Consider the following 60,948-nt stretch of genomic DNA (forward strand, 5'->3'; position numbering starts at 1 on the left):
GATAGGGTCACTCACATCAAGCAGCACTGATGTCTGCAGTGGCCCTGCTTGAGATCAATGTCCACTACACTGCCATGCAGCTGCAGCTCTTGGACTGACAATCTGTTAAAGCTTTACATGCAGATGAGCTTTCCTGTTCTGTTCATGACCCAAAAGGACATTCTTGTCTGTGACTCCTCTTCTCTTGCCAGCTTTTCATTTCTTGTGCCACAGGGAATTCTCCTATCAGGGAGACGGAAGCCTAATGATAAACATGACTGCTTAATGCCCCTGTGTGCACAATTATCCATGCAAGCACCAAATGACTTCTTGCCCTAGAAAGCTCTGAAATCTCTCTCCAGTGCAGTCAATTTCGTTTTTAATAGTACAAGCCTGCATAACAGACCCCAGAGCAGGATGGGTCCCTGTGCACAGAGAAGAAAGCTGACCAAACCACGTCTGCAGGACCACCAAGGCTGCCCCTAAATCAGACCACCCAGTCACTCTGTTGGTCCTATGTTGAGGAGCCAGAATCTGAAAGCATAAACCAGTGCCCTTGCCTGGGTTCCTTGGCCTGCATTTTAGAGCATCACATATCTCCAGTGACTTCCTGCTACTGACCTCTCACAATAAATCATCCTAGCCAGCCTCCCTCCCTCCTGCCAGCATCCTGTTCCTTCCTCAAGAAAACCTCCCACTCACAATTCCAAGGTTTGATATCAATCTTAAATAAATCCCTCTGGACTCAGTTGAGTTCCCTAAGCCACCTTATCTGCTGCTCCTCTAGAATGGCTGTGGTTCAAGAAGCAAATGCAGAAGCCTCTTAGGCTTTTTGAATTCCATGTTTGTGTCTCTTTTCCTTTCCCCATCTATTCTTAGAGAGAAGGAAAGATATCTTCAGGAGAATGTACACTGCAATAGAGATGTGTGCTTACTGTGACTTCCAAAAGGGAAAAATGACAACCCAAAAAGGGGACACTGCTGCAACTGTCCATATGAAATACAGTGAGCAGGAAATCTGGGGGACAGGTTCTGCTCCATCACCTCCCTTGTCCTGACTTCCTTCACTTCACAGCTCAGGTGAAAGAAAACTGTCAATACATCAGTCCCTTCTTGAGCACTCAGCAGGAGGCAACCAACTGTCTTCATATGACCTTCCCAATTCCCATCCCAAATTCAGGTTGAACTTGAACTTGATCTTGGAGGTCTCTTCCAATCTGGTTGATTCTATGATTCTACGCTGGGGAAGCAGCACCCTTCACTTCCTAGACCACCACTGCAGAAGGCACAGACACCTACAGGAAGTCAGCACGGGAAAACAGGGCTCCTAGTCACATCCTTCATCCAAAAACCCAAGCTAATTAGGATGAATCCAGGTCCTGAGGCTAGTCATGGCTCTGACTGCACAAGGAATAACTGGCAGCCAAAAGGAAGAACACTGGTTCCTTGCTCCAGCAATGCCTCTTTAATTCTCTGTCTTCACACTCAGTCTGGCACATGCTGGACTGCATTTAACTTTCACTCAGGAATTCTTCTCCTACACATTTCATTATTTCATCACTTCTGCAACCTTTCCTGTTAATGTATTTATCCCCATCCTCAAAACATTATGCCTGGTGCCTTGCACATCACAATCCTTCCAAAGAAAGGGATCACTCAAAAGCAATGACATTTGCCTGCTTAAGTTTCACCTTTAGAAGGCTCTATGTGACACTGCTGCTTACCTCTTTGCCTGCTCTTCTTCTTGTCTTCCTCTTCTCTGCCCTCATCTTTTCTTGCCTTTACAAAGTACCCAAACACCCCTGATCACCTAACCACCTCCCTGGAGTCCATTTCAATGAGGATCTGTTTCTCACAGGAGAACAGTTCCTCGGTTCTCCCCAAACTGCTTTTCAAACGCCAGAGCAACAGCCTAATTCATCAGCAATTCCCTGATAACGAGCCAGCCAGCCTCTCCAAGGAAAGCAGCAGCCCACTAGCAGATCTCCAAGCGGGAAGTAAAACAGCTGGAGAAGAGGCAGAGAAAGCAAGCTTTAGGCAGGAGAACAAAGTGGGGTGAGTAAGATGGCATGGCAGCCTCCTAAAATGCTCTCAGAGTTTAGAGAGTAATCTTATTCCTGCACACACATCCCTCAGATGCCCTCCCTCTCCTTATCATCCAACTCGCTCACCCGTGCCACTGACATATGTACTTAGCGGCAGTTATCGGCAGTGGCACACAAATAAATGGCAGGTATCAAAGAATCAAGGTCGTCAACTCGCCATGAATACTTCAGAAGGAAGGGCCATGAAAAGCTCCAGTGTCCCAGCCTCTCGGATTTCCAAAGGAAGGGGGAACAAAACCCCAACCCCACAGCAGAGGCAGCCGCAGCCATGGTCTGCCGGCTCGGCCATCGCATGCAGGCAGCTCATCTCAAGGCAGCGGTGCAGATGTTCTGAGACAATCTGTCACAGTCTAAAATAGAGATAGAAATATGTATTATCTATCCCCTCCCTATAATGTGCAAACTCTAAGCAGCTGGCAAGAGGGTAGTGGTGATTTCATGCAAGGAAAGCTGCTTTGCTGATGGGGCTGGGGACTGGCTGGCTTGGGCTGTAACAAGAAGCCTCTTTGACAAAGGCGCAGAGTGGCATCTTTTCACACAATTATATGTGGGTCACATTAACCTCTGCTGTGCAGGGTTCCCTTGAGCTGCTTCTGTCTGCCTGTTGCTGCCAAGAAATCCAAGCAGAAATTCCCTAGCCTTTCCTTTCCCCCGCCCCTGCACTGGGCAGTGCAGCGAAAGGCTGCACAAGAAGTTGGTCACACCAAGAGCAGGCTGCTAGCAGGAGCTTCCCAGGGAACTCAGCAGCAAACTCCATACTTCAGTGTCCAGCAGCTCCACTAATAAGATGTGTTAATCGATGGACAGATCTGAGATTTCAAGCTGTGTCCATGCACTGTGTTATTGGAACATACAGAATTGTTAGGAAAAAAAAGTTTAAACAACTTAAAAAAAAATAAAGTGAAAAAAAAAAGGTTAAAAAAGTTTTTAAAAGTAAACAACTTAAAAAAAGCTTTTAAAAAGGGTTAAAAAAGTAAACTTAAAAAAATGTTTTAAAAGGGTTTAAAAAGTAAACTTTTTGAGTAAAAAAAGGGTTAAAAAATAAGAAGGTTTTAAAAAAGTTTTTAAAAGGGTTAAAAAAGTAAAAAAGTTTTTTAGAAGTTTTTTAAAAGGGTTAAAAAAATTAAACAAGCTTAAAAAATGTTTTATAAGGGTTAGAAAAGTTAAAAATATTTAAAAAGTAAAAAAAGAGGTTTAAAAAGTTTTAAAAAAGTAAACAATTAAAAAAAGTACAAAAAAGGGTTAAAGAGGTAAAGAAGTTTCAACAAGTAAAAAAGGGTTAAAAAAGTACAAAAAAGGTTTAAAAAAGCAAACAAGTTTTAAAAAGTAAAAAAGGGTTAAAAAGGTAAAAAAAGGGTTTAAAAAAGGTTTTAAAAGTAAAGAAGTTAAAAAAGAGTTAAAAAGGTAAAAAAAGGGTTAAAAAACCCATCCTGGCCTGCATCAGGAATGGTGTGGCCAGCAGGAGCAGGGAGGTCATTCTGCCCCTGTGCTCTGCACTGGTTAGACCTCACCTTGAGTACTGTGTTCAGTTCTGGGCCCCCCAGTTTAGGAGGGACATTGAGATGCTTGAGCATGTCCAGAGAAGGGCAACGAGGCTGGGGAGAGGCCTCGAGCACAGCCCTACGAGGAGAGGCTGAGGGAGCTGGGATTGGTTAGCCTGGAGAAGAGGAGGCTCAGGGGTGACCTTATTGCTGTCTACAACTACCTGAGGGGTGGTTGTGGCCAGGAGGAGGTTGCTCTCTTCTCTCAGGTGGCCAGCGCCAGAACGAGAGGACACAGCCTCAGGCTGTGCCAGGGGAGATTTAGGCTGGAGGTGAGGAGAAAGTTCTTCCCTGAGAGAGTCATTGGACACTGGAATGGGCTGCCCGGGGAGGTGGTGGAGTCGCCGTCCCTGGAGCTGTTCAAGGCAGGACTGGACGTGGCACTTGGTGCCATGGTCTGGCCTTGAGCTCTGTGGTAAGGGGTTGGACTTGATGATCTTTGAGGTCTCTTCCAACCTTGGTGATACTGTGAAAAAAGTAAACAGGTTAAAAAAGCGTTAAGAAGGTAAAAAAAGGGGGTTAAAAAAAGTTTAAAAAGTAAACAAGTTAAAAAAGGGTTAAAAAGGTAAAAAAAAGGGTTTAAAAAAGGTTAAAAAAGTAGACAAGTTAAAAAAGGGTTAAAAAGGAAAAAAAGGGTTTAAAAAAAGTTAAAAAAGTAAACAAGTTAAAAAAGGGTTAAAAAGGGAAAAAAGGGGGTTAAAAAAGGTTAAAAAAGTAAACAAGTTAAAAAAGGGTTAAAAAGGAAAAAAAGGGGTTTAAAAAAGGTTTAAAAAGTAAACAAGTTAAAAAGTAAAAATTGTTAAAAAAGTAGTTTAAAAAAGTAAAAAAAGGTTAAAAAGTAAACAAGTTAAAAAAGGTAAAAAATGTTTAAAAAGTAAGCAAGTTAAAAAAGTAAAAAGAGATTAAAAAGTAAATGAGTTAATAAAAAGTTTTAAAATGGATAAGAAAGTAAACAAGTTAAAAAAGGTTAAAAAGTAAACAAGTTAAAAAAGGTAAAAAAAGGATTAAAAAAGTAAACAAGTCAAAAAAAGTACAAAAGGGTTAAAAAGTAACTAAGTTTAGAAAAGGTTAAAAAAGGGTTAAAAAAGTAAGCAAGTTAAAAGAAAACTACCAAAAAGGGTTAAAAGAGTAAACAAGTTAAAAAAGGTAAAAAAATGGTTAAAAAAGTAAACAAGTGAATAAAAGTTAAAAAAAGAGTTAAAAAAGTTGAAAAGAAGTAAAAGTTTTTAAAAGTTTAAAAAGCTTTTTTTAAAAAGAGGTCAAAAAATGTAAAAAAAGAAGTTAAAGAAAAAAGTTTACTAAAAAGTAGTTAGAAAAAGGGAAAAAGTTTTTCCTGGAGAGAGTGGTCAGGGAGTGGAATGAGCTGCCCAGGGAGGTGGTGGAGTCACCCAGCCTGGATGTGTGTAAGGGTGGTTTGGATGTGGTGCTTGGGGATCTGGCTGAAGGTGAATCTTGCAGAGTAGGGTTCTAGGTTGGGCTTGGTGACCCTGAGGGGCTGTGCCAGCCTGGGGGCTGCTGTGAGTCTGTGAAGGTTGAAAAGACCTTGAAGATAATTGAATGCAGTCATAACCCAACTACTGTGCCCACTAAACTCTATCATGAAGTGCCACATCTGCAGCTTCTTGAACACATCCAACCATCAGCCTGGCCTGGCACCACCATGGCCACTAAACCACAGCCCAGAGTGTCATGGGCACACATTTCCTAAACACCTCCAGGGATGGGGACTCCACCATAGAATCATAGAATCATAGAATCAACCAGGTTGGAAGAGACCTCCAAGATCATCCAGTCCAACCTATCACCCAGCCCTATCCAGTCAACCAGACCATGGCACTAAGTGCCTCATCCAGTCTTTTCTTGAAGACCCCCAGGGACGGTGCCTCCACCATCTCCCTGGGCAGCCTGTTTCAATCCCTGACCCACTCTTTCTTTGCCTCATCTCCAGCTGAACCTCCCCTGGCACAACTTAAGCTCATTTCCTCTCATTCTATTGGGCTAGTTACAGCCATAGCTTGAGTTTCACCTTCAGCATGTGTTGCAGACACCCATTTGAGTATCATCCTGAGGATGAACAGACAGAAAACAGACAGGGAGCTTTTCACAGGCTTTGGAGATACAATTTTTTTCTCCTGTCAAGTACAACTCAAATTTGCCAATGGAAATTCATTAAACAAAGCAAATATTTACTTAACCAAATCATTTGAGTATTCCACTCTTCTGGCTTTGCTTGGCTTTGGGTGTTTAACATTTGCAAGGTATTTATTTATCCAATCACTACTTTTCTGGGAGCATGGTGGGAAAGGTTCCAGGAGATTGTTTTCCTGCTTTCTAGTACTCTGAAAGTCTGTTCTTTTTATAGCTACATTTTTGGGTTTGTTTTGGTTTGTTGTTGGGTTGTTTTTTTTTTTCAGGCACCTCATCATACTCTTCACAGTACCTCTGGAATCAGATGGTTTCATAGAATCATAGAATCAAGCAGGTTGGAAGAGACCTCCAAGATCATCCAGCCCAACCTATCACCCAGCCCCATCCAGTCAACCAGACCATGGCACTAAGTGCCTCATCCAGTCTTTTCTTGAAGACCTCCAGGGACAGTGCCTCCACCACCTCCCTGGGCAGCCCATTCCAATGCCAATCACTCTCTCTGACAACAACTTCCTCCTAACATCCAGCCTAGACCTACCCTGGCACAACTTGAGACTGTGTCCCCTTGTTCTATTGCTGGTTGCCTGGGAGAAGAGGCCACCCCCCACCTGGCTACAATGTCCCTTCAGGTAGTTGTAGACAGTAATAAGATCACCCCTGAGCCTCCTCTTCTCCAGGCTAAACAGCTCCAGCTCCCTCAGCCTCTCCTCATAGGGTTTGTGTTCCAGGCCCCTCCCCAGCTTTGTTGCCCTTCTCTGGACATGCTCCAGCACCTCAACACCTCTCTTGAATTGAGGAGCCCAGAACTGGACACAGCACTCAAGCTGTGGCCTGACCAGTGCTGAGTACAGGGGAAGAATAACCTCCCTTGTCCTACTGGCCACACTATTCCTGATGCAGACCAGGATGTGGTACATGGCAAATGATCTTTATGTTCCATGGCAAACTGGATTTAAATGACAAGATCTTCTAAATCTAAGAAAATCACCGTGGAAACTCTGCTTTCCTTTCCATTAGAACAGGTCCTTCCTCAATGAACTCATTATGGACATGAAGGCAACACTGCTTGCAGTGACAGCTGATACTCACCCAGCCAGTCAGCTCCAATTATTTTGGTCATTCACACCTTTGTCAATAGCAGTGGGCTGCAGGGTTTTGAACTTGCAAAACACGAGCAGCTAGGAAAAGCTCCGAAGGATGCGCTTGGGAGGTGTCTGCCAAGACACCTAGGAGCAAAGATTAACCCCAATGGTTTTAAAGGCACTTGAGCATTTTGTTTTTATGTGCTGAGATCAGCTCCAGATCGTGGGCTGATGTTACAAAAGTACACTGTGGCATTACCAGAACCAGTAATTGCTGCTCACCTTTCACCCTCCCTTGCTCGCTTCCCCTCCATGCCAAAGTGCTCTTTCCACTCACTTGTGCCAGGAAAACTCTGTGTGACCAGGCGCTGAACCAAGCAGAGGAACTCTTCCTGCTTTAAACAAACAAACAAGCACACACACTAAACCTTTTTGACTTCTCCTTCCCAGCCCCCAGCTTAGATGGCTCCTCCCGTCTGGTTCCCAACCCCAGGAGTAGCTCTGCTCGGCGTAACAGCAAGAACAAGAGGCCAGGAGACTGCAGTGTCTTAAACCAATGTTACCACTAAGCAATTTGTATTAGCAAACCACAGGCTAAATCTCAACTAAAAGCTTTTTGGGTTCAGAGTGAACACCTCTATTATGATGAATTAAGCAATTCAGGGCTGCAGTTTCAAATGTAGTTTAAATCTTTCCTTTTCAACATTTGCTCATGTAACAAAAAAAAAAAACCAACCACCAACCAAAAAAAGGCCTGAAAGAAACCAGATAAAGCACAGCAATAATCCCAGGGTTCTGTAGAGGAGGGGGGTTGTGTATGTTTTGTTTAATACAAATGCATATCTCTGCAGTGCAACCACTGCCACTGTGACTCCTCTCTGATCAGACACCAGAACTACCTTAAAATTCACTAGTGCAGGTCCCGATAACCATCTCGTCTCACCAGCACAAGCTCAGCATGGACTAATTTGTCCTGACAAGATTATTTGCAAATTAGGTGAGGAGGTCAGACAGCTGCCCTGTAACCACATAAAAATGCAGTAAACATTGGCTTCAAGTTCATACCTTACCTACTTTCTGCATGGTTTCCACGGGGCATTCACTTCATGTGCCCCCTCAGTGCCAAGTTTCACCCACTCTTAGACCCACTCTCAGCCGAGATGTTGTTTAAATGCCCTGCTCAAGCTGAGGCTGCAGGTGTGTACTCACCTAGGTCAGGCATCTCTCAGCTGAAGGGTATGAAATGGATCCTTCAGCTGGGAAGACCCAATTGTGCTGGCGGTTGACTCCATGCAGAAACTGGATCACTGGAACTGAACACAAAGTGAGGAGAACTGGAGCAGGTTTTGCCTTGAATGAAAGGAGAGGAAAAAAAATGGTTTCTACATTTTAATACATGGGATCTCTGTGCTTGACAGAAGAGCCTGGCCCATCTGGAGGGCTAAACTAGTCAGATGATGTTATTGTAAGAGCAATTTTGGACCACAATCAGAACATCCTCCTCCATTAGGCTTTGCAAAAGATCTGTCTCTGCTTTGTGGTGCAGAGGCATGAGCTGCCTGTCAGTGAAATGAGCAGAGCACAGAGGCTTTTCCCACGCAGAACGATGCAGACCCCAGGAACTCACATGAACCCATCCCAGATCTCTCACCAGCTTGTGCTGGCACATGGCACGAGCATGCCCAAACGACAGAAGGAGCTGGGAAAGGGTTCACACTTGGCTTTAATGCTCAGCCTTCATTGTCTATTTGGAATATCTTTCTGGAATTGATTCTCTGCATTTCTGAAATGTGGGAAGCACTGTCCAAGGCAAGGCTGCCTGGTCTGGGCCACTGCATGCCCTGTGAGGCACAAGAAATGGTGTCACATCCCAGACATATCCCACATCACTGGATCTGCAGACAGGACACTGAAGCAGCCACGCACACCAGACTGGCCACAACTCAAAAGAAGACTCTGCTAACACTGCACTGCCCTGACCAGAAGCTCCTTCATGAAAACCAGCCAGAGGTGTTCTCCAAGGGCTGTAATTAATTAGCCTGAAATGACACATAGAATCATAGAATCAACCAGGTTGGAAGAGACCTCCAAGCTCAGCCAGTCCAACCTAGCACCCAGCCCTGCCCAATCAACCAGACCATGGCACTGAGTGCCCCAGCCAGGCTTGGCTTCAACACCTCCAGGGACAGCGACTCCACCACCTCCCTGGGCAGCCCATTCCAATGCAAATCACTCTCTCTGCCAGGAACTTCCTCCTAACATCCACCTTAGATCATTCCCAGCACAGCTTGAGGCTGTGTCCCTTTGTTCTGTTGCTGGTTGCCTGGCAGAAGAGATCAACCCCACCTGGCTACAACCTCCCTTCAGGTAGCTGCAGACAGCAATGAGCTCTGCCCTGAGCCTGCTCTTCTGCAGGCTGCACACCCCCAGCTCCCTCAGCCTCTCCTCACAGGGCTGTGCTCCAGGCCCCTCACCAGCTTTGTTGCCCTTCTCTGGGCACATTCCAGTACCTCAACATCCCTCTTGAATTGAGGAGCCCAGAACTGGACACAGCACTCAAGGCTGCCATACATACTGGTGTCTGTCCAGCTTTCTGACTTGACCGTGATCTCCCAGCACCAAAACGTAACAACCCTCACAACTAAGAAATTACCTTGGCTACCTACTGTACCACAGCTGTGGAAAAAGCTCTTGTAATCATTTCAGGAACAAGCTTTTCTCATAACCTTGTCATATACACAGCTTTTGTAAGGCTCTTGTTCACTAACTTGTGAGCTTCAAAAGCATGTAGTGAAAGAAATGGTGGCAAGATCCGAGGGTACTCCCTGAGAATACTTCATGGCATTGACTAAGAATCTGTCCCCTAAACTCACTGCTCTGGTGTTAAGGTGGCCTGGGGATGGAGCAGTCCCTCAGGCAGGCTGAAGCCATTCAGGACAAAGTTATTTGCAATCCTTGGAGTAGTTCTAAAAGCTTTTGAGGCAAAGGGCTGAATTGGTTTCTGTCTGAGCAAATCACACATATAAAGAGGTAGCCCCATCAGAAGGTGACATAACCCAGATGCCACAGTGACTTGACACTGACTTTACAGCACTCCAGAGAGAGGAAGCAACTTCCCCTTGATCAGGCAACACCCAGGACCCCTCCTGCATCACTGAACACTCAGAAATGCCCCATCCCACTTACCACCCGCTAGAGAAAATGAAAAGTTGTCCCCTATGCATCATTCATCAAAGCCAGGCCCTGTAATTAATAGCACCATTTGTTCAGGGGATTTCAACAGGTACTGAAACCCAAAGCATCAAAGCATGGACAGTCTCATCCTGGTCTGGCAGATATAAATATGCCAGGAGGACTTCCACAGACACATGACTCAGGATTCATTGTCCCTCTGGAAAGGGTTTTAAAGGTCCTTCAAAGCGTTGAGATACTGCAAATTAGGTTCTCAGCTCTTGCACAGATGATGTTAAGAAATCAGAGTTACAAGAAGGGACCACAGTTAGGTTTTTTTAAGCTAAGCTTTTGGGTTCTTCTAGCCACAGTTATGACAAACACCAAAGCTCCAAAGACGCAACCAACTCGGAGCAGTAATGTACAACACAGGCCTGGCTGTGCTGCCCATTTCTCTGGCAACATCTCCCACCACAGCAGCAGAAACAAGGGAGTGGGGGCTGTGAAGAGGCTTATTCACCATCCTTATCAGAGGTTCAGTGCAGACCTTACTAAGCCAGCAACAGCTTCAAACCCTTTCTCCTAGCCCTGCAGCACAGAATGGCTCAGCCCAGCACAAGACCTCAGCCTCCTTCTTAAAAGTTCTCATCTTCTCTGGAACAATTTTTTTGGGGCCTGTGGTTTTACAGCAAAGTGGAATTTAAAGAAGAAAACCTTGGTTCATTACATCATGACTCCAGTAATGTCTAGGAACATTTTACATTTGATAAAATCTCCCCAGATTACCTTCTGAAAGCCTTGTGGTCAAGTCACACGGCTGGAAACGCAAGAATGATGTAAGTAACCACTGAACAGCTCATAGATCAGTTCTCTCACCATGCTAGCAGAGAAGCTTGGGAGAGGCATCACTCCTCCTTCAAGGGAAAGCGGTCAAGGAACTCCTATGCCCATGGAGATTCAGGATTAACAGCCTGGAGTCAACACACAGTCTCACTTTGCTGGAATTCTGGGTCCAAGGCTTCCCACAGAATCTGCTATTTGAAAGAGTATTGTCCCTCCTTAGCAATCTCTCCATTTCTCAGTTTCCCCTGAGTTATATTGTCCCACTTCTTGCCTCTGTGGTTTGGAAGCTCTCTGGGCAAAGAAGGTGAAAACCTCACCTCTCACTGGGAGTTTGTGTGGTGTGAGACTTGGCTCCCACTCTTGGTTCTTTAAAGGGAGGATTCAGTGCTTGTGCCGATCAATATGTAAAGGGTGGAGGGCAAGAGGATGGGGCTAAACGCTTGCCAGTGGTGCCTAGTGACAGGACAGGAGGAAACAGGCTAAAACTGGAACCTAGGAAGAAAAAATTCTTTGCTGTGAGGGTGCCAGAGCCTTGGAGAAGGCTGTCCAGAGAGGTTGTGGAGTATCCTTCTCTGGAGAGATTCCAAACCCACCTGGACCTTGTGATCCTGGGCAAGCTGCTGTGGGTGCCCCTGCTTTAGCAGGAGTTTGGTCTAGGGGATCTCCAGAGGTCACTTCCAACCCCAACTACACTGGAATTCCGGGATTCCTACCTGAAGCCTGGGTATATGAGTGCCAGAGGCCATCCATTCCAGCCTGAAAGCTCCACAGAGCATACCTCAAACACAGGCACAAATGGCAGAGCACAGGGAGATAAAAGTGCCGAGCTCCAAGAGGAGAACCTGAGCTAAACCTTTCCAACAGATACCTTAAAGGGAATCTCAGTTTCATCCTGGCATACTCTGCCTTCAGAAGAGAAACAGTTTTGCTGTCTGTTATTAACTGGAGAAGCCCTGTGCCTTGGTGGAGTACTGCACTCTGCCTTTCAGAGACACAGTGTGAGCCTTAAATCTTCTTGCAAAGCCCTGGAAGCAGAATCTGTGTATTTAACAATGCAAGCAGGGGCAGGAGGCAACCTTAAAATTCCGTCCTCAAGTGACTTCTCCCAGGTCATTCAAGTCAAATTGAGGCACCATAACCAAGAATCCTGATTCCCACACTGTACTTACAACCACGAGTTCATGCTGCTTCTCATCAGAGCAATGTCACCACCAGACTTTTATTCCACTGAGCAAACAGAAGTGACAGCAGCTCTTTGTTGTGATTGGCCCCTAAGCTTCCCTTGTCACACCATAATTAGTGAGCTGGATTGCTGTATTGCAACTGGGGGACTGCACTCATGAGTCTCTTTGGATGGCTGATTCAAAAATCAGTCTCAAAAGCTGAGAATGCTGCAACTTCACAGCCCCTAAGAATGAGAGATCTCTCTCTTCACTAGATGGCTCATCCTTTCTTTTATGGACCTACCAGAAGCCTGGAAGACTCAAAAGAGCTGCAGAGCAAGAATCAGCGATGGCCCTGATCTCAAAGACCTCGACCAGACAACAGGCAAGACTAACAAAATCAATAATATTAATACCTGCTCCTGGAAAATAAGGCAATGAGCCCTGAGGAGATGAAATGATTCGCCTGGCATCATTTCAGCCAAATTAGGACTCAAGGCACTGGGGGGTGACTCAACCAGAAGCCCACCCCTCCTCATGCCCAGTAGCTGTAGGTCTGAAGGTGAGTAGCCTGGCAGAGGAAGGATTACATGGTTCACAGAGCTGCAGATTTCTGCCTACCTCGAGGCTGTGTCACAAACTACCTCCCTTCCATGCCCTGGCACAGGAGCTTTGTCAAGCAGCTGGTGTTGTTCCCAGTGGCCCATGCCCAAGCTCTGGCACTAACTTCCTGGTAGGTGCCTCCCTTTCAAACTGGAATCCAATTTACAAAGCCTTTAATTTTAAACTTTCTCATCACTGCCTTAATAAAACTAAATGACAGGTAATGGTCCCAGAAGCCAGGAGCTATTAGATCTTTCTCAACACTAATCAAGGCTGATCAGATGCTTGTGCACTCCTTTTCCAGCTCATGAAAGCCAAGCTCCCCAAGGACGCTGCGACTGGGGGCGGACAGGAAACCAACCCTCTCGCAGGCGAGGGAAGAAGGCAGAGAGGGGAAAAGAGAGAAGGAAAAAGCATCTCAAGGCGAGCACTTAGAGGCGAAAGCGGGCGGCAGGATCACCGGGGACAGTGCCTGCCCTCCTCCTGGAGTTCATCCGGGGCCCAGGCGCTCGCTCCATTTCCCCAGCAGGGCACGGGGGGCTCTGGAGGCTCTGCAGGCAGCGCAGCCACACAGGCATGGAGCAAACCGGCTCTGATTTCTGCCCAAAGGCATCAGCGTCAGACCGGTCGGGATGTCAGCTCGGGAGAACGTCACGGCAGCAGTCACGGTGTGCTGTCACAAAGAGAAATAGATATCATTTCAAACACACAGCGCTGCAGAGAGGAGGGAGAGGCAGAGAAGAGAATCCCATCATGCCCTTTTATTTTTTGAGGGGAGAGAGGGACAAGGAGGCTTAACTCTGCTCTGGCCGTGCCAGAGGAGGCAGCAGAGGATGCTCCAGATGGGAGTCCAGTTCTGGGCCCCGCAATTCGAAGATCACCACAACCTCCCTGGAGGTGCTCAAGGCCAGGTTGGATGAGGCCTTGAGTGACCTGTTCTAGTAGGAGGTGTCCCTGCTTATGGCTGGGGCTTGGAACTGGCTGAGCTTTGAGGTCCCTTCCCACCTAAACTATTCTATGATTCAAGAGAGATGTTGAGGTACTGGAAGGTGCCCAGAGAAGGGTGATGAAGCTGGTGACAGGGCTGGAGCACAGCCCTGTGAGGAGAGGCTGAGGGTGTGCAGCCTGGAGCAGGCTCTGGGGAAACCTCACTGCTGTCTATGACTACCTGAAAAGAGATTGCAGCCAGGTGGGGTCAGGCTCTTCTGCCAGGCAACCAGCAACAGAATGAGGGGACACAGTCACAGGTTGTGCTGGTGAAGGTCTAAGCTGGATGTCAGGAGGAAGTTGTTGGTAGAGAGGGTGATTGGCATTGGAATGGGCTGCCCAGGGAGGTGGTGGAGTCACTGCCCCTGGAGGTGTTGAAGCCAAGTCTGGCTGGGGCACTTAGTGCCATGGTCTGGTTGATTGGCCAGGGCTGGGTGCTAGGTTGGGCTGGCTGAGCTTGGGGCTCTCCTTCAACTTAGTTGATTCTATGATCTTTACAGATGTGTTACAAGGCTGGGAGGGAGAGGTGAGTACTCCAGAACAGACCTGATTCTCATCTTTTTAGCTACACTTCTGGTTAGGAAAATATCTGGAATCAGTCTCCTAAGACTATTTCCCAATTTAAGGAGTTCTTTGGCCAAAGCTTTAGGTTTTGCCTCCAGCACAAAGGAGAACAGCAGCAATGTGGCTGCAAAGAATGGGGCTCCGGCAGTTTTCTGTCCTCCTCAACTTACTTCTCCATACTTAAGCAATAGGGAGGTTTAAAACCCAACCTCACTCCTACTCCAATTACCTCAGGTGACAACAGGCCTTATAGTCTTCACAGCCCAGGTCTTCGGCAAGCCTGGCTCGGGTACATCACACTATTCCCTCTTCCAGAGAAGGGTGGCTCTTACTAGCCTATTTTCCCCCAGCAGAGAAAACCAGCAAGTTTAGGTATCATTTGGAAACACTCTGCCTCATCTATCTCACATCCAGGTGACAGAAAGCAGCTGTGACACAGGCAGGACTGGAAAACACATCTTTAGACCCTCCTTCTCCACTACAAGGCCATGCTGAGGCAGCTCCTTCCTCTTCCCTCTTCTTTTTGTCAATGTCACCTGGCTTTTGCTTCACCCCTGTTCTGGATGGTATTAGATCTGTTGCTACTTCTCTTTCCCAGATCATACTTTCCTCATGCTGATTTTCTGTCCTTCCATAGTTCACAGAATCAACCAGGTTGAAAAAGACCTCTAGGATCATCGAGTCCAAGCTACCCCCTAACTCTTCTAATTAACTAACCCATGGCACTAAGTGCCTCATCCAGCCTCCTTTCAAATGCCTCCAGGGATGGCGACTCCACCCCGGGCAGCACATTCCAGTGGCAAATCACTCTTTCCGTGAGGAATTTCTTCCCAATGTCCAGCCTAAACCTGCAGTCTGAGACTGTGTCCTCTCGTTCTGAAACATAACATCTCCATTTCTCCCTTCCTGCAGTCTTACTGCACAACATTCCAAGTTCTGCAACATGCCTTGCATTAATCTCACACACAAAGCAGTTTAAGACCACTTCACTTGAAATCAGAACTTCATTCTCATCGGTAAGAACAAGTCACTTCTACTTCCATTTCTGTAGGAATGGCTCTGTGACAAAGTAAACCAGGAGTAATCACTATTTTGCACCCAGGTAACTGTTTGCCAAACAGAACAAAAAAAAACTCCACAAGAGATTCTAGTGTAATGAAAAATAGCAAAGTTGTATGCTTGTCCTCCAGTGCACTGAGCTGCAGAGGAGGGGAAAGCTTTGTGGATGTGGAAAAAGAGCCTTCACCTTGGTCCCTTTTCCCATGCCCAGGAGGAGAACTGAAAAGAGCAAGTTATCTCTTATAAAATCAAGGAGAGAAGGCTGCTGTTCCCATTTGCATCTCTCAGAGCAGCTGGTATCATTACCCAACAAGGAAAATGAGGTCCCCAAGAACAGAGGAGACAGCTGGTGACAGTCCTGGAAAAGAATTTCAGGCCAATACCTTTGGTTAGAGCAGAAGAAGAAACAAACACAGAAGGTACTTGGGGGTTTAATGCAAACCAGGGCTCAGAATGAAAGCTGATGGATGCTGCCATCCCCTTCTCCTTAGGTTTTGGGGTCTCAGGTGGAAGTGAACCCTGATCACCAGTGGCAGCTGCCATTCATACTGGTTTGAACAGATAAAATGTTATGAGACACCAACCAAGAGCTCTGCCCACAACACACAGTGACACCATCACAATAGACCCAGTTTCTTCACCTAGGTTTAGGTAACCACATTTTCAAAGCAAGAAACACTTCAAGTAGCACCTTCTAGTGGCACCAAAAATGCCATCCAAGAGCATGCAGGCTTCAGCACAAGAGGATGGAGCTAAGTTTTGAAAGGAACATGGCACTTCCAAGAGCTGATTGCTCCTCATTCCCCATAAACCATTCACTCTCTGCCCAGGTGCACAAAGGGAAGAGCACTGAGGAGTCTCAGGCTCCATCTCTGAAGGCATCCTAGTAGAAGACCTGGAGACAAGACAAGCTTAGTAACCCTCCCCCCACCCCCTGATATCTGTGCAGCATTTCTGATGTACAAAGTCTGTATCACAGAAAGCCCTGGAGCCTGCTGCAATATAATTAATGCGATAGGAAATCTTGCACTGGAGCCCAGCCAGCATTTTCATCACACTCAAGCCTCACTCAGTAACCACTGGATTTTCCATTCCTCCCTCAGACACCCACCTTATTTGTCTTTGCTTCCCAATTCCTCTGAAGCACCTTTTAAACCCTATTGACATGACTGTTAGCTATAGGAGAATGCAGAATCTATGAAGGACTCTGTCTGGAGCAAATTCCTCGCCTGCTGGCTCATCTCTAGCCTAAGTCAAGGCTCCCTTAGCCTCACACATGACATTAGCTCATGTAGCCTTGAAACCTCTCACTTTCCTACTCCCTTCAGACAGTTTTATACTTCAAGTGGTTCCTCCTTCCTCAGCCCTGTCCTTTTCCCCCCAAGTCTGGCTTTCCATAGGAAATTCTTTCAGCTTTTCTGAGCAGTGAGAAATCTCCCCAGGCCCTGTGTTGTTCTGCTTACTCCACACTCTGCCCTGTACTCTGGAGTCCTCTCTGATAATAAGGTGCATACACTGTGTACATTACAGCTGTAGAAAGAAGGGGGTTTTACATATGGCCTCTTCTAATCCTAACACACAGGCCTGGAACCTCTCCCAACATCTGCTCTTAGTCTGGACAAAGGGAATGAAAGATGTTACAAGGTTTGCAGCTCGTGTAAGAAGGATGTCATGCAGAATTGCAATAGCATACTCCTAACCCAAGGGAAATGGGTATGGACAGCCCCTTGGAACAAGGTGTAGGCTTGACAGGGATGCTTCATCTCACAGCAGCAGATTTTTCACTGCATTCTTCACTAGCAAACAGCATTTGTATTGCTCCTTAAACCGCTGCAGCATGGGAGAGAGAAAAACATCCACAGCACAGAACTGCAACAGGATTAGCAAAGAAGCTTGCCACATCCATGCAGTAACTGGACAGCAGAGTGGGGAAGTTGGTGTCTTCAAGACTGGGGCCACACATTTGCTTCCGCATTCTCTTGGGAAAACATGAACTACTGCTTTTGCTCTGTTTCTCCCTCCTGGTCACCAATGGGCTGCAGCAAGCTGCCGTGCCAGGCAGGGTGCTGGTTTACTTCACCTAAAGTCTGTGTACAAAGGGAAATGCAGGCAATCCCTTGCTGATAGTTTTGGTTGAACTTGGCTCTAGAGTAACCCAACTCTTTTCCACGTCTCCATATTTAAAGTATTTCTATTCCTTACCACTACACAAAGGTAGCTGTGGATTTTCTCTCTCTCCATGTAAGACCCAGAACTTAGATTAAGATTCCCATTTCCCCATGGTAAGCTCCTGAAGTTTGTTAGTCAGGCTGCCTTTCACAGGATAAGATGGCAACACAAGCTCTACTATAAGGCCATACATTTCACAACATCCAGACCCCCAAAAGCCCTTAGATGCCCAGCTCCCATGGGAATTCTGAGTATCATCCCTAACACATCTTAGATGGAATGTCCAAAAGCCAGGGTTACTCTAAATGTGTCACTGCAAGTCTCTGGCTAACTATCCAATTCTGCTGGAGCTTTATATGTCTTTGACATCCCTGGATATGCCCTCTTTGACCAGCCCATAGCTTTGTTCTCCTATGATTTCACTGCTTCAGGCATTCTCCCAGGATTTCAGTTTGTTGGAGCAGTAACTGTGGTTGGACCTGCCTGAAGAGTCCAAGCAAAACACTCACAGATGGGAGATCTGAGCTGTCTGAGGTGCACTGAAGTTTCTGGAGGAGAACACAGGAGTCCTCCCCCTGCAGCACAACTATGCAGGAGCAAAACCAAGGACAGGACTTCTGCCATAAATACTAATGATCTTTAAACCAGCCATTTCACAGCCAACTTCCAGGCTGTCGTGCAAAACAATGGTCAAAAAGGGTGTTTAGGGTGTTTCTGTCTTGAAGGCAGAGGAGCTGAGTTGCTGCCTTGATTTTGCCATCACCTCTGTTTTAGACTCAGAGCAAACTGTTCAATTTCCAGGGCCCAGCTCCCCACCTGCAAAAGAGACACAAAGGCTACAAGTTTCTCCCTTCTGCTCTCACCATTCCCTGCCTTGTTTGTTCAACTATTTCACAGAATGAACTAGCCAAGACTCAGTGCAATGACTTCATCTGGGGGCTTAGGGGAGTGGCAAATAATAAATCACAAGAGAAGAGCTGTTTGTCCCAACAAATTGAGATCAAAAGATGGGATGTTGTCATTTGGATGAAAACTGAATGCTCCTTACCCCCATGCTGTGGCCTGCTGAGCTTTCAGAAGGCTGTGCAGCACATGCATGATGCAGCTGGAGGCTGGGGTGTGAAGCACAGCCCTGAGACAAAGAGTTTTGCAGTGATTATTAGCAGCAGAATCTCACTGGTTGGTACAAGCTGTGATCTCCTCTTGTTTTATGAAGGAAAAGCATATCTGACAGGCTCACAGAATGTCAGGTTGGAAGGGACCCAAAGAGATCATCCACAGCAGGATCATACAGCCTAGCTCAGGTCACACAGGAACACATCCAGACAGGCCTTGAAAGGCTCCACAGAAGGAGACTCCACAGCCTCTCTGGGCAGCCTGTGCCAGTGCTCTGGGACCCTACCAGTCAAAAAGTTGCCCTTGTGTTGAGCTGGAACCTCCTGTGCTGCAGCTTCCATCCATTGCTCCTTGTCCTAGCCCCGGGAGCAGTGAGCAGAGCCTGTCCCCCCTCTCCTGACCCCCAGCCCTCAGATACTTATAAACATTGATCAGATTCCCTCTCAGTCATCTCTTCTCCAGACTCAGCAGCCCCAGGTTCCTCAGCCTTTCCTCACCAGGCAATGCTCCAGTCCCCTCATCACCCTCATAATACCTCTTAGAAACCTCACTCCCTGCTCCCCTCCTGCAACTTTCCTTCTTGAGTTCCCAGCACTCCTCAGTAAGCCCTGGCTTTCGAAGGCAGAACAGGAGCAGATGGCCTGGCAAAGCAGAGCTCACACAACAGAAAGCTCAGGCTGCATGCACGTCCCCCCGAAACAACACTCCAAGTGTGCACTTTGAGGTGCACCATTCGAGGCAGGGCTGAGAGTCTCCACTGACTTCTAACTGGTATCTCCCCAGCCACATCCATGACAGACACTTCTCCTTTTCACTGCTTGTTGTCTTTTCAAGCCACACAACAGTGTCATTGTTCAGATGGCAACCTCGCAGCACAGGGCGACCGTCACATCTCTCAGCTGGAATTGGCTGCAGTTCAGGTTTCAAAGCCCAGAGCAAGGGTTTTTTTCACTGCAGCTTTTCTTCTGGGAGCATGCTGACAAGCTGAACGGCTCAGCCTCCCATGTGCCAGCCTGTAATAGAATCACCAGTCACCCAGGATCTTCTCCAGACCAGACAAAGGTACTGCGAGGGCAGGCACAACAGATGCCCTGCAAATACCAGAAATCATGTGGGCGTTTACTGGGACTCTCAGCCCTGTTCCTGCCACTCAGCTGGACCAGCTCCAGGTGGTCAGGGGTCACACTGGACTGACTCCAGATTAAATGACAACATAATTTCTGTGTGTCTCCATGCTTTGGTTTTAAAAGCTACAATTAAAAGGATACAGGGACATGGCAATTGCTTCGCTGCAGCCCCTTGGTGCAGGATCCTGTTAGTGACACTGGTGGGTGGAAAGTTCACAGGATCACAGATGTTAGGGGTTGGAAGGGACCTCCAGAGATCATCAAGTACACCTCCTCCGCCAGAGCAGGACCATCATCTAGTGCAGGTCACACAAGAATGGGTCATGAATGTCCCCAGAGGAGACTCCACAGCGTCTCTGGGGAGCTTGCTCCAGTGCCCCGTGACAACCTCGTGCTCTCTGCTCTGGTATTGGGAAACTGCTGCTTTAAGAAGGATGACAAAGGAAACCTGAATAGTCAAGAGTAAAGAAAAAGAAAATCTTGCTGAGAAAAACCAGGCAGCTCCCTCTGCAACAGTACTGCTGGAATACTTGCACCCTGTGCACAGCTGAGCCTGGGTGTAGCAGCACTGCTGGGAGGAGGAAAAGGATGGAAGTTGCATTTGGTACATGACTCCATACTTTCACTGATGTCTTGCTTTGGAAGAGAACCCCCAAAATCTCAATAGTCCCTCCACAATTTCATTTTGGAGAAACATCTGAAGTGTCTTACACACAACTCACCACTGGAGGAAAAAGCAGCAGAAAGTCATTTGGAAAGAAAAAGGACACCTCAATAGAACCTGTGGCTTAACTTGGTCAGACTCATGTCTCTGTTATTCCTCTGAAGGCAAGAATAAAAGCCAAATCACTGTGACTTCCTCAACCATTTCCATGTTGCCAAAAGGACATTTCCCAATGGGAATCAGATTATCAAGGGATTTCTGACCAGTTTTGTGTACAGTAATTCCTGGAGAGTATCTATGTGAGCGGTGATAATTAAGGTAAGATTAAAACCAACAAACACCACATTGCTGTGATGGACCTGAACGCTTGGACAGCGAGTGCAAGGCCTTGCAATTCACCTCCAGCTTTCAAGATGTTGGCTAAGGACATCTATTAGTTTATTGTCAGCCAAGAGACTGAGTTTTTTACAGAGGAAACACATGGATCAGAGAGCATCTGCTGTGAAACTTGATTCTTATTCTGGCTTGTTGAGCTGTTTGCTCTTAAAAAGTCATCAGACTGAACGTATCCTGAGTCCATTGGCACAAAGATAACAAAACATAACTGTATTTGTCTTGTCTAGATGCCATTTAAGCTCCTGGAAAAGTGAAATCGTTCTGGAGCCCAGGAGAATCCTTTTGGGGATTTTCAGTGCTAGCAGCTTTTGCTTACCTGAAAAACCACAGACTCAGAATGGATTGGAAGGGATCACAGAATCATGGAATCATAGAATCAGCCAGCCTGGAAGAGACCTCCAAGAGCATCTAGTCCAACCTAGCACCTGGCCTTGTCATCTAGTTTCGAGTCCCCTGCACCAGGGACACCTTTCACTGGAGCCAGGTTGATTAAGACACCACCCAACCTGGCCTTGAACACCTCCATGGAGGGGGTGACATGCAGAGGCACTTTCTGAAGGCATCAGGGTAACCCAGCTGCCAGTGCCAGCCAGTTGGAGGAAGCTGAGAAGGGAATGAACAAATGTGTAAGCATTCATGCTAGATGGTGAGCCCTGGGACAGTCTGAAGACAGCAGGAGCTTCTCCACAAAATCCTTCTTCCACAGCATGTCCTACCAGTGGCAAGCTCCCCCTGGCATACAGCAGCAAACTGCTTCCTCCATCCTGAAGCTGCACTGGCTCAGTTTCTTGGCCAGAAAGCAGAGGTATGAGGCTATCTTGTGTCTGTCTTCACTCTTTTCCCACCCAGAAGCTCTTTATGAGCATTCCCACCTGCTCCTCCACACTCTGATACAAGGTTGAGATATTGGGTGTGGGAGGAGATGTGTTACTCCAGCTCCCCAGAGAAGGTGCTGGTTGGTCCTGGAGCACAGGCAGGTATCAACACATACAAATGCAATTCCTGTATATACAATCCCTATAAATACACTTCCCACTTCCCCAAATCCATTAGTAAAAAAATCACAGGCCTTTCAGTCCTCTTCAAGCATTCCATTTTGGTCCTGTTAAGCCTTTGGTTGAGATGATGTCAGCTCTTCACCCGAACCAGCAGCTCAGCCAAATTGCTCCTATGAACTTCCTCAGCACAGCGAGTCCAACCAAGTGCCTGTTCCTCTGCCAGCTGGAAATGGCTTTCATACATGACCCAAGGTTAGAAAGGTCCTTATCTCCACACTTCAAAGAGCCTCCTCCCAATTGACAACTTGGTGTCTCCTCCAGCTGATGTGAAAAATCTTCTCCTCGACAGTTTGAAGCCTTTTGATCTTCACAAAAGCCAAGGCACAGAGCATCTTACACTGGATGTCTTGAGGAATGTCATAAACCCTGAGCCATTGCCAGGCTGGGGCTCAGAACCTCTAATCTCACAGTATTTATGAGCTCAGATTTTCTTTGAAGGGACACAATCTACTTTTTAAATCTCACATTAAAATCACCAATGTCATTACCTGTGCCTGCAATTTACTCTTTGAGGAATGAAATCCATAACCTACTGATTTTTTCTCCCACCAGTCCAACTTTTTGGCCATTTGAATTTAGGTCCTCTCCAGTATCCAAAGCAGATGAGGGAATTTCCAGCCAGTTTCACACTTTGGGCAGTGCTGCTCGTGCCAGCACCACAAATATTATATTGCAAACACTGTGGGGGAGTATTCTAATCTAAATAAAGACAGTGCCTACTCTGGTGTCTACAAAATAAATGCATGAATCCATTTCTTCTATTAACATTCTGCACAGCTGTTAAAAACACAGGACAGAAGCTCACTGATGGACTTCAGAAACCTACACTGGAAAAAAAAATCCTTATATTTAAGAAACTCAGAAGATCAAAAGCAGAAGGAGAAGGATTTATTTCTACAGACTATTACTGCATCTTCTTTTATCTGTCTATGTGTCAGGAGTTCTGAAAGGCCTTTTCAGCACCTTGTTATCGTTGGGCCTGATCTTCGTCCATAGCACTGAACACACCATTGAGGTGCTGAGGTCCCTCACCACTTCACTGGTGACATTTGGAGCCAAGGGAGCTCATCAGCCCTGAAATGATTTCATTTCTGCCAGGTCTGCCCACAGTATCACACATACTGCCAGGAGCTATCAGCAGCTATCCCTATCTGCATTTTCTGAAGTCAAGGCACAGAGAAAGAGGCAACACATCCTGAAGCACAACACACCTGAGCTGAAGAGTTTGCATGGCACACTGAAGGAATCTGCCACAGACATAGAATCCAAGATCTCAAACAAGAAGTGGGTCTGACACCATGGCAGCATTTCCACTAACTCTAAAGAACTAAACCCTGAGGTTTTTTCTTTCCCAGTGTATCCCAACACAGATAAAACAAAGACAAAAATTGTTTATGCAGACCTTGGTTTGGAATGCAAGCAAATATCCCTCCTTTTCTGGCTCTGTATCCATGCAAGGTGTCCAGATACTTGAGCCTTCCTTCTGTCTGCTAGAAGAGGAACATCAAGCCAAGCCTCCCCCTACTAAAAAGGAAAAGTGAAGCGTAAAGACTCCAGGCACTAAGTCAAGCATAGTCCATAGACACCTTCCAGCACCTCAACATCTCTCTTCAATTCAGGAATCCAGAACTGGACACAGCACTCCAGGTGTGGCCTGAGCAGTGCTGAGCACAGGGGCAGAAGAACCTCCCTTGTCCTGCTGCCCACACTGCTCCTGAGCCAGCCCAGGATGCCATTGGCTCTCTGCCCACCTAGGCACACTGCTGCCTTATCTTCAGCTCCTCTCTACCAGCACCCCCAGCTCCCTTTCTGCCTGGCTGCTCTCCCCACCCATTAAAGAAGAAAACTTCCCCTGAATCCTTGTACACAGACAGCAGGGTTTGATTTAGTCTATGGTGATGCTTCACATTTTATGGAGTATTCCTCATGTCTCATCCCCAAAAGTGACAACAAGCAAGTACAGCCCACATCATGGGGCAAACATTGATGAATGTAAAGGGAATCTACTGGAATTATTTTGCATCACAAAGTAACAGAGAAATGTCTCCAGTATCATTAAATTTCTCATTTGTCCAGATCACATCAGGGAAAACAACAACCACCACCAACCCAACACCAAATCAAATAGGAAAGGATGAAGGAAAAGACTGGTAAAAAATTAATGCTACCTAAGAGTTAAGGCTACCCAAGATGTCAACTGTGACAGCTCCTTTGAAGGGTAGGTTAAGGCAAGCAATCAAATTTTATACCCAAAGCAAAGACAGCTAATGTAAAGAAAATAAAAACAAAGGAAAGAAAAAAAATCCCAGAGCCTAGGAGATGAGGGCAGAAAAAAAGCACAGCATAAAAAGGGTATTCCCCCAGCATTTGTCTGAGCCATGAAGGCAGCTGGTCCAACCTCCATCAACAAAGGCTCAGACCTGTATCATTAGGAGACAGTTCCCCAGGTCTGAGGCTTAATGTATGACTTTCAGGCTGCCAGCTGTGAGGTAAGTCACTGGGCAGCAAAGCTGAGCCCAATACACGTTTAAGTAAAAAGGGTTTTGGTAAGCCTGAGGGGGACAATCAGCAAAAGCTGTCGGTATTGGATGGGAGGGCAGACAAGGAGAAGGGATGGGCTGGCAGAGGGAAGAGAAGTGACCAAGCAGTCAATTAGTTAAGTAACTACGACCATTTTATTGCTGAACAGCAATCCAGCAAAAAAGCAGCCAAAGGATCTAACACTGTAGGAAGTCTCCTGTCCCTTCTGCCTCGTTAGCTTTTAACCAACCTCAGCCAGGACTCAGATTCATAGAATGGTTTAGGTTGGAAGGGATCTCCAAGATCATCCAGTTCCAACCCTCCTGTGCCACAGGCAGGGACACTTCCCACTAGAACAGATTGCTCAAGGCCTCATCCAGCCTGGCCTTGAACACCTCCAGGGAGGCTGTGGAGCACAGAAGCACCCAATGTGATCAAAGATCTTCAGTCACATTCTGTGCTCCACAACCTGTGCCAGGGTCTCAACACCCTTACTGTAAAGAACTTCTTCCTAACAGCAAGTTTAGATCTCCCCTCTGCAAGTTTAAACCCATTCCTCCTCATCCTGTCATTACAAGACCTTATCAATAGTCCCTCCCCAGCCCTCCTGTAGTTCTCTTTAGGTACTGCAAGGCCACTCCAAAGTCTCCTCGAAACCTTCTCCAGGCTGAAAAGCCCCAGCTCAACCCAAGATACACCTCCTAGCTCTGGGTTGGGCACTGCCATTACACAGCACTATAAAGGCAGACTTGAAGAAGCTCAGCTGCAAGGTGCACAAAGATTCACATCTTTTCCTCATTATTATTGCAGAGGCCATAAGTGGCAAAAGCAGCTCCTGTTTGCCGCTGCCTCCTAACTTGCGGGAAAGCTCGTTATCAGCAGGGCATCCTTGAAACAGCAACCAAGAGCATTAACTTTTAATATTTAATGCATTCCTCAGGCTCTGGGAGAGCAATGTGAGAAATATCCCGTAAAAATCTATTAGTGTTAATAAAATACCACCCAACAGGTTGTCCATTATCAGCAATTAAAGTTTGCAAAGCAGGTCAGATAACTCCCTGGGATGATTTGTGTGGCCTTTACATCCGTTCTTCTCCTTCTTCCATTTCCCCCCCCCCCCCCCCCTCCTTTATTAAACTTTCTCAACTCTTCTTTTTTATTTTTTTCCCCCTGCTTGCCTCCCACAGCACAGTCTGAGCCCTAACCAGTGAATTATAGCACTAATGAGGTGTTTATACTCTCTGCCCATCAATCACAGATGTGTGTGAGTGAAAGCGCCAGCCGATAGCCGGGAAGTGCTGCAGCCTTTGCTGCAGCCAAAGGGATGGTAGACTGCAGCTAGATAAAATCCCTGCTCTTTCTTGCTCTTAGCCTCAGGGCAGGGGCAAAACCATTCCATCTGATTTTCCACCTGGTGTAAAATGGAGGTATCCTTGTAGCTCGTGTATGTAACTTCTCTCCCACTCATTTGTCTTGCTCGACCCCTCGCAGCAATCACAGAACAGACTCAGATGGTTTGGGCTGGAAGGGACCTCTAAAGGTTATTTTGTTTCAACTCTCCTGCAGCCAACAAGGACATCTGCAACAAGAGTAGGTTGCTCAGATCTCCAACCTGACCTGCAGTGGCTCCAGGGATGGGGCTTCCACCACCTCTCTGGGCAACCTGGGCCAGGCTCTCACCACCCTCAGTGACAAACATCTCTTCCTCTTCTCCAGTCTGCATCTCCCTCTTTCAGCTCCAAACCATCACCCCCTGTCCTGTCACACCAGGCCCTGCTCAGAGGTCTATCCCCTGCTTTCTCACTGAAACCTCTCAGTACTGAAAGGCCACCAGGTGGTCTCCCTGGAGCCTTCTCTCCTCCAGGCTGAACAACTCCAACTCTCAGCCTAGCCTCACAGCAGAGAGCTTCCAACCCTGCCAGCACTGCTGTGGCCTTTCCTGGCCTCTCTCCAAGAGGTCCATATCTCTCCTGTGCTGAGGACTCCAGAGCTGGTCACAGTACTTCAGTGTGTCCCTGCAAAGGGAGAGCCCTAACAATTACCAAAGGAGCAGCTAACACAGGATGCCATCAAATAAAGCAGAAGCTGCCTCTGAGTCCTATCAGTTCAATGTTTTTTTCCACCTTTTCCTTGTTACGAGTCCCCAGAACACAAATCTGCTAAAGTGCTGCTGGAGGCACTGAAGGACCAAGACCAAGACCACAATTAGAAATCAGTTAATTCAAGACTTGCAAAACAAAGCAAAATCAACCCCCACATCCCAAACAAGAGCCAGACTTTTAATGGCAAGGCTTTGGCTTTCTCACTGGTAATGAATTCATCCTAAAGACAATGAAATCTAAATGAAAAAATATCTTCCCTGTTTATGGAGAACTCAAAAAGCTTTGCACCTATGCAAGTGGAGTAACTAAATGAGGTCTCTGTGGTCTCAATTTAGCAGAAACTGGCAGAGAATGGAACAAATTCAGATGTAATGCTTATAAAGAACTCCTCAGGCTTTCTAGGAAGGAACCTAGTTCCTAGGAAGGAAGGAAGGAAACCTTTGAAGCCTCAAAGTTCCTAGGAAGAAGACAAAGAACTTGTGTCTGGTGTCCCTAGAGCAGACAGGAGGAAGTCTTCTGTATGATCTTTAAGACAGGGAGCTATGAGCAAAGAGGAAGAGCTAAAGGGACTCAACCATCGCTGGGGAGACTAAAATTGGTTCTTGCAAAGCAGTTGCTTCTGATCTTGTTTGAGAACAGGATCCTTGCAAACACAATCTCAACCATTCTTGAAAGGAAGCTGCAGGTCCTTGCACAGCAAATTCACATCTACTGACAAAAATTATGCTCCTTTTCTTGACTCTCTTCCCAGTTACCCACAGATGTCCTCAGCCTGCTGGTGGAAAACCCTGATTACATTTCCCAGTGGAAATAAAAGCCCTTTGCCAACCCAGCTACTGGCTCAGATCCTCACAGGAACCTGCAATGACTTCTGGAGGGACATCTCTGCTGGAGATAGGGTTAGCTCATCCTCTAGCAACCTTGACAAGCAGTATTGACAACATCTCACGTGGCCACCCTGCTTTTGGTACTCAAGCAAAGGCATGCAAAGGTATCTCAGGTGCCTTATCCTCCCACTCTGTCTGCTCGATAGACATCTGGACGTCTTGATAGGGAGGAGGGATGAGAAGGGGAGAGAAGGAGACAAACAGACACTGGGTTCTGTGGTAAGCAGTGGGGAGGGGGGGACTTGGCAGCTCTTCACAGCAGAGCAGGAAGTCTTCATACTTGGAGCCAGTTGACTAACCTCACTGGTGACCTTCCACCGTAGGCGTCAGTGCTCTCACACAGGAGGGGAAAAACAGGGGAAAGAAACAGAAGACGAGAGAAAATGGCACAAGCAGACACTGAAACACAGGGACAAAAGGGACACCATGGTCCAGTCACTTGATAATGGCATCCACAAATATGGGGGAGCACTAGGAAGGGGACATCAGATTCACTTTCTGGATGCACCTCGTAGAGTAAATCTCTGCTCTTAAGGGTTGTTTCTATTTACACACCAAAAGAAAGGGCTGGATTTTCCCAAGAACTTGGCACGTTGAGAACATGTGGCTTGGAGTGTCCCAAGGGCAAGCTGTCACTGATGGGGTAGGTGTGTTGTGCTGTCTCAGCTCTGAGTCACTCAGACTGGTGACATGACCGGAGCGCACGACAGCTTCCTGACTCACTCAGGATTCCTTCCTATGGAAACCAGAGCGTGGGAGGCTGGGAGAGAGGGATGGTGCCCAGCCACATCTCACAGCTGGGAGGAGAGGAGACTCTCCTCAGCACAAGAGTTGGGAAACACTCAGTATCCCACAGTTTAGCTAAAGCCCCAGGGAGCTGCTGGGTGAGAAGTTCCCCTAAAAACTTCAGCTCCTATAAATCTTGTCCACTTCTGACATCCCAAGCAACAACAGGATGGAGAGAAGAGTGATGCTCTGCTTCACCAGGCTCTTGAATGGGGCAATCTCTTTGCAGATGCACTCAAAATATAATCTATCAGTGTAATGACAAGTTCAGACATGACCAGGGCTACGAGAGTGATAGGGGACTGCAGCACTGCCTGATGAGGAGAGGCTGAGGGACCTGGGACTGCTTAGTCTGAAGAAAACTGAGAGGAGATCTAATCAATGTCTATAACTATCTGAGGGCTGGGGGTCAGGAGGGGGGGACAGGCTCTGCTCATTGCTTCCTGGGATAGGACAAGGAGCAATGGATGGAAGCTGCAGCACAGGAGGTTCCAGCTCAACACAAGGGGCAACTTCTTGACTGGAAGGGTCCCAGAGCACTGGCACAGGCTGCCCAGAGAGGTTGTGGAGTCTCCTTCTGTGGAGCCTTTCAAGGCCTGTCTGGATGTGTTCCTGTGTGATCTGAGCTAGACTGTATGGTCCTGCTGTGGCAGGGGGGTTGGACTGGATGATCTTTTTGGGTCCCTTCCAACCCCTGACATCCTGCAAGCCTGTAATGCTTGAAATATCACTTATACCTCACAGCAGAAAGATCACAGCAGAGTTCAGTAGATGACTTCCATCACAACGGTGCAGCCATCTCTAAGGAGGACTCAAGCAACGTAACAACGCAACTTCTACAGCAGAACTACATACAAGTGCTGCCGATGCCCATGGAGGTTATGAGACAGTGCATGCAAGCACATTCAAGAGAGACAGCCCACAAGCACCTCTGGTGAATCTTACTGTCCACAACCAGCCCACCCCACCTGTCTGCCAGATCTACCTTGTAGCAGGGCCAGCAGAGAACATGCTTCCATGCACAGCACTCAGCCTGGGGAAAAGGGAGGAGAGCGTGGGCAGCACGGTGCTCGGTGGAATTCCATGTTTAGGACAGTACTAGGAGTCAGCTGAAAATCATTACGTTGGGTCACTTAAGTGCTTTTGAAATCCATACCCCAGACATGAGTCTGAGGCAGCCCTGCTGCAGTGACTCATGTGGTGAGCAGGCAGAAGGACCCATCCAGCAGAACCAGCTGCATAAGGTGTAAAACAACAAAGCATTTCTAGTTAAGGACATCCTTAACTATGTCACCTGTGCCACTGGCGCTATTTCCATGTCCTTTCTCCTCGCTCTGCAGCCAGGGTGGCAAAAGATGTACCCTCCAAAGTCAACAAAGGCTTTCTGGCCAATTCCCAAGAATCCATATGTTTGGCTGTGTCCAGCAAAGCTGAGGAGAAACGACCAGATCACAGCCAAAAGTTGTGTTGCCACGACAGTGGATAAGCACAGAGCCAGCCTAGGCAGGCTGAGTGAAAGGTGTTGATTTTACACTGCCAGTATCTCCTCTGTGAGATTTCTTCTGCCTGTTGTCTGATGCTGTATATGGAAATAAGACCCAGAATGAGAAAAGAATGAGGGGGGAATCACACCCCATAATTTTAAGCCTCTGAAAGGCAGGGTTTTGGTCCAAGCTAATTGTTTAAGTTCACTTTATATTGAGTGGAGAAAGAAACTGCTTGCCAGAATAGAATTTCTCTCATCTTACATTGGGTGGGATACAGGTTCCACCTTACTGTTCTCTCTTAGCAAGGAAGGAAACTGAGACATCTAGTTTAATCTGGATTCTCTGCTTAAGACAACTAAAATTAGTGAGATGAGTCCCTTTTCCTTCTTCCTTTCCTTCTTTCCTTCTTCCATCCTTTCCTTTTCCTTCTTCCTTTCTTTCCTTTTTTCTTTTTCCCTCTTTCATTTTCCTTCTTCCTTTCTTTCCTTCTTTCCTTTTCCTTCCTTTCTTCATTTCCTTCTTTCCTTTTCCTTCTTGCCTTCTTTCTTTCTTCCCTTCTTTCCTTTTCCTTCTTCCATTCTTTCCTTTTCCTTCTTGCCTTCTTTCCTTTTCCTTTCATCCTACCTTTCTTTTCTTTCCCTTCTTCCTTTCTTCCCTTCTTTCCTTTTCCTTCTTCCTTTCTTTCTCCTTCTTCCCTCCTTCCTTTCTTTCCTTCTTTCTCTCCTTCCTACATTTTTATCTCCATAATTACTTCTGCCCCTCTATTTCTGCATGAACTGGGGAAAGAGAAGCCAGCAGGCAGAGGCAGCCAAAAGCTCATTAGCATACTTGACCTTTCTGAAGGGAATTACTTCCAAATTCGCACGTACCGGCTGCGCTGCTTGGTTTTGTCAAAAGGGTGCCATCATTAGAGAGGAGAAGAGATGGCTCAAGGGGACAGGGTGTCTGCCACCTCGGTGGAACTTGCACCGAGTTACTGAGTGCTGGCACAAATAAAGCAATGACATGGGCCATTCTGTCAGCTTTTCACATGAAATTAATCTTCGTTTCGTTGGCTGTGTAAATTTTTATCACCGTGGAGTGGGGGGTGATGAATATAGCAAAGCATCCTGACAGCTATGGCCTGAAAACTCAGGATTGTCTCAGCATCTTTAACCACAGTGGTGCTGGAAGAATTCTGCTCTCCCAAGGGTGCCCCTGTGTGGGTGCCCAGGAGTGTGTCTGTGCACGTGTGTGTAGGTGTCACTGCCTGCATGTGTGAGCAATTCGCTGACCCTTGCTTTTGACTCCAACGTGCCCTGGCCTGGGAAATGCTTGGGGTTTGGATTTCCTGGCTTGAGGGCAATGGCAAACAAATTACTGCTACTCCTTCACTCTCCAAGTCCCAGTCAAAAAGCCAGTTTGGATCCCGGCAGGCGTTGCTGGGGCTGGCAGGATTTCTTCACTGATGAAGAAAAGAGCAGCTCTGCCTTCTCCTGTGGCACTGCAGCTTGTTGGTGCTGTTGTTTTGAAGGTGTATGTCATGTTGCAGTCCAGGTAGGGACGTGACATTGTTTGCTGCTAGCAAGGATGTGAGAACAACACACACCTCCACAGCACTGTGTGCATGTTCGTCCTCTGCAGACAGCTCACAAACACACATACAGAGGTGCTCACAAACACAGGCTCATCCCCAGCCCTCCTAGCTACACAGCCACAGCAATGGGCAGGACAGGCATAAATCCACCCTCACTGCACCCTGAGACCCACATGTACAGGGCAACACCTGACCTGCTGACATCCCCAGGGGGACAGTGTGCTCTGTGCTCTGGACTTGAGCTGAGATAGATGGGAGGCTTAAATGTCAGGTCCCTGTAGGTTCAGAAGGCTTTCTGGTGGCCTTTAGTAGTTACAGGGACCTGCAAGAAAAATGGGGACAGACTTATAGCAGGGGCTGTAGCAACAGGAAGCAGTGATGGTTTGAAACCAAAAGAGAGAGATTCAGACTGGAGAGACTCATAGAATCGTAGAACGTCAGGGGCTGGAAGTGACCTCCAAAGCTCATCCAGTCCAACCCCCCTGCCAGAGCAGGATCACCTAGAGCAGATCACACAGGATCATCCAGGCAGGTCTTGAATATCTCCAGAGAGGGAGACTCCATAACCCACCCTGGGCAGCCTGTTCCAGGGCTCTGTCACCCTCACAGGGGAAAAAATTCCTCCACATGTTCACATGAAACTTCCTATGCCTCAGCTTCCACCATTGTCCCTTGTCCTGTCTCTGGGCATCACCCAGCAGAGCCTGGCTCCTTCTTCCAGAAGGAAGAAATTCTGAACACTGAGGGTGGTGAGAGCCTGGCCCAGGTTAGCCAGAGAGGTGATAGATGTCCCATGCATGGAACCATTGCAAGTCAGGTTGTTTGGGGGTCTGAGCAACCTGCTCTAGTTGCAGACGACCCTGCTGACTGCAGGGGTGTTGAAACAAGAGGACCTTTGAAGGTCCCTAACCCATTCTGTGACTCTGTGATTCTCCAGAGCAGCAGCACATGTTTCATAAAGAAGCTTGTCTCTGAAGCACTCTGATTGATAATGGCCAGAAACAAAATCATGGAAGGTTGGCTGAGATGAATGCCCAGGCCTCTGGCCACTATCACAGATGCTGTGCTTGGCAGCATTTGCTAGTCAAGGGCACTGACTGCTCTTTTCAGAACAGCAGAGAACAAGGCCAAGCACAGCCATCCCCCCTGCACCCAAGCTGTCACTCAGAGGAAATAGGCTCAGTAGGGAATTGTGCTGCTTACACTTTTGGCTTCCCCTGGAAAATGAGGATTTGGTCTCTGCCTGTAATGCTTGTGCCACTTCTCAAACGAGCCAGTGCTCATTCTGTCCTCAAATACACACAAGTGGCAGTCTGGGCACACTGTGCAATGGCAGAGGGACACAGCCTGCAACCCCACCCATGAACATCTGCACACCAAAGTGTGCTCAAATGCCTGTCATGTCCTCGCACACGTGCCCACCAAGGGTGCACACAAACATAGTTTGGGTCCTAGTTGATGGGAGGTTGACCATGAGCCAGCAATGTGCCCTTGTAGCTAGGAGGGGCAACACCATTCTGGGGTGGATTAGAAGGGCTGTGGTTAGTAGGTCGAGAGAGGTTCTCCTGCCCCTCTGCTCTGCCCTGCTGAGGCTGCATCTGGAGTACTGTGCTCAGTTCTAGGCCCACCAGTTCAAGAGGGACATAGAACTGCTTGAGAGAGTCCAGTACAGAGCCACAGAGGTGCTGAAGGGAATGGAATAGCTCTGTTATGAGGAGAGCCTGAGGGAGCTGGGGCTATGCTGTTTGGAGAAGAGAAGCCTGAGAGGTGACCTCAGCAATGGTTATCAATATGTTAAGGTGAGTGCCAGGAGGCTGGAGCCAGGCTCTGCTGGGTGATGCCCAGAGACAGGACAAGGGGCAATGGGTGGAATCTGAGGCAGAGGAAGTTTCATTTAAACAGGATAAGGAATTTTTATCCTGCAAGAGTGACAAAACACTGGAACAGGCTGCCCAGGGGGGTCGTGGAGCCTCCCTCTCTGGAGATATTCAAAACCCACTTGGCTGTGCTCCTGTGTGATCTGGTATAGGAGATCCTGCTCTGGCAGGGGGGTTGGACAAAAGAATGAGCTTGGGAGGTCCCTTCCAGCCCTTGCCATTCTGTGATATACAAAGAGGGACATTGGTACTTGTCTGTATTTGAGGACAGCTCACAAATAACTGTTATTAAAGTTCTAGAAGTAAATATATGAGGGAGCACCAGGTAGAGATCAACTGATATTTTTAGTTAGGATATTGCCAATCTTAAGCCATTCCATCAAATTCTGCTCTTGAGCCAAACTGTGCTTAGTACCAGATACCAAACCTCTCAGACACCGAGCCACAGCTGGCTGAAAAGTACCTGTACGTAAATACAGATCCCTGCACAGTCAAGTCTGAAAGCTCTCACAGCTCATCCTTCCATGTACCTCTGGTTAACCAGCAGCAGCACACACAATTCTACCCAGCAGTGTGCAGAGTAAAACAATCAAAGCCATTTCAGGCTGCTGCGCTTACCTCAAAGGTGGCTCTTGCTTTCATGCCTTTGCCTGGGAGGGGATAGATACTGAAGTCTTTAGCTCCTTCAGCAGCACTGGAGAGGTTCTGGAGAAGTCATCTCCCATGAAGGCTGACTTACAGGCAAAGAAACAACAATCAGTTAAATTCCAGCCAAGAGCACCTGGACATACACCTGACAGGTACCTGGGAGCAATGAAACCTAACAGCACACTGTGCTGCACCAACAGGAGCACAGAGTGAGGGAAATGATCATCCATCTGTAAGTTCTTGGATCTTATCTGGTTTCTATGCAGTTGTGAGCCCACAGGTATAAGTCAGATGATGATAGACTTGTACAAATCCAACTGAGAACCACTAAGAGCTGAAGTACAGGACCTATGGAGATAAGTGCTTGTCTACCATGCACAAGTTTCAGAGGCACTAACAGAAGCCTTCTTGATAACACTGTGTGAAGATAGACCCAGGCTCTGAGCTTGGGTGTTTAACAAGGGAGAAGACATAAAGGTTGAAAAGAAATGTTGAACATTGAAGGAGTGAAGGTTCTGCCTGGACACAATGGGGGGCAGGGGGAAAGGGGAGGCAAGGTGGTGGTGGTGTGTGCTACTGCATCTCTGACCAAGGAAGCTTTAAACATCTCACTGGACAAAGTCATAGAATCACAGAATGGTTTAGCTTGGAAGGGACCTCCAAGATCATCCAGATCCAAAACCTCTGTGCCATAGGCAGGGACACCTCCCACTAGAACAGGTTGCTCAAGGTCTCATCCAACCTGGCCTTGAACACCTTCAGGGAGGTTGTGGAGCACAGAAGCACCCAATGTGATCAAAGATCACATTGCCTCCCTGGGCAACCTGTGCCAGTGTCTCACCACCCTCACTGAAAAGAACTTCTTCCTAACATCTAGTTTGAATCTCCCCTCTGCCAGTTCAAACCCATTACCCCTCCTGTCATTACAAGACCTCGTCAATTGTCCCTCCCCAGCCTTCCCATAGACCCCTTCAGATACTAGAAAGCCACTATAAGATCTCCTCAAAGCCTTCTCCAGGCTGCAAAGCCCCAGCTCTTGTAGCCTGTCCTCATAGCAGAGCTGCTGCAGCCCTCTGAGAATCTTCCTGGCCCTCCTCTGGACTGGCTCCAACAGTTCCATGTCCTTCTTGTGTTGAGGGCTCCAGAACTGCACAGAGTACTACAGGTGGGGTCTGAGGATAGCAGAGTAAAGGGAGAGAATCCCCTCCCTTGCCCTGCTGGCCACACTTTTCTGAATGAGTGTTGACCCTGCTTGGCCCAAGTGGTTGGACTAAACCTCAGGAAGACCCTTCAGGCCCTGTTTATTCATCTCCCCCTCCAAATCTTTGTAGGGTGTGTCAGTGTCTGTGTACTCGTGTGTGCAACCTGGCAAGAGAGAGCACACTGGGGAGCTGATGTGCAAGCATCAAGCCCAGGTTGGAGTTGGCACAGATGTGACTGCACACACTCAGACAGGAGAGTTTCTGCCTCTGCACGTAAGCATGAGGCCAAACCTCTGTGCATCTGTAAGCAAGTGTGTCTGTGTGCTTGCACATGAACAAAGCTGCTGCACGAGGGCACATGTGCAGGTGCACACAAGTGAGCTCGGGAGAGGCTGTTTCCAGCTGCATGGAGCTCACAGAAGAGATCTCTGAGGGAAGCCGCACTAACAAGAGCATCCCTCTCCTTCTTGCCAGCCCGTTGTGGCCTGTTGAAGTAATGTAGTTTTTGAGGGGGGAAGTCTTATATCTTGAGACAAACCACATACCTCCAGGGTGTGCATCCAGCCTGGAAAAGAGTGGAAGTGAGACAAGGGAACAGTCCAAGTCTCTCTGAGGTGTCACTGTGCGCACGCCGCATGCAATGACTGGGTCCCATTGGAAGCGATGGGGTGAGAAGAGCGAGCGAGCTTCCTTCAGAGGGCTTCAGAAGCAGAAATAGGCCAATCCTAACAGCGCTTCCACTTGAAGTCATTCCCCGTGCACATTCCCAAAGCACTGGGGATCCTCTAACGTGACTGTAGCTGGAAAAGGTGTTTCAAAAGAGCTGTGAGGTGCAGGATCGCAGCGCGGCGTCAGAGCACACAGGGCAGAGAACGTGTTTGGCACGGAGCGCGCTTCGCCCAAGTATCCACCAAAGGAGGCTCTGCTTAATCTCCACTGCTTTAATCACACTCTTGCCAACCTGGGTAGGAGCAGAGAAGCAGCACTCCCAAATTCCAGAGAGATGAATCACTGGGTAACCTGCGGGACCCTGGTCATGCCGAGGTGAAGGAGAATTGAAACAGATTGCCAAAGAGCAGGAAGGCTCACGGTGGGAGGAGGGAGAAGCAGAGGGGACCGCAGGGCGTTCAGCAGCACGCAGCCCGACTGCAGTTTGCAACACGCAGTAACATGAGAGGGGAAAAATCCCATCCAAAACCTCCAGCTCCAGTCACCCTCTTTGTCAGAGGAATTTGAATTTCAGCTCTGACTTGACTGAGGCTGCTCCTGACCAAGGAGGTTTACCAGGCTGCTCTGAAGTTCTGCCTCGCTGCAGTTCATCTGCTGGGTTATGATCAGCGAGCTCTGTACACAAGCCAGGGAGCTGAATCCTGAACCCATTTCATCTGATAGGATAGAGGAATTTGTAAGCTGTTGATCAGAATAAATGATTTACCAGGGCACTAAAAGATCAAGGCAGTTGTTTCTAAAGGATCTCACTGCATCAGAGCCTAAAGTGTTATGGCACTTTAAGCTTTACCCCCAGGCTGTCAACCTTGCTCCAGCTTCTTGGAATAAATAATTGCCCCGCTCCTCATTAGCCAAAAAGTAGAAAACCTGTTCCAAAAGTTCCCTGCACACTCCTCCAAGGGAACAGGCATGTGATAAGTATCTGCTGCTGGAGAATACAGAGCCATAAGGAGTATAACATTTCTAATTCCTGTTTTGAATGAGATTCCCTAGGGCAGTAGCATGAAAAGAGTAAGCAAAAAAGAAAGGCTTCTGAAAATGCCTTTTCAATATCAACTCAAATTCTTACTTCAGGTTTCACTGTAATTCACTAGAAAGTTAAACATCTTGGTTCACACTCTGGCCCTCTTTGATACCCCCTTCAAATCACAGTTGTTCCATTGCTAATGGAGCTGTAATACCCCAAACATCTGAGTTCCCTTAATGAACCTTTAGGCTAACGGGACAGGAGTGTGACTGGGGCCATACTTCCACACCGCTATCAGTATGGATTGTTTCACCCTTAACCACTGTGAACACTTTCCAGCTCCACAAGAAGTCCCACCAAGCTGGAAATATGATGCTCCTGAGAGGGCTGTGAGCAAAGGGGAACAAATTCAGCACGTCAGGATTGTAAATGCCACTTCTAAATTTTAAGCCATTTACTGCTGGAGCGAAAATAGCTGTTTCTGATTGCAAAAAGCTTGTAGCTCCCTCACCAAACTCTATGTGGCCAGTCACTAGAGGGGGCCAGAAAGCCACCTTGTAACAGCAGGGGCTAGAAGATGGATGGTGAGGTGTGCTAGTTTGAAGCAAGCTAGAATGTTTTGGTAACAGAACTAGATAACGGGCAGTGAAATGAAAAACAATTGTGTCTACTTCTCTCACAGTCTCACTGAGAACTCTGGGAAGAAGAAAGACTTTTTCTCCATTTTGTTTCTCACTCTTGCTTTTGCCTTAGACCTGGTCACATCTCATTAACCCTGCTCCTACTAACCTTGCTCCCTAACCTCTTGGCTGCACCTCTTTTCTTCCTGAGGACTGGGGTAAGGTTGAGAGGGACGGGGGGAGGTGTTGGGGTGGTTTAAAAGCCCCTCCTGGGGACTCAGGTTTCTGGGAGGGGAGTTGTGCTTTTTATATTGTTTATCCTTTGTATATTTCTGTATATAATTGTATATAACTGTATATATTGTAAATAGCTGCTTGTAAATTCTGCTAGCTGTAAATAAATTGCTTCATCTATATTCCCAGAGGCCGTCTGAGTTAGCTGGGGCAAATACAAAGTGTGGGGGGGCGGGGTAACCCCCAAACCATCACATTTTTTAATTGGCGCCCAACGTGGGGCTAGATATTTCAGTGAGTGGAAATTAGCTCTGGGAATTAAGATGAAGCTAATCAAGCAGCTATTGTACTTGGTTGGTGCATTGCTCTGGTCTGGTTTTGTTTACTTGGCATTTAATTGGATAAAAGCTCAAATTGTTGCTTATTTCATTGATCTGGCTTATAATAAGGCTAAAGCTAAGGTTTCAGATATGTTCTGGAGCTGGGGTGATTTTATTCTTGGTTATGCTGGTTTTAATATCTCTGAGAATATTACCAAGGACATTACAGGAGCTCTGGTCAATAATGTGACAATCAATGGAAATTCTGCTTTAAATATGGCTCTAATGAGAGTTATTCAGCCTAAGACAGGAATTCCAACTGTTTGCCTAGGTACATGCTCTTGTAAAACTGTTTTTCTTCTCACAATTTTTAATATTTGCCTCATGATTTTAATATTCATATTAATTTTGGCATTATTGGTGAAAAATTCAAAACCAGCTTCTGTAAGAGCTAGGAAAAATTCTGTGTCTCAGAAGCAGTCTCTTTCACAGCAAAACAAGGGAACACAGTCGTCGGCTTCCCCCTTGCCAGCCTCTGCCCCTCCTTCTCCAAGTGCTGGGAACACAGCCAGTGTTCCTGCCACTAACGTAAACAATGATAAGGATAACCAAAACAAGCCGCAGAGTTTAGCAGGAGCCCTAGGAGGACAGGTCGGTACCCAAAATCAGAATGTTCCTAGCAACAATCAAAACACGTCAGGGTTGGCAGGCATCCCAGGAGGACAGGCAAACAATCCCACTAATGCTAATAATACTACTAGTGCTAGTAACACTAGCCCAGTCAGTCCAAATCCTAATGACACCAGCTCAGCCAATTTGAACCCCCAGCCAGCAGACCAGAACCAAAATCCTCCTGTTAAAAGCAAGGCAGATTTGAACTCACAAGCTCCAGGTCAGACCCCTAAGGATACAAATGCTCCAAGTCAGACCTCCAATAATTCAAACCCTCCAAGTCAGACTCCTAAAGATTCAAATCCTCCAGCAGACACATCCAAGTCTGTTGCTGCTCAGGCCCTTCTGGCACCTGCTAAGGCAAAAGCTAAGACAAAGAGTGGTTCGCAGGAGGATGTAAGACAGGGGACCTCTGGTGATCAGCAGCAAGAAGAGGAGGAGGAGGCAGTTAGTCTGCGAGACCTTGTAGATGTGCTGAGACAACAATACTCAAGTGAGAGGAGTGCTGTGAGGTTAGCTGCCAAGAGAGAGGATGGTTCCCATGAGTTTAGGAATGCTATGAGGAAGATTGTGTTAGGCCCGGCACCACCAGAACAACAGGAAGAAGAGGAGGAAGATGACATCCAAGGCTCCAAGGATCCACTCAGAGAGGTCAGGGAAGTTAGGAAGGAATACACAAGGGAATCAGGTGAGCCAATCTTAAGCTGGCTAGTGAGATGCCGTGGCATTGGTGCTAATGCCCTGCAGGTAGGAGACAAGTCTGCCAAGCAGCTGGGACCACTCACCAAGGAGAGTGGAGTGGACAAACACCTAGCAAGTCCTCTTGGTAGGGTTAGCTTGTGGACACGCCTTCTGTTGGCTGTGGCTATGAGATATCCTTCCCGAGATGATTTGCCATGGGCTGCCAAGAAGTGGAACACCATTGAGCAGGGAATTAAGCTTCTGAAGGAGTTTGCTGTGAAGGAAGTGCTTTATGGAGATCATGGCACTCATGAGCCTGATGATATTCCTTTGGGAACAGGTCTCATGAAGAAGCTTATTAAGCTTGCTCCTTCATCCTATGCTAACATCTTGGCCAGTAAGTTTCTAGCAAGGAGTGATAATGGAAGATCTTTCACTGTTGGTGAATTCACCGATCAGCTCAGGCAGATTGAGGACAGCTTGTCACATTTTGGTATAATCTGTGCCATAAAGACTATGACTACAGAGCTTAAGGAAGGTATTGAGAATGGCATTAGAAATGGCATGAAAGAACTGAAGGAGGATCTCGAAAATCTGGTAAAGGATACCGTTCCTGCATCATCTGAATGGGTGAATGTTTCTGCAATCAGGAACAGACGCCCACCTCCTGCAAGGCAATTCCAGCCCAGGAGGAGACAAATTCCACCTAGACAGCAGCAATCACGTGCGTCACTGTGGATACTTCTGCGTGACACATACGGTGAGAACATGAACAAATGGGATGGTAAACCTACTTCAGCTCTTTCAAAGAGAGTCAGGGATCTGCAGAGTGGCAGAAACAGAGGCAGTAATGCCCGAAAAGTAGCTGTCACTTCTTCAGCTCCCGAGAGCAACTGCAATTGTTCCAACAGTTGCAATTTCTCTCACAACAACACCAATCACTGTGTACACCCTACATGCCATGTTCAGCATTAGGGGTGCCCTGCCTCCAGCCAGGAGGAGGAAAGGGATAGTGGAGAGAACCGAATCTATTGGAATGTATTCATTAGGTGGCCTGGCAGTTCAAGAGTTCGGAAATACAGGGCTTTAGTTGACACAGGTGCTCAGTGTACTTTATTGCCATCTAATTGTAAGGGGACAGAGTCAATTTCTATCTTTGGAATCACTGGTGGATCTCAAGAGTTAACTAAGATACAGGCTGAGATCAGTTTAACTGGTAAAGAGTGGAAGACACATACTATTGTAACTGGTCCTGATGCGCCTTGCATTCTGGGAATTGACTTTTTGAGACAAGGTTGTTTCAAAGATCCTAAAGGTCACAAATGGGCTTTTGGAATAGCATCTGTAGAGATTGAGGATGATAAATTGAAATTGTCTATTAGACCTGAACTTTCTGATGAATCTGCAGTTGTGGGACATCATGACATAGAGGACCTGGAAGTGCCAATTGCAACCCAAACTGTTCATCATAGGCAGTACAGAACTAACCGTGACTCTTTGTTGCCCATTCATCAGCTGATTCGTCAGTTGGAGAGTCAGGCTGTCATCGAGAAAGCTCATTCACCTTTCAACAGTCCCATCTGGCCTGTGCGCAAACCTACGGGCGACTGGAGACTCACAGTTGACTTTCGTGCCCTCAACGAGGTGACGCCACCCATGAGTGCAGCTGTGCCGGACATGCTGGAACTCCAGTACGAGCTGGAATCGAAGGAGGCTAAATGGTATGCAACCATAGACATTGCTAATGCTTTCTTCTCTATTCCCATAGCAAAGGAGTGCAGGCCTCAGTTTGCATTCACCTGGAGAGGTATCCAGTACCAGTTCAATCGTTTGCCTCAGGGGTGGAAACACAGCTCAACCATCTGTCATTCAGTCATCCACAATGCACTGGAGAAAGGTAAAGCTCCAGAGCACATCCAGTACATCGACGACATCATTGTGTGGGGCCAAACTGCTGAGGAAGTCTTCGAGAAAGGTAACAAAATCATTGACATTCTGTTGCAAGCAGGTTTTGCCATTAAGAGAGACAAGGTCAAAGGACCTGCCAGAGAAATTCAGTTTCTGGGAGTGCGGTGGCAGGATGGTCGCCGTTACATTCCTCAGGATGTGATCAACAAAGTCTCTACCATGGCAGTTCCCACCAGTAAGAAGGACACACTTTCTTTCCTTGGTGTGGTGGGATTTTGGAGACTACACATTCCCGGTTTCAGTCAGATTGTCAAACCTCTGCATGATGTGACTCGTAAGAGAAACAATTTCGAGTGGGGACCTGAACAACAAGCAGCCTTTGATCAGATTAAGCGAGAAGTAGTCCATGCAGTGGGCTTAGGACCTGTGAGATCTGGTCCGGACATTAAAAACATTCTGTACACGGCTGCCAGTGACAATGGTCCAACTTGGAGTCTTTGGCAGAGAGCTCCAAATGAGACACGTGGTCGTCCTCTTGGTTTCTGGGGACGTTGTTATAGAGGTTCAGAGACAAATTACACTGCAACTGAGAAAGAGATACTAGCAGCCTATGAGGGAGTGAAAGCAGCTTCTGAAGTGATTGGAACTGAGTCACAATTGCTTTTAGCTCCTAGACTGCCAGTTCTTAACTGGATGTTCAAGGGCAAAGGTTCATCACCACATCATGCCACAGATGCAACCTGGTCTAAATGGATGGCTTTGATAACCCAACGAGCACGAATGGGTAATCTTGACCGACCTGGTCTGGTGGAGGTGATCACCAACTGGCCGGAAGGCACAGACTGTTCCAAACCTCCAGAGGAGAAAATAACTCGTGCTGAGGAAGCTCCTCCCTATGGTGATCTCTCTGATCAGGAAAAGAACTATGCTTTATTCACAGACGGTTCCTGTCGTCTTGTTGGGAACAAGCGAATATGGAAGTCAGTGGTTTGGAGTCCAACCAGGAGAGTTACCGAAACGAAAGATGGAGAAGGAGAATCCAGTCAGTTCGCTGAGGTAAAAGCTGTTCAACTTGCTCTTGATGTGGCTGAACGTGAGAATTGGCCTATCCTTTACCTCTACACCGACTCGTGGATGGTAGCCAATGCTCTATGGGGTTGGCTAAAAGACTGGAAGAAGAATGGTTGGCAGAGGAAAGGAAAGCCTATTTGGTGTGCTGATCTATGGCAGGACATTGATGCACGGCTGGAGAAAACTCCAGTGAAGGTGCGGCACGTAGACGCACACATGCCTAAGAGCAGAGCCACTGAGGAACATCAACACAACCAACAGGCAGACCAAGCTGCTAAGATTGCTCAAGTTGATACCAACTCTGATCTTGACATTGACCTTGATTGGAAACACCGAGGTGAGCTGTTCTTAGCTCGGTGGGCCCATGACTCATCTGGACATCAAGGTAGAGATGGAACATACCGATGGGCTCGTGATAGGTCAATTGACTTGTCCATGGACGCTATCACCCAAGTCATCTATGACTGTGACATTTGTGCTGCTATTAAGCAGGCTAAGCGAATCAAGCCCTTATGGTATGGGGATAGATGGTCAAAGTACAAGTATGGTGAAGCCTGGCAGATTGACTACATCACTTTACCTAGATCACGTTCTGGCAAGCAGTATGTGCTAACGATGGTAGAAGCCAGCACTGGATGGTTGGAAACCTATCCAGTTCCACATGCTACTGCACATAACACCATTGTTGGTTTGGAGAGACAGATCTTGTGGAGACATGGAACTCCAGAGAGAATTGAGTCAGACAATGGTACTCATTTCAAGAACAATCTTGTGAAAAACTGGGCCAAAGAGCATGGTATTGAATGGATCTATCACATACCCTACTATGCACCAGCTTCAGGGAAGATTGAACGCTACAATGGTTTGCTGAAAACCACCCTCAAAGCCATGGGGGGTGGAACTCTGAAAAACTGGGACAAACATTTAGCACAAGCTACCTGGTTGGTAAATAGTAGAGGTTCAGTAAACAGAGCAGGACCTGCACAATCAGATTTGGTCCAAACAGTAGACGGTGATAAAGTTCCTGTTGTACGTGAAAAGAATCTGTTAGGGAAAACTGTTTGGGTATTTTCTCCTTCAGGCGAAGGGAAACCTGTCCGAGGGGTGGTTTCTGCTGAAGGTCCTGGTCATACATACTGGGTAATGCAGGAAAATGGTGAAATCCAGTGTATTCCACAGAGAAATTTAACCTTAGCTGAGAGAGTTTAAATTCAAGCTGTTAGGAGTTTTCTGTTCTAGGTAACATCGGCGCCCAACACTAAGAGACATCTACAGTACGTGAGCACGAACCCAACATCACCTGGGAGTCCCTGTTCTGAGCTTTTGAATCACCTACATCTGATTGAAGTGTGAACTGAACTTGTATATATTGTTTTAGTGTAAATATTGGTTTAGATTAGATTGGATAATTCTCAGCGATACTCTGAGCGAAGTAGACAAGGGGTGGATTGTGCTAGTTTGAAGCAAGCTAGAATGTTTTGGTAACAGAACTAGATAACGGGCAGTGAAATGAAAAACAATTGTGTCTACTTCTCTCACAGTCTCACTGAGAACTCTGGGAAGAAGAAAGACTTTTTCTCCATTTTGTTTCTCACTCTTGCTTTTGCCTTAGACCTGGTCACATCTCATTAACCCTGCTCCTACTAACCTTGCTCCCTAACCTCTTGGCTGCACCTCTTTTCTTCCTGAGGACTGGGGTAAGGTTGAGAGGGACGGGGGGAGGTGTTGGGGTGGTTTAAAAGCCCCTCCTGGGGACTCAGGTTTCTGGGAGGGGAGTTGTGCTTTTTATATTGTTTATCCTTTGTATATTTCTGTATATAATTGTATATAACTGTATATATTGTAAATAGCTGCTTGTAAATTCTGCTAGCTGTAAATAAATTGCTTCATCTATATTCCCAGAGGCCGTCTGAGTTAGCTGGGGCAAATACAAAGTGTGGGGGGGCGGGGTAACCCCCAAACCATCACATGAGGGCATGGACCTACTCTCTGAGTAGCCCACTGAGAGGAGTAAGGCAGGCTCCAGAACCTTTGCTTACTATGGATGCCATTTACTCCATGTGTAGTTCCATTCAGATGAATGGACATCTCCAAGAAGAAGCCTACTAGCCCCATGAGTAAATGTGACACTCTTTACTCTTTAAATAGCACTACCCTTTTGATGACCTTCCTCAATAATAGAATTAAGACTAGAAAGACCTCCAGGGTAAAATCAAAGTGAATTTGTCAAAACGTGTCAGAAAGAACAGAGTATGTGGCCGACCTCAGTAGCAAACACATCTGCAAACAGGGAAAAGTTGGAGGTCATGGAGGAAACACAGGAAGCTAAGCAAGGTCTCTGGTATCCCATTGCTCCCCCGAGGTCCAAGAATTGCACTGGTTTTGGTTCACAGGAGCACTGAAAAGCTTCAACCTGACAGAGGGTCTTGCCAGCAGAAGCACACTAAGAACACAGCAACTGGAATACTTGCTGGGCCAAGCACACAGAAGATGTGGTAGTCAGGAGCATTGAGATGATGGTAGCTGTGCCAGGAAAGGAGAGGAGCTTTGTGAAAGCCACATTAGTGATGATGGGAACTTGCCATGGAGATGCACTGCAGGATGCTGACAGTCTCCAATTACCTCTGCTTGCAATGAGTGCAGACTGTCTGTTAACTCCACTGGGCACCACACCAGTGCCCACCAGACACATCTCTGACAGTGCCTTCTGGAGCACCTCTGCTATGAGGACAGGCCACAAGAGTTGGGGCTCTGCAGCCTGGAGAAGGTTTCAAGGAGACCTTGGAGTGGCTTTCCAGTATCTGAAGGGGACCTACAGGAGGCTGGGGAGGGACTACAAGGTCTTGTAATGACAGGATGAGGAGGAATGGGTTTGAACTGGCAGAGGGGAGATCTAAACTGGATGTTAGGAAGAAGTTCTTTACAGTGAGGAAGGTGAGACACTGGCACAGGTTGCCCAGGGAGGTTGTGGAATTGCCATCCCTGGAGGTGTTCAAGCAAAGACTGGCTGGGGCACATTCCATGAAATGGCTGCTCAAAAGATCTACCTTGTGCTAGGAAGGGAAAGGCTCTCTGCTCTCCTGCTGGGCAACCTTTCAGTCCAAGCTTTCATTTACATAACACCCATACAGCAAGGCTATGCCATAAAAACCTCTGATTTAAGTTATCAAAGCTGCCAGTGATGAGAAAGGTAGGACTTGCTTCTCAACTCTTTTCTCTTCAACTGTCACTAAAAATGATCCACGACAAAGCCAAAGCCTAAGCAAGGACACGATCAGAACTGAGACCCACCATAAATTCAAAGGCTTTGCCTTCTGTTCCTACCTCCTTGTGCTGTATCAGGTTACCAGAACAGAATAACCATAAGAATCCAGAGAGACAGCCAAGTCTGAAGACCAAAACTCAGCTGCTACTTGCTTAAAAGGTAAGTGATATCTCAAGAAACACGTGGTGGTTGCATGGCTTAAAACAATGGATCCTTGTAGCAAACCATAAAGCTCTAGTTAAAAAAAGGAGTTACACTGCAAGATGACATTTACCATAAGCAGCAGACTGTCAGGGCACTGATACCATGGGCTGCAAGACTTCTGTGGGGCTGCTCCACAGAGGAAGTGAGGGGAAAAACAGAGCTGAGCATTTCAGGCATTTAGAGTATTGGAAGGGGAAGAACAGAGAGTGGTTTTCATTCCCTTTTCTTTCCTGAAGAATATCCCAGTCAATGTGGAGAGTGGGGAGGTAGAGGAGAAGGGAGAGAGAGGTTGGAAAGTGTCTTATTTTTGTTTCTTTTAAATCAGAAATCACTGAGGGTTTAGAGAGAGTTTAGAGATTACAGGAAGCAGAAGAGAAAAAAGAGAAAAGGGAGAAAGGAATAAAAAAAAGGATATGAGAAGAGCAGGAGATGGGGAGGAGAGCAGGAGATGGGGAGGAGAGCAGGAGATGGGGAGGAGAGCAGGAGATGGGGAGGAGAGCAGGAGACGGGGAGGAGAGCAGGAGACAGGGAGGAGAGCAGGAGACGAAGAGAGCAGGAGACGAAGAGAGCAGGAGACGAAGAGAGCAGGAGACGAAGAGAGCAGGAGACAAGGAGAGCAGGAGACGAGGAGAGCAGGAGACAGGAGACAGGAGATGAGGAGAGGAGCAGGAGAGGAGCAGGAGACGAGAGGAGCAGGAAAGCAGCAGACAAGGAGAGCAGGAGTTGAGGAGATGATGAAGAAACGATGAGAGCAGGAGATGAGGAGGGCAGAAGATGTGGAGGAGAGATCAGGAGGGCAGCAGACAAGGAGAGCAGAAAATTCAAAAGAAAAAGAGACAAAGGGAAAGGAAAAAGAAAGGGACAAAAAAAGGGGAAGAACCCCCAAACAAAAAAGAAAACCTCAGAAAATCTGAAGCTTGAAAAGAGACTTAATATTTGGAAAGCAAAACCTTCTCAGAAACATCCCTCTAGTAAGAATACATAATACTAACAACTTTCTCTTATGATAGCCCCAGCAGAGCCCTATGCTGCTTCAAATGCCAGCTGCACAGCCACAACCATCAGGCATCTTGGCCAATGCACTTTGCCAAGAAGAAGGGTTTCATGTTTGGTTCAAGGAACATTAGGCCACATCAGCACTAAAATGCAGGACGCTTTTAAGCAGAGAGATGCACAGACACAGTGAGTGAGGAGAGTGGGGACAGTTCAGACTGAACTCTCTTCCTTCTTCTGCCCAGACCAAACACACAAACCTCAACTGCAACAAGTTCAGAACTATGTTTCAACTGCTCTCAGTTCTTTCTTTTACCTGAAGTGGCAAAGGCAACAGCAAGAACAACAAAAGGATGGTTTTGCTTTACACCTCTAGAGAAGAGTCAGGAGCTGCTCCTAAAGATCTCTTTGCATAAGATCAACACTCCAAGTCTGTGGAAGGTTGATAAAGTTTTGATCCACATCTCAATTTCACAGAGACTGCTTGTGGTACCCAGGGCATGTACCTGTACAGTAATGAGTGTGGTTTTCTCCACTTAGAGCACGTCTGGATTTGGCCCTCAGCCCCTCACCTTTCTGATTTTGGTACACACTCCCTTCTCAAGCGGGTGCACAGGACAAAGTCTTACTGGTTCCCTCTGCATTAGCCACTACCACTGAATCCCTGTTGCCGTAGATACTGCTGCAGTAACATTAGAGTTTCCACAAAGATGCTTCAGCAATTTACTCTGGTGATTAAACTGCAGCCAGGATAAATAACAGGGCCACGGTGAATTATGGGGCTACGACTCCATCGATGGGTCCCGGTGACATCATAAACCACAAGAACCAAGCTCGAGTCATCACAACTCCCAAGATGGAATTATAAGCTCCATCATTCAAACTCTGCTCTTTTAAGATATTTGATATAATCCACGGAGCCAACAAAATGAAAGGGAGAGCGAGGCAGAGCCAGACCGTCAGGCTCTCAGGCCAACCGCGTACTCTCCTGGCCACCACGAGTCTCCAGCCAAGATTGGTAACAGCTGCCCCAGACTGCCAGGCACTCAGCACAGCCAGGTACATGTCTTGCTCCGGGAGTGCTGCTCCAGATCAATGCTGCCCGTGGGGCTGCACGGCTCAGCACGCCAGCAGGGCTCTGAACCTTGCAGCCTGCCAGAAGAAGCTGGATTCCCAACAAAGGTCTCGGAGAGCACTGGTGCCGCAAACTACAAAGAGAAGAACAAACACACACCAAGTACGAGGCTTTGTTTTCTTTGCTAGCTCCTTTGTGTTCTCTCGGACAGAGTGGGATCACCTCTCTCCTAAGGTCTGATGAGCCCCAGGGAGAGACGGACCCCCAGGCTCAGGTTGAAAGAGTCAGAGCAATCTTGCTTCTAAGCACTGAAGCAGCATAACGATGTTTGCCTTGTGGCTCTGCATCCTGATGGTATCAATGAAGGATCTTTTTTTAGACCAGACCAAGACTATTTGCTGGCCAAGAATTTTCTTTTCTCTTAGAAGGCGACAGGGCCAGGTTCTGAGCAAGTTGTAAACTGCTGACATTGATTTAAATGAGCTGAGGCTCTGGCTCCAAGCCCTCCTGTGCTGGGGTGGCTATACCTGCCGCTGAGTCCCATTGATTGCTTTGTAGGTTCTGGCCCATTAGATGGGATTTCAAACACTGAACTACCAGAGAACAGAACCATTAGTGACAGCAGATGGACCTTCTCACTCGTAAAAGTTTGTTTGTTTGACTTCAGTGCATAGCAAAAGTTGGGATTTAGCAACCAGCAAATGTTCAGCTGTTTCGGGTGGGTTTTTTTGGCCTAGTCTCTTGAAAGCTTTTCTGCAGGCATTTGTTTGTTTGTTGGGCATTTGCTAACACAAAATCATGGAATCATAAGATGTAAGGTCAAAGGGATGTGGCTCATGGCCTTAACTCTGTAAAGGAAGGCAGTCTGTTAGTTCATAGATTCATAGAATGGATTGAGTTGGAAGGGACCTTGAAGATCATCTAGTTCCAACCCCCCCACCATAGGCAGGGACACCTTCCACTAGACCAGGCTGCTCAAGTCCTCACTCAGCTTAGACCTGAACATCTGCAGGGTTACAGAAGCTGTAATCCAGGCACTGTGGGCTCACTTTCTTTCATGGTCAGCATTTTGGATTGTAAAAAAGCCTCTAAATCCCTGTTGGGAAATCCCAGTGGAAATACCAAAGCAGTTCTAGACTGGGATGGAGGAAAATGGTGAAACATTTGACACATCACATAGAAATCACTGTGTGCTCCACTGACAGAGAGGAAATCAGACTTGAAGAAAGGAGATGCTTCCACAGAGAAGGGTGCAGACTTGAGAGATGGGAATCTCTCAGCAATGTGCGCTTGTGGCCAGGAGGGGCAATGCCATTCTGGGGTGGATTAGAAGGGCTGTGGTTAGTAGGTCGAGAGAGGTTCTCCTGTCCTGCTGAGGCTGCATCTGGAGTACTGTGTTCAGTTCTGGCCCCCCCAGTTCAAGAGGGACATAGAAATGCCTGAGAGAGTTCAGCACAGAGCCACAGAGATGCTGAAGGGAATGGAACAGCTCTGTTAGGAGGAGAGCCTGAGGGAGCTGGGGCTGTGCTGCTGGGAGAAGAGGAGATTGAGAGGTGACCTCATGAGTGTTTATAAAGATGTAAAGGTGAGTGCCAGGAGGCTGGAGCCAGGCTCTGCTGGGTGATCCCTGATGACAGGACAAGGGGCAATGGTGGAAGCTGAAGCAGAGGAATTTTCATTTAAACAGAAGGAGGATTTTTTTCCTGTGAGAGTGACAGAACCCTCAGGCTGCCCAGAGGGGTTGTGGAGTCTCCCTCTCTGGAGATATTCAAAGCCTGCCTGGACATGTTCCTGTGTGATCTGCTCTGGCAGGATGCTTGGACTGGATAAGCTTTGGAGGTCCCTTCCAGCCCCTGACCATTCTGTGATTCATCTTTTCCTCAGTTCCATGCAGAAGCAGACAAAAAAAAATAGGATTGGGTCTAATCAGGCACATAAAAAAGGCATCTCAAGCTGACTTGCTCTGTACATGCAATGCAAAAGGAAGCTGGAGGAGCTCGTGAAATACAACAGATTAAGTCTTCAAAACAGAGTCTCACCTGACCAAATCTGCCTTAATCAGCTGCTAGCTCCATTTTACCTCTTGAACATGAGCTCCCAGACGTGCAAGGCACGCACTGAGCTTTATCAGCAAGCAAACACAACACAAAAGGAGAGAAAAACTCCAACTCTAAATTTCACCTTACCTGAGACTGCTCTTTTACTTCAGTCCCTTTGCCCAGGTGACAAGAGGCTTCCACCTGGCCAGAAAACAAAAGGATAGCAAAAGCAAAATCAAACCAACCAAGAAGAAGTGAGAGCAAAGTAAACTGCCTGTTGTTCTCTGCATGCTTTCCCCCCTCCCATTTAATTTCAATTTGCTAAGACAGTGAAATGGAAAATGTGCCTCTAATTATTACCCCTCTGTGCTTCCTAAAAGCCTCTCTCCGAACTTTTAAGTCTCCTCAAGTTTCAGGTCCTCTTTTTCTCTTACTCTCTTTCTCTCTCCCCCTTTTTTATTTAAACTAATCTAAAAAAGCTATAAAAAGCCTCTGACACTATAAATTCCCTTGTAAACCCTGGGTTTATAGGTTTAATTGCCTCATTTTACTACCCTGCATGCTTTGTTCCTTCAGTATTTTAGTGAGCTGCCCCAGTATTTAGTACAAGCAGGCAACTTGGGGAAAGAGAGACCATCTCAGAGCCCTCTGCTAGGACTTGGATGTGGGCAGAGCTTTGGCAGAGTTGCATCCTACAGAGACTTAGCCTTGAAATGGCTCAGACTCATGCATGTGGGAAGTTGACCTAGACAAAAATGGAGAAAACCCTCAGAACTGGGAAGTTCAGCTGTCCCTTGACACGGGCTAAAAGCAGGCTCACAAAGCATAAGGGTATGAGAAAACCCACAAAGAAACTCTCACAGGGGAAGGGGCACCAGGGAAGATTATTCTTGTTGCTACTGTTACATAAATAGTTTCTTCCCCAGGCACTGCTAGAGCATAGTACACAATCCCAAAGGCTCCAGAGAAGCTACACAGACACTCTGGTGCTGGGTGCTGCACAAACAAGGACAAAGAAGTGGAAGCCCAGCCCAGAGAGCTCCCCCTCTGAACAACCATCCTCTTCAAAGAGCAAGAGGGAGGAGTATGGAAATCACACCAAGATTCCTTGGTCCTTCCTAGTCTCTTGGTCACACTTTTGGTCCCAAAGCCACAACACAAGCAATCCACAAAATCCCCTTCTGCTCTGAACACAGACATTGCCTGATAATGTCCCTATCCACTGACCTGGCTTCCACACAGCTGACCCAGACACTGGGGCTGTCCTGTGTCTCCCCTTGAGAGGGGCAAAGAGAACAGATGGATGAGGACTTGATGTGGGAGCTACCAGGTGTAGTCTGAGGATCAGAATTGTCAAATGGACTTGGAGAAATTGGCCACCTTCACCATACATCTGTTTTTCTCCTTAAAGAGCACACAGAGCATGTCTCTGTGCAGATGCTGCCTACGCACAGCCATCCTGCAGCGATGCTCTGGAAGCTTCTCTCATCGTTTCGAGTCTTGCATTCAAGACCTTGTTCCCTGGCAAAACTGAACAGCACTGCCTACTGCAGACCTCTCAGCAAAAGGGTAACTTTGCCCCTCAAACAAGGATCCCAGAATCCATTTCTTGGCTCCCAGAAAGCATCAGATGACATCCTTGGTTTGATCTGAGTCTGGAGAGTCCTTTGGCTATCATATCCAGGTGATCTATTAAGACAGACTAGGCAGGGTTTTATTCCCAGACTCCTTTACTGGTTCAAACCCAAGCACAGAAAATTATTAGAAAGAAGGGAGAAACAAATGAAAGCCTAAAATCTTACAAACAGTTTGGGTTTGGTTTAACTGAGGAAATGGTGAAGGCATCCAAACGTGGCTTTGACTAGAAAATTAAGGGGGTTATTTCTTTATTATCCCAAAGAGGTGAGGGTTGTAAAGCATGATGTGTATGCATCACACACAACTCCTCTTTGGCCTATGGTAGCTTCAGAAAATGTTGAGTATTCTTAGCCCAATACATCAGAGAGAAAGAAATCTCAGGACTGTTAAGTGCCTGCAAGCTTCATGGACACAGGTCAGCCAGCAAGAGCACGCAAACATTTGCTCCCTCATGCTTAATCTAAACCATACAGGAACTTCCATTTCTTGAAACTCTTCACTAAGTTACTGTTCTCTGAAACACTTCCCCCAGCTCTGGTTGCCAGGGGAAGGGCCATAGATGTTGTGTGAAGAAATGAATCTGCTTTCTGCAGCAGCTGGAGATACAAGAGCAACTACCTCTTCATTGTCCCAAGTCACTTATGATTTTATAGACCCCTGTTGTATCGCTCAGCTACCACACAGACTGATGAGCCCTGCTCTGGTAGATTCATAAACACAGAATCATAGAATCACAGAATGCACCCGGCTGGGACCTCTAGAGGCCATCTAGAATCAGAGTCACAGAATGCACCCGGCTGGGACCTCTAGAGGCCATCAAGTCCAACCCCCCTGCAGAGGGCAGCCCTACCTAGATGAGGTTGCTCAGAGCCCCATCAAGCCTGATCTTGAACGTCTCCAGTGATGGGGTCTCCACCACCTCCCTAAGCAACACACTACAGTGTTCCATCACCCTCATAGTAAAGAACTTCTTCCTAATGTCCCATTTAAACCTCCTCTTCTCTAGTTTGTGATGTTTTTCTCTCCTCTGGATTTCTTTTCTTAGCTGGGTCCTGTAAAGATGAAGGAAGCAATGTTCCCTGTTAGTGGAAACAGAACTTAACAGTCTGTGTTCACACAGCCCCTACTCTCTGTGCAAAGGAAGATGCTGAACAGCCACATTGCTTGTTTGAGACATGAAGCTGTTGGCAGCAGGGCAGGCAAGAGGACCGATGCTGGAAGCCTCAAAAAGGATGGGAAGAGGTGGGAGAAGTGCTTAGAGCATCGGAATCCGGAGGAGAAGTATGATGATAAAACAAATGAACTGAAGAAAGAACTCGCTGTTGGTGAAGTTGATCCTTCCTGCTGCTCTGCTATCTTGTAAAAGGAGTTTTATTTGCCTTTTTGTGGGAGTCCTGGGAGGAAACTATTAAAGGAGCAGGCTTTAGGCAGTCTGGGGATGGGCTGTGCGTGAGCAGGGGTGCGTGCATCTGGGCCTGCAGGACTCGGTGCTCTCTCCCTCCCTTTTACAAGGGCCGGTTAGGTCACAAGGTTAAAGCCAGGGGGGACTTAGTTTGTGTTGTAAGAATTTTTACAAAGTGTAAAGGATCAAAGTAATTAGCTGAGGGTGAGAGCCTGAGACTGTCAGAGAAGCAATACAGCCCCTGCCTAGGAGTTCTGACTGCAGCTGGCTGGACTGGAGCTCCAGATACTGGGAATGAGTTAACTGAGAGGTCTGCACAGCACAGGGTGTGTTGCTAGATATGAGACTTGTCAGGAAGAAGAAAGACAACATTTTGGAAGGAGCGACTGGAAAATGTTCCAGAAATGTGGCTGAATGAAGCACAGGAGCTTTTAGGTGTGAACCTTTTAAAGCCAGCTGTCTGCTGCTGCAAGAGCTGCCAAACCATGCTGGCACTCCTCAGGGAGCAGGTCACTGCTTCCTGCTTCCAGCTGGCCTGGAAAGTTTACCCAAAAGTGAGGCAGGGACTCTGAGTCCCTCGATTCAGTCTTTCAAAGCAAGTGAACAAGAAGGAAACAGGCACAGGAGGTGATGAAGCATCAACATCAAAACAGTGGATGCCAGAGGGGCAGGTGAAAGCTACCTGCAAGTGTTAGCCAAGCCCCTGGGTACTGGGGCTTGTTTTTGGCTCTCCTGGCCACCCATTGCTCTTGGGATGCTCTCCTCATGCCCACCCAACAGCACTTCACCCAAGAACAACCAACCCACAGCAAGCACCTGTAGTGTCAGAGCAAGGAAGCATCTCCCATTACATCACCCTCTCTGGGCTTCCTTAGCAAAAGCTATAGACCAAGAGGCATCCGAGGCACTCACTTCCAAATCCTTGCTGAAAGAAGCTTTGTCTCTCAGCTCACATTGCTCATCTTGAGAAAGAACCTTTGATGACACAGATCTTCTATGCCTACTGAAGTAGCTCTGGTTTTCATTCCTAGAATGACATGAGATAGGAGGCACAGCATTCACCTCACAGCAAGAAAACTGACTGCTGTTTACGTTGCACAATCTCTCTGCTCATCTGGTGTCCCAGGGGCCTCTTCCCCCCTCCCATTGTGCAGACAAAGAACCAATATTGAGAATCACACCTTGAGTGCAGTGTCCAGTTCTGGGCTCATTAATTCAAGAGAGATGTTGAGGTACTAGAAGGTGTTCAGAGAAAGGCAACAAAGCTGGTGAGGGGCCTGGAGCACAGCTCTGTGAGGAGAGCTGGGGGTGTGCAGCCTGCAGAAGAGGAGGCTCAGGGCAGAGCTCATTGCTGTCTGCAGCTACCTGAAGGAAGGCTGTAGCCAGGTGGGGTTGGTCTCTTCTCCCAGGCAACCAGCAACAGAACAAGGGGACACAGCCTCAAGTTGTGCCAGGGGAGGTCTAGGCTGGATGTTAGGAGGAAGTTGTTGGCAGAGAGAGTGATTGGCATTGGAATGGGCTGCCCAGGGAGGTGCTGGAGTGGTGTTGAAGCAAAGCCTGGATGAGGCACTTAGTGCCATGGTCTAGATGACTGGCCAGGGCTGGGTGCTAGGTTGGACTGTCTGAGCTTGGAGGTCTCTTCCCACCTGGCTGACTCTATGATTTTTGCAATAGGTGTGAGGTTCAGATCTCTAGCCAAAGACGCTGCCCTGCCCATGAACACTCAGCTCCAGGGCTTGCTTAGGGGAGGTTTAGGTTGGACTTCAGGAACAATTTCCTTGCCCAAAAGCATTGTCAAGCCCTGGAACAGGCTGCCCAGGGGAGAGGTGGAGTCCCCATCCCTAGAGGGCTTTCAAAGCTATGCAGAAGTGGTGCTGAGGGACATGGTTCAGTGGCCACCTGGCAGTGCTGGGTTAGTGGTTGGACACGATGATCTGAAAGGTCTCTTCCACCTAAAACTATGCCATGCTTCTGTATATGTAAAATGCCAAACTGCAAAGCACATAAACACAGACTCCACCACTGGAGAGCCTGCAAATCCCTGAAATCACTTTTTGTTTGGCAGCAGTAACCGAGAAGAATGAATGTCCTGTCTTAGAAGCGGAGATCAAGGTCCTCCCACCAGCCAGCCACAGAAGAGCCTGCAGGGCACTACAGACTTCCTCAGGATAGGCCACCAGATCCCTCAGCTCTCCAGGACTTGTTCAGCAAAAAGCTGTGGGAACTGGAGGAGATAGGAAGGAGTAAGAGAGAAAGCTCAGCTGGTGATAAATCATCCTCCCTACCTGGAGCGCTGGGATGGTGGCAGGCAGAGGCATTTCTGCAGCTGCTGTGGGAAAGATTTGCTCATGAAAATCTTTTTCTAAAACAAAACCCTACTGCATCAGTTCTATTAAACGTTCACAATCCACATCTCACCTTTCCTTCCCAGATTACATCCACCTCTGTGAAAGGAAAAAAAAAAAGAGAGATGCCTAACCACAGCTTTGGCTCCGAGCTGCCTTCTGTCTCCAGACCCTGTGAGGATGAGTTAGTGCTTTGGAGATGTTATTGATCTCCAGGCACAGATTGTCTGGCTGCATGGCCCTTGTGTCTCCTACTCAGCACCACTCCACCATCACTGAGATCTTCCTTCCTTTGGCATCCCCCTGCTTTGGAGCCTGTTTGAGATGCAGAATGTAGAGCTGGCAGGTGTGGCTCCATGATGGCTCACAGCCATTTATCACACACTTCTCAATAAGCTAATAGCCCTAATGTGTGAAAATTGATTTCTGGGCTGAATGCAGAAGTCCCAGTGATTTACACTCTATTTCCAATTGATGAGGCTCAATTGATTTCAATAAGTACTAAAATATTTACCATACTGAAAGGCAGGGGGAGGATGTGTGGGGAGGGGCTGGGAACAGGGTCATTGGGCATAGGCAAGTTTCTCAGTGGTGCAGGTACACAGCACCCACAGCCCGTGGATGGGTCCATCAGGAAAGAAAGCATTTGGTGTTAAGAGGAAAACTACTTTGTCAAAGTTAAGTTGTGAGAAGGAAAACAGTGACAAAAAGAAGGAGAAAAATTACTTGTCATAAACATAACCTTCCAGCTCTGAGCTCAGCTAAGCTAAGATTCTTCTAACTCCCCTGACTTCTGGGAAACACAACCCTGGGAAAACACCTTTGCTGCTGTGTCCTGCCCAGGCTGGTTTGAACTTCAGCTACCTTTGCCTTTTGATTGTCACAGGCTCCATAACAGCAAGGCTATGTTCAAGGTTCATGTGAAAACAAGGTTCAGTGAGCTTCCCAAATGCCTACTCATGGCTATCTGCTGTGAGCGAAGCCTCTCCAGACACAGCTTCCCCTAAGACAGGTATGTGTCACCCTTGGATGGCCAGGACTCACCAGGGGCAGTCACTGAGTGGGACAGCACTTCCCACTACCTAATCCCCGAGCACTGGTGTGCACTTCCAGGCTGCCCAAGCAAAGCAGACCAATGCATTCAGGAGAAGGTGGAGGAGGGAATGGGAAAGGAAGGAAGGCTGATGGAACTCAGTCTATAGGCTTGCCTGCATTTTCCTGAGTGCCACGGAGGATATATCACCCTTTTCACCAGTCTCCTTCCACCTGAGCTTGAACCAATAAACCTAGCTCTCATCTTTCCCAAGTCATCCTACCCTTGCCCTATTTATCAAGCCTCCCTTCTCCTCCCCTTTCCTTGCCTCTATAGAGTAAAGTTCTCATTTACCAGATCAAAGGTTAGCCCTTGTCAGACCAAAAGCTTTGAAATACATCTCAGCAACTAATAATTTCCAGGTTTGGAGCTGCCCCTGTATCTTTCTTTGTCACTCAAAAGAAATTCAGGGTGGAGGCATTCAAGCACTTCTGAGAAAATGCTGAAACCCCATCTTTTAGCAGGGAGGCCAAATCCCAAAGTTCAGATCAAAACCTAGGTGTGAAACTGCCAAGAGTCACTGGGTAGTAACTTTTCTGAGGTGAGAGACAGCTGTGGGAGGTTTCACCCATCACACATTTCCCCTCAAGACCATATGTGATTTGCCATTGGAATGGGCTGCCCAGGGAGGTGGTGGAGTCACTGTCCCTGGAGGTGTTAAAAAATAGACTGGGTGAGGCACTTTGTGCCATGGTCTGGTTGACTGGACAGGGCTGGCTGCTAGGTTGGACTGGATGATCTTGGAGGTCTTTTCCAATCTGGTTGATTCTGATTCTATGATTCTATGTGGGCAAGTTGAGCTGCTGCCCCATCACAACCTTCATAATCCTGCTTGCACAGGGACTGCATCTGCACCTGTTAATCTGACAGTGCATGAGTCCCTGTTTCCAGGTCATTCATTACACATGGAGCTGATATCCTCACAGCCCTCGAGTTTATCATGGCGTGAGCTACTGTGAGCTCATCCCTTAGCAACTGGTGCTGAATTTCCTGCATAGGTCTTTTACGACTTCTAAAGACGCTGGCATAAGCAGAGTTTCTCTCTTTCTTGTCATCCATCTACTCTGGCTGCTGTTCACTCATAATGGCAAAATGCTCTGGGGACTATGAAACAGCACAAAGAAAGAAAACACATCCAGCTAAACAAAATAAAATCCTATTTCTGCCAATTTCCCAGTACAGCAGTGTCAGAAAACGAGGAGCATGACATGGCCCCTTCCCAGATGTACCATATTAGCGCCCTGACAGATGTGGTTCCAGGTCCTCAGCTGATGAAGCTCAGGACTTTGCTTAATCACCCCAACTGGAATCTGCCTTAGAAGCATTTGTTGAACCATCCAAAGGAATGGGCACATTACGAGGCCTAGGACCAGTCTTCAGCTACTGCACAGCAAGAGGAGCCAGTGCAGCTCTATCAGTTCAGAGCAGGTGGCTCAGTGAAACTTGAATTGCAGAAATGCTCTGCAAAGTCTCCGCCTGCCAGCTACAAAGGAACTGACTGACCACCCTCCACATCACTTACATTTGTTGTTCTGGTCTTCTTGGGAAAGTGCAAATGAAAGCAGCAGCTTTGCTTTCCAGCACTTCTGTTTTCCTTCCTCAAAGCACTGCCCAACCTGACGGCTAAGTTTTGGGGCTGAAGGCCCAGAGCATCTCGTTGCCATTAGTGCCAATTTGCACTGAAATGAAAGCCTGGCACTCTACCCAATGGAAACAATTCCTCTCTTGGCTGTTCTCTATTCATGACAGAATCACAGACACACCCAGGTTAGCAAAGCCCCTCAAGATCACCAAGTCCAACCTAGAACCCTACTCTACAAGATTCACCTTAAACAATATCCCTAAGTACCACATCCAAACAGCCCTTAAACACCCTGGTACCCTATGGCAGATACTTTAACAGGATGAAGTTATTCACCCAAGCAAAACCACTTGCTGCTAGAAAAATTGTCTTGCTCATGTGCACCCTTCTGATCTCCCTGCATTTGAAATGGCAGAAAAAAGAGAGAAATGCTGTTAATGCTGTCAGCAAACAGGGTTTGGTCAGCTGCAGCAGTGGTGAGTTCAGTCCAACAGCTAATCTCACTCATTCCCTGGTTTTCCAGATCCCTATTTTAGACAATTACTCTTTTTCTTAGCATATACAAACCAAACCACCCCTTCCCATGTGCATATACAAAGCAAACCACCCCTCCCATGTGCATTGAGGAGATAAGGACGTGTCAGAAAAGAAGTCAAATCCACAGTAACACCCAGATGTCTAGTAGGGAAAACCAAACCAGTTGTGATTCCAAGGCTCTTTCTTCCTCATCGCTGACCTACTCTGTGATGTGTAAGTCATTCCTTCTGCCTCTGCTTTCTCTCACCTTGCTGAGGAGCTACAGCTGTGTTGCACTTGGAGGACCTGGTACAGCAAGCTCTCAGCAGTGTAAAGCAGCACTAATTGTTATCCACCTTCCCAAAAGGATGACGTAGTGTTCGATCAGCAAATGTCCCCACTTGAGCTCTCTAGGTGAAAAATGATATGCAAGTGCAAAGTGTGTTTTAAAAATACTGGGAATACATTTGATAAATAATAAAAGAGGAGAAACAGCCATTTTAGCCTGTGTCTGTTCCTCTGGCCAGCCCCATTCCCCTTTCTCTGCTCACTCTGCAGAGCTGTATAGAAAATCAGAATCCAATCTCAGCAAATCCTATTGACTGTCTCCTGTCACTCACCTGATTAAAGGTTCCACTTACATCCAAATGGTTAGAGCCATGACTCTGAGCCATTCATAAACTCGTATTGAGGGATTAGCTTTCACAAACTTTGCCTTAATGATTATGCATTCTATTGATCAGCAGGGGGAACTATAAAAATTGACACCAGAATAAACTTTGAAGGACTGCTCTCGCTCAGCACAACCGGGATCAATTTGAATCGACCAGGATGATAGGGAAGGGGGAGGATGAGCAACCTCTCTCCATTAGCTGGGTGTAATCCTGATTAGCTAAACGTTTAAGTCTTTTTTTTTAGCTGTCTCAATTTGACTGCTGAAATCCAGCAGCATCTTAGTGTGATATAGATTATCAGACCTTGAGGTTAGCTCTCTGAAATGCATTGGTGTGTGTTCACTCCACCTTTGCTCCAAGATAAGTTAAGACCCCTCAGTAAAGGGGGTCAGATAAGAAAAGATGTCAGTAAAGACCCCTTTGATGTTCACATTTTCTTATCCCTGTTCCCCTGTTTAAAACAAACCAACACACCACAGTAATTATTTTGTTCATGGAGAGAATCACAGAATCAAGCAGGTTGGAAGAGACCTCAAAGATCACCCAGGCCAACCTAGCACCCAGCCGTGGCCAATCAACTAGACCATGGCACCAAGTGCCTCACCCAGGCTTGGCTTCAACACCTCCAGGGACGGTGACTCCGCCACCTCCCTGGGCAGCCTATTCCAATGCCAATCACTCTCTGGCAAAGAACTTCCTCCTAATATCAAGTCTATACCTCCCCTGGCACAACTTGAGACTGTGTCCCCTTGCACTAACAACAACGAAACAGCACATTAATGTGGCATAGGTTCCTAAAGCCAACCAGGAATTCTTTGGGGTTTACCATTGGAATTCTTTCTCTAACCCCTTTGGGACAGCAACCAGGAATTCTTTGGGATTTACCCTTGGAATTCTTTCTCTAAACCCTTTGGGACTGCAACCAGGAATTCTTTGGGGTTTACCCTTGGAATTCTTTCTCTAACCCCTTTAGGACTGCAACCAGGAATTCTTTGGGGTTTACTCTTGGAATTGTTTCCCAAACCCACCCTTTTGGGACTGAATATGTATACATTGAGGTACCCAGCTTTAGTAAGCCTGCCATTAGTAGGAAATGGCTGAAAAGAGATGTGCCCAAAATTTTAACCACTTTTCTGAGTATTTCACTTGGTTCAATAAAATAAAAAATATCTCCTGTCCATAAAATTTGCCTCTCTCCAATCCCCAAAGCAGCAGAGGTACACCAGTAATAAGGATTTCATCACACTGTCCTGAGCAGTGTTCCCCAGCCTCTAGCCAGAGCATACAAACACACATACAATTGCCCTTCTAAAGCATCTGCAGGTTAGCTGAGGATACCTCTTTCCAGTCTCTCACAGTCATTGGAATTTACTGCCTAATCACAGGCATTAAAATGTCATTTCAGCTTAGTCGCCACCAGTCCATGCCACCTGAGCATTCAGCACTGCCAGTTCATGGTACCAAAGTTGAAATCTCAGCTGTGAAGGGCAGTGAACAAATCTCCCCAGTGTATTCCAGTTCTAGTGCATGCAGAGGAAGAATAGCAGGAGCTTCCTGAGAGACTGAGAGCTGCCTCCAGAACTTGGCTAACACCTCCCCATGAGTAGCTGTCCCGTTCCAAGAACCATGGATAAGATCCAGCCCAGGGAAGCAGATGGTTTTGATCACAGAAGGGTCCTTATCTACAGCCCAGCCTTCACGGCCTTTGGAGTCCAGCTCAAGTTTACATTATGCTATGATATTTTCCCAGACTCAGCTCCAGGTGGTCACTGAAATCTGGGTCTCTATTTTACTATGAAGTTTCCTCACAGAGTGAGCAATCTGACAATAGTACAAACTTTCTCACGTGGTATCCCCGGCAGTTGGGCTAGGCTGAGCAGAAAGGTAAGACAAGAACCCAAACAAAGAAAGAACTGAGTGTGAACCCAAGAAATTGGCCAGTTTGAAGAGAAGTCCTTCAGTAGACTGCAATGGTTAAGACAGAACATTCCTAGGGCTACAGGAATTAGGTAACTGCAACTGAGCAGGATTCACCTCCATTTTAACACTCAGAAAATGCT

General features: G+C 47.1%; 1 long non-coding RNA gene across 2 annotated transcripts; it reads right to left on the reverse strand.

The window, feature by feature from the left end:
• Positions 1 to 12,047: 12,047 nt before the first annotated feature.
• Positions 12,048 to 49,842, reverse strand: LOC135188911 (uncharacterized). Of its 2 annotated transcripts, none has more exons than XR_010307885.1 (3): positions 49,786 to 49,842; positions 33,629 to 33,744; positions 12,048 to 13,308 (listed from the first exon to the last, which is right to left on the reverse strand). It is a non-coding gene; the product is annotated as an uncharacterized LOC135188911 (long non-coding RNA). The 2 variants fall into 2 exon arrangements; XR_010307886.1 differs by lacking the exon at positions 12,048 to 13,308 and adding an exon at positions 31,227 to 31,455.
• Between the last annotated feature and the right edge of the window lie 11,106 nt (positions 49,843 to 60,948).

The sequence above is a fragment of the Pogoniulus pusillus genome, chromosome 30 (genome assembly GCF_015220805.1).
Source record: "Pogoniulus pusillus isolate bPogPus1 chromosome 30, bPogPus1.pri, whole genome shotgun sequence".
NCBI lineage: Eukaryota > Metazoa > Chordata > Aves > Piciformes > Lybiidae > Pogoniulus > Pogoniulus pusillus.